The following is a 72,089-nucleotide window of genomic DNA, read 5'->3' on the forward strand; positions in this document are numbered from 1 at the left end:
CTCCACAGAGATCTGGATCCATCTGACCAGGACATGTTTCTCTATAGAGATCTGGATCCATCTGACCAGGACATGTTTCTCTACAGAGATCTGGACCCATCTGACCAGGACATGTTTCTCTATAGAGATCTGGATCCATCTGACCAGGACATGTTTCTCTATAGAGATCTGGATCCATCTGACCAGGCCATGTTTCCCTATAGAAATCTGGATCCATCTGACCAGGCCATGTTTCTCTATAGAGATCTGGATCTATCTGACCAGAACATGTTTCTCTATAGAGATCTGGATCCATCTGACCAGGCCATGTTTCTCTATAGAGATCTGAATCCATCTGACCAGGTCATGTTTCTATATAGAGATCTGGATCCATCTGACCAGGCCATGTTTCTCTATAGAGATCTGGATCCATCTGACCAGGCCATGTTTCTCTATAGAAATCTGGATCCATCTGACCAGGACATGTTTTTCCATAGAGCTCTGGATCCATCTGACCAGGTCATGTTTCTCTATAGAGATCTGGATCCATCTGACCAGGGCATGTTTCTCCATAGAGATCTGGATCCATCTGACCAGGCCATGTTTCTCTATAGAGATCTGGATCCATCTGACCAGGACATGTTTCTCCACAGAGATCTGGATCCATCTGACCAGGACATGTTTCTCCACAGAGATCTGGATCCATCTGACCAGGTCATGTTTCTCTATAGAGATCTGGATCCATCTGACCAGGCCATGTTTCTCTATAGAGATCTGGATCCATCTGACCAGGACATGTTTATCTATAGAGATCTGGATCCATCTGACCAGGTCATGTTTCTCTATAGAGATCTGGATCCATCTGACCAGGACATGTTTCTCTATAGAGATCTGGATCCATCTGATCAGGCCATGTTTCTCTATAGAGATCTGGATCCATCTGACCAGGACATGTTTCTCTATAGAGATCTGGATCCATCTGACCAGGTCATGTTTTTCTATAGAGATCTGGATCCATCTGACCAGGACATGTTTCTCTATAGAGATCTGGATCCATCTGACCAGGACATGTTTCTCTATAGAGATCTGGATCCATCTGACCAGGCCATGTTTCTCTATAGAGATCTGGATACATTGGACCAGGTCATGTTTTTCTATAGAGATCTGGATCCATCTGACCAGGCCATGTTTCTCCATAGAGATCTGGATCCATCTGACCAGGACATCTTTCTCTATAGAGATCTGGATCCATCTGACCCGGACATGTTTCTCTATAGAGATCTGGATCCATCTGACCAGGTCATGTTTCTCTATAGAGATCTGGATCCATCTCACCAGGACATGTTTCTCTATAGAGATCTGGATCCATCTGACCAGGCCATGTTTCTCTATAGAGATCTGGATCCATCTGACCAGGACATGTTTCTCTATAGAGATCTGGATCCATCTGACCAGGACATGTTTCTCTATATAGATCTGGATCCATCTGACCAGGACATGTTTCTCTATAGAGATCTGGATCCATCTGACCAGGCCATGTTTCTCTATAGAGATCTGGATCCATCTGACCAGGTCATGTTTCTCTATAGAGATCTGGATCCATCTGACCGGACCATGTTTCTCTATAGAGAACTGGATCCATCGGACCAGGACATGTTTCTCCATTGCTCAGTAATACAGTTATCACTCATTTTCAGTGGTCTCCAAACTATGGTCCTCTAGATGTTGCAAAACTACAATTACCAGCATGCCTGGACAGCCGTTAAAGTTTTGCAACTCCTGACCACTGCTCTTCTTTGGAGACCAACCTGTGGCTGTGGCAAAACTACAATTCCCAGCATGCCCAGACAGCCAAAGGTTAACCTGTCGCTCTATGGGTGTTTCAGAACTACAACTCCCACCATGATCTGAAAGCCTGTAACTGCTGGGACATGATGGGGGTCCATCTAGTAAGATGCTAGTAAGATGTAGTTGCTAGTAATTTCTCAGTATGTGATTATATTTTAAAACAGGAGTCACTACAAGTCCCAGCAATGCTACTAGAAATGCTGGGAGTTGTAGTACCATCTCTATAGAGATCTGGATCCATCTGACCAGGACATGTTTCTCTGTAGAGATCTGGATCCATCTGACCCGGACATGTTTCTCTTTAGAGATCTGGATCCATCTGACCAGGACATGTTTCTCTATAGAGATCTGGATCCATCTGACCAGGACATGTTTCTCTATAGAGATCTGGATCCATCTGGCCAGTACATGTTTCTCTATAGAGATCTGGACCCATCTGACCAGGACATGTTTCTCCATAGAGATCTGGATCCATCTGACCAGGCCATGTTTCTCTATAGAGATCTGGATCCATCTGACCAGGCCATGTTTCTCCACAGAGATCTGGATCCATTTGACCAGGACATGTTTCTCTATAGAGATCTGGATCCATCTGACCAGGACATGTTTCTCTATAGAGATCTGGATCCATCTGGCCAGGCCATGTTTCTCTATAGAGATCTGGATCCATCTGATCAGGACATTTTTCTCTATAGAGATCTGGATCCATCTGACCAGGCCATGTTTCTCTGTAGAGATCTGGATCCATCTGACCCGGACATGTTTCTCTTTAGAGATCTGGATCCATCTGACCAGGACATGTTTCTCTATAGAGATCTGGATCCATCTGACCAGGACATGTTTCTCTATAGAGATCTGGATCCATCTGACCCGGTCATGTTTCTCTATAGAGATCTGGATCCATCTGACCAGGACATGTTTCTCTATAGAGATCTGGACCCATCTGACCAGGACATGTTTCTCTATAGAGATCTGGATCCATCTGACCAGGACATGTTTCTCTATAGAGACCTGGATCCATCTGACCAGGACATGTTTCTCTATAGAGATCTGGATCCATCTGACCAGGACATGTTTCTCTATAGAGATCTGGATCCATCTGACCAGGACATGTTTCTCCACAGAGATCTGGATCCATCTGACCAGGACATGTTTCTCTATAGAGATCTGGATCCATCTGACCAGGACATGTTTCTCTACAGAGATCTGGACCCATCTGACCAGGACATGTTTCACTATAGAGATCTGGATCCATCTGACCAGGACATGTTTCTCTATAGAGATCTGGATCCATCTGACCAGGCCATGTTTCTCTATAGAAATCTGGATCCATCTGACCAGGCCATGTTTCTCTATAGAGATCTGGATCTATCTGACCAGAACATGTTTCTCTATAGAGATCTGGATCCATCTGACCAGGCCATGTTTCTCTATAGAGATCTGAATCCATCTGACCAGGTCATGTTTCTATATAGAGATCTGGATCCATCTGACCAGGCCATGTTTCTCTATAGAGATCTGGATCCATCTGACCAGGCCATGTTTCTCTATAGAAATCTGGATCCATCTGACCAGGACATGTTTCTCCATAGAGATCTGGATCCATCTGACCAGGACATGTTTCTCTATAGAGATCTGGATCCATATGACCAGGACATGTTTCTCCATTGCTCAGTAATACAGTTATCACTCATTTTCAGTGGTCTCCAAACTATGGTCCTCTAGATGTTGCAAAACTACAATTACCAGCATGCCTGGACAGCCGTTAAAGTTTTGCAACTCCTGACCACTGCTCTTCTTTGGAGACCAACCTGTGGCTGTGGCAAAACTACAATTCCCAGCATGCCCAGACAGCCAAAGGTTAACCTGTCGCTCTATGGGTGTTTCAGAACTACAACTCCCACCATGATCTGAAAGCCTGTAACTGCTGGGACATGATGGGGGTCCATCTAGTAAGATGCTAGTAAGATGTAGTTGCTAGTAATTTCTCAGTATGTGACTATATTTTAAAACAGGAGTCACTACAGGTCCCAGCAATGCTACTAGAAATGCTGGGAGTTGTAGTACCATCTCTATAGAGATCTGGATCCATCTGACCAGGACATGTTTCTCTATAGAGATCTGGACCCATCTGACCAGGACATGTTTCTCTATAGAGATCTGGATCCATCTGACCAGGACATGTTTCCCTATAGAGATCTGGATCCATCTGACCAGGACATGTTTCTCTATAGAGATCTGGATCCATCTGACCAGGACATGTTTCTCTACAGAGATCTGGACCCATCTGACCAGGACATGTTTCTCTATAGAGATCTGGACCCATCTGACCAGGCCATGTTTCCCTATAGAGATCTGGATCCATCTGACCAGGACATGTTTCTCTATAGAGATCTGGATCCGTCTGACCAGGACATGTTTCTCTACAGAGATCTGGACCCATCAGACCAGGACATGTTTCTCTATAGAGATCTGGATCCATCTGACCAGGACATGTTTCTCTATAGAGATCTGGATCCATCTGACCAGGCCATGTTTCCCTATAGAAATCTGGATCCATCTGACCAGGCCATGTTTCTCTATAGAGATCTGGATCTATCTGACCAGAACATGTTTCTCTATAGAGATCTGGATCCATCTGACCAGGCCATGTTTCTCTATAGAGATCTGAATCCATCTTACCAGGTCATGTTTCTATATAGAGATCTGGATCCATCTGACCAGGCCATGTTTCTCTATAGAGATCTGGATCCATCTGACCAGGCCATGTTTCTCTATAGAAATCTGGATCCATCTGACCAGGACATGTTTCTCCATAGAGATCTGGATCCATCTGACCAGGTCATGTTTCTCTATAGAGATCTGGATCCATCTGACCAGGGCATGTTTCTCCATAGAGATCTGGATCCATCTGACCAGGCCATGTTTCTCTATAGAGATCTGGATCCATCTGACCAGGACATGTTTCTCCACAGAGATCTGGATCCATCTGACCAGGACATGTTTCTCTATAGAGATCTGGATCCATCTGACCAGCACATGTTTCTCCACAGAGATCTGGATCCATCTGACCAGGTCATGTTTCTCTATAGAGATCTGGATCCATCTGACCAGGCCATGTTTCTCTATAGAGATCTGGATCCATCTGACCAGGACATGTTTATCTATAGAGATCTGGATCCATCTGACCAGGTCATGTTTCTCTATAGAGATCTGGATCCATCTGACCAGGACATGTTTCTCTATAGAGATCTGGATCCATCTGATCAGGCCATGTTTCTCTATAGAGATCTGGATCCATCTGACCAGGACATGTTTCTCTATAGAGATCTGGATCCATCTGACCAGGTCATGTTTTTCTATAGAGATCTGGATCCATCTGACCAGGACATGTTTCTCTATAGAGATCTGGATCCATCTGACCAGGACATGTTTTTCTATAGAGATCTGGATCCATCTGACCAGGCCATGTTTCTCTATAGAGATCTGGATACATTGGACCAGGTCATGTTTTTCTATAGAGATCTGGATCCATCTGACCAGGCCATGTTTCTCCATAGAGATCTGGATCCATCTGACCAGGACATCTTTCTCTATAGAGATCTGGATCCATCTGACCCGGACATGTTTCTCTATAGAGATCTGGATCCATCTGACCAGGTCATGTTTCTCTATAGAGATCTGGATCCATCTCACCAGGACATGTTTCTCTATAGAGATCTGGATCCATCTGACCAGGCCATGTTTCTCCACAGAGATCTGGATCCATCTGATCAGGACATGTTTCTCTATAGAGATCTGGATCCATCTGACCAGGACATGTTTCTCTATAGAGATCTGGATCCATCTGACCAGGACATGTTTCTCTATAGAGATCTGGATCCATCTGACCAGGACATGTTTCTCCACAGAGATCTGGATCCATCTGACCAGGACATGTTTCTCTATAGAGATCTGGATCCATCTGACCAGGACATGTTTCTCTACAGAGATCTGGACCCATCTGACCAGGACATGTTTCACTATAGAGATCTGGATCCATCTGACCAGGACATGTTTCTCTATAGAGATCTGGATCCATCTGACCAGGCCATGTTTCTCTATAGAAATCTGGATCCATCTGACCAGGCCATGTTTCTCTATAGAGATCTGGATCTATCTGACCAGAACATGTTTCTCTATAGAGATCTGGATCCATCTGACCAGGCCATGTTTCTCTATAGAGATCTGAATCCATCTGACCAGGTCATGTTTCTATATAGAGATCTGGATCCATCTGACCAGGCCATGTTTCTCTATAGAGATCTGGATCCATCTGACCAGGCCATGTTTCTCTATAGAAATCTGGATCCATCTGACCAGGACATGTTTCTCCATAGAGATCTGGATCCATCTGACCAGGACATGTTTCTCTATAGAGATCTGGATCCATCTGACCAGGCCATGTTTCTCTATAGAGATCTGGATCCATCTGACCAGGTCATGTTTCTCTATAGAGATCTGGATCCATCTGACCAGGACATGTTTCTCTACAGAGATCTGGATCCATCTGACCAGGACATGTTTCTCTATAGAGATCTGGACCCATCTGACCAGGCCATGTTTCTCTATAGAGATCTGGACCCATCTGACCAGGACATGTTTCTTTATAGAGATCCTGATCTATCTGACCAGGACATGTTTCTCTATACAGATCTGGATCCATCTGACCAGGCCATGTTTCTCTACAGATATCTGGATCCATCTGACCAGGCCATGTTTCTCTATAGAGATCTGGATCTATCTGACCAGGCCATGTTTCTCAATAGAGATCTGGATACATTGGACCAGGTCATGTTTCTCTATAGAGATCTGGATCCATCTGACCAGGCCATGTTTTTCTATAGAGATCTGGATCCATCTGACCAGGTCATGTTTCTCCATAGAGAACTAGATCCATCTGACCAGGCCATGTTTCTCTATAGAGATCTGGATCCATCTGACCAGGCCATGTTTCTCTATATAGATCTGGATCCATCTGACCAGGACATGTTTCTCTATAGAGATCTGGATCCATCTGATCAGGCCATGTTTCTCCACAGAGATCTGGATCCATCTGACCAGGACATGTTTCTCTATAGAGATCTGGATCCATCTGACCAGGCCATGTTTCTTCACAGATCTGGATCCATCTGACCAGGACATGTTTCTCTATAGAGATCTGGATCCATCTGACCAGACCATGTTTCTCTATAGAGATCTGGATCCATCTGACCAGGACATGTTTCTTTATAGAGATCTGGATCCATCTGACCAGGTCATGTTTCTCTATAGAGATCTGGATCCATCTGACCAGGTCATGTTTCTCTATAGAGATCTGGATCCATCTGACCAGGACATGTTTCTATAGAGATCTGGATCCATCTGACCAGGACATGTTTCTTTATAGAGATCTGGATCCATCTGGCCAGGACATGTTTCTCTATAGAGATCTGGATCCATCTGACCAGGTCATGTTTCTCCATAGAGATCTGGATCCATCTGATCAGGACATGTTTCTCCATAGAGATCTGGATCCATCTGACCAGGACATGTTTCTCTATAGAGATCTGGATCCATCTGACCAGGATATGTTTCTCCATTGCTCAGTAATACAGTTATCACTCATTTTCAGTGGTCTCCAAACTATGGTCCTCTAGATGTTGCAAAACTACAATTACCAGCATGCCTGGACAGCCGTTAAAGTTTTGCAACTCCTGACCACTGCTCTTCTTTGGAGACCAACCTGTGGCTGTGGCAAAACTACAATTCCCAGCATGCCCAGACAGCCAAAGGTTAACCTGTCGCTCTATGGGTGTTTCAGAACTACAACTCCCACCATGATCTGAAAGCCTGTAACTGCTGGGACATGATGGGGGTCCATCTAGTAAGATGCTAGTAAGATGTAGTTGCTAGTAATTTCTCAGTATGTGACTATATTTTAAAACAGGAGTCACTACAAGTCCCAGCAATGCTACTAGAAATGCTGGGAGTTGTAGTACCATAACAGCTGGACAGCCACAGGTTCCTAACATCACCTCCTCCATGTGCAGATTAACAGATAAAACTGCTGGCCCTTTAAGAGTTACCCCGCCCCCTTTTATCCTATTGGATGACTTGATTGTCAATCAAAACGCAGCAAACCAAAACACTTCCTCGACTTTGCAACCTATGCGCCGTCCTTATTTTCCGTCGTCCAGTAGCCCCGCCTCCCGAACTCATTCCTAACGTTCATTAGTCAAAACGAATGTCTCTCTTAAGAACTGCGCGCCTATTGGCTGATGGCCGCAAAGGCAGGGCAGTGATTGGCTGCGGCGCTGGAAGTGCTCGGATCTCGGTGCTGGCTTCGGGTTAGGTTGGCTGGCGGGGTTGTTTCGGGGGGGTCTGGAGGCCCCACCGGGGACCGGCCCGGGGGGTGAGGACGTGCAGCGGGATCTCAGGTGTGTATACCCGACCTCCGGGGGGCGCTGTGGGGAAGAACGACGGGAACGGACGGGGGTCTGCTGATCTGCATGGGGGGTGGGGAAGGGGAATCAATAGTCATGTGACAGTAGGACCCCCAAATCTTACTGACCACAAGGGAAGGGTTAATCTTATTACTACAGAGGTGTGAGGAGATGACAGGAGATTATTGTTATTATTATTATTATTATTATTATACAGGTATAGGGTATGAGGAGATATGACAGGAGGTTATTATTATTATTATACAGGTATAGGGTATGAGGAGATATGACAGGAGGTTATTATTATTATTATACAGGTATAGGGTATGAGGAGATATGACAGGAGGTTATTATTATTATTATTATTATACAGGTATAGGGTATGAGGAGATATGACAGGAGGTTATTATTATTATTATTATTATTATTATTATTATTATTATACAGGTATAGGGTATGAGGGGATATGACAGGAGGTTATTATTATTATTATACAGGTATAGGGTATGAGGGGATATGACAGGAGGTTATTATTATTATTATACAGGTATAGGGTATGAGGGGATATGACAGGAGATTATTATTATTATTATTTCCCAAGTATGAGGAGATATGATAGGAGTATTGTATGTATTTTTTGCTAAGTTTGTACCTTATTATTGAACTTTATGCTTTCTTGTGTGTTATCTCTCTCTTTCTTGTGCGCATATTTATATATATATATATATATATATATATATATATATATATATATAAAAAATTGTATCTGGTTTCATTGACCTTTGCTCCTCCTTTACAGCACGATATTTCAGGAGTTGGCGTCACCCCGTTAGATCAGTGATCAGAAGTGCGCTTGTGCTTAATACACCTCGGTGTCTGTCGGTTTTGTCGCCCGCTGATGTGATGTCTTATAATTTTAACATATATTAAAGGAGTACTCCGGCGCGCACTTTTTTCCTTTTATCCCTCCTGGCTGCAAAATAAAAGAAAACACACTTTTTCTTACCTACCAACGAGCCCCCTGAGCTCTGGTACAGGTGTTCGGTCCTCGGGCTGTATTCTTCTTACTTCCTGTTAGCCCGGCACGTCACATGGAGCTTCAGCCTATCACCATCCGCAGCGATGTCCCGCCTCGGCCCTGTGATAGGCTGAAGCTCCGTGTGACGTGCCGGGCTAACAGGAAGTAAGAAGAATACAGCCCGAGGACCGAACACCTGTACCGGAGCTCCGGGGGCTCGTTGGCAGGTAAGAGAAAGTGTGTTTTCTTTTATTTTGCAGCCCGGACGGGATAAAAGGAAAAAAGTGCGCGCCGGAGTACTCCTTTAATTCCAGTTCCTTTCATTTTCAAAAACAATTTTGAATGTCGTAGGGACATAGTAAAAGTTTTTATCTATCTCTCAGGATCTGAAAGTTCAGACCCCGACTGATGGCTTGAATGATCCGGGAACGTAGACTTAGCATGTTCTCTCCTGGCTCTGTGTCACATGACCTGGACGGACTTATAATGTAAGGCTATGGGGCCGTCTAGATCTTATAGACAGGGGGCAGGGAATTGGGCGGCAGCATCGCTTTCTCCTCACTTGTTTTCATCATTGGTCCAACTTATCCACCAACCAATCGTTCAGCTATGAAAATAACTGAGAACTATTCTGATAATCCATTAGTTGTCCCGGCCCTAGTGTCGATGACCGTCTTCCTTCTGGAGATGACTAACATGTCAGTTCTTTCTTCTTAGTACCAGTAGAATGAGGAATGAGAAGAATAATCGTCTACAAGAACCAGGAGGTAACGGAGATGAGGACGGTGAAGCCAGAGTGAGACCACAATACATCCAGGTCTAACTGTGGAGGTGAGGACCTGTATTATACTCCACAGCTGTACTCACTATTCTGCTGGTGAGATCACTGTGTACATACATTACATTACTTATCCTGTACTGATCCTGAGTTATATCCTGTATTATACCCCAGAGCTGTACTCACTATTCTGCTGGTGAGGTCACTGTGTACATACATTACATTACTTATCCTGTACTGATCCTGAGTTATATCCTGTATTATACTCCAGAGCTGTACTCCCTATTCTGCTGGTGAGGTCACTGTGTACATACATTACATTACTTATCCTGTACTGATCCTGAGTTATATCCTGTATTATACTCCAGAGCTGTACTCACTATTCTGCTGGTGGGGTCACTGTGTACATACATTACATTACTTATCCTGTACTGATCCTGAGTTATATCCTGTATTATACTCCAGAGCTGTACTCACTATTCTGCTGGTGAGGTCACTGTGTACATACATTACATCACTTATCCTGTACTGATCCTGAGTTATATTCTGTATTATACTCCAGAGCTGTACTCACTATTCTGCTGGTGAGGTCACTGTGTACATACATTACATCACTTATCCTGTACTGATCCTGAGTTATATCCTGTATTATACTCCAGAGCTGTACTCACTATTCTGCTGGTGAGATCACTGTGTACATACATTACATTACTTATCCTGTACTGATCCTGAGTAATATCCTGTATTATACTCCAGAGCAGCACTCACTATTCTGCTGGTGGGGTCACTGTGTACATACATTACATTACTTATCCTGTACTGATCCTGAGTTATATCCTGTATTATACTCCAGAGCTGTACTCACTATTCTGCTGGTGAGGTCACTGTGTACATACACGACATTACTTATCCTGTACTGATCCTGAGTCACCCTGAGTTTTACTATGTGATAATGATATTTCCCCTTTTTCCTCTCATTCTGCAGTGACCAGTCCTTGTATGTAAGCATGCCGGAGATGACTCAGAATGCAAGTCCTACCAAATCCAAGCATAGGTATGAGCGCCCTCAAATGGAGGAAATGGGTATGGCAGTGCATATGGTGAATGGTAGAGACTTCTGTTAGGTCCAGCACTTACAGTAATACTACAATATAATGATCTTCAGCCTATGGGTTTTCCAGCTATTACAAAACTATAAGCCTGCTGGAGTTTAGTAGCAGCTAGAGTGCCGCAGTTTGCAGATCACTGCGCAGAGCGCAATTGTATTTAAAGGAATATATTATATGATTTTATATACATTTCTCATATGTATTTATTCTTCCTTCTTGCTCTAGGAAGAAAAACAGAGAGAGTCACAATGAGGGTAAGAGAGTTTTTCCCAATTCAATTTTTTGAACAGGAAGTGCAGCCATATTGGTTGTCAGCTGCGTTTTGGCTTCTTATAAAGCAGCCACTTTATCCATAGGTCGTTGTTTACTAACCAGTGTGCCTCAAGCTGTTGCAAAACTACGACTCCCAGCATGCTTGGATAGTCTTTGGCTCCCTCTCCGTTGATTACAATGCAATCAGGCGTTGGCCATGGCCAAGCCCCCTCAATGCAAGTCTATGGGAGGGTGGGTGACCCATTGAGGGGACGGTGATGTCAAGAGCCTCTGGCCCCACATCGCCAATCATCCGGCATGGAGCGAAATTCGCTTCGTGCACTGGATGACTGGGGTGCCGCAGGGCTGGGCTGAATTGACCTGAGAAACCATCTATTTCTGGGATCTTGCGACAATTTTGCAACATTCACACTTAGTAAATCAGTGACCATTGCATAAAGTGCCCTAAATGGGTAAAAAAATCATGGAAGCAATTGTCGCACAAAAATTTGCACGGACCCATTGTGCAACATGTTGTGTGGCAAACATAGAGAAAAAAGCATTTTAAAAACGTTTCTAAAGGTCTTGATAAATTCCCCCCAGTGTGTGTACTAAAAATTCTGAATTTGAGGCCTTTTTGGCCCCTAAATGGACACTGTCAGTTATAAAAATAATAATAATAATTTAAAATTAAAAAATGGACATGTCCTAGAGATGTCAAAAGTTTTGATCAGTCCATATCTCAGTGCTGAGACCCCCACAGATCAGTAGAATGAACTGAGATAAAAGTTGTAATACCACACTCAACCTGGGGACAGACGTGGAGCTGTTTGTGAAATAAATTAGCTGTTTTTCTATTCCTGGATAACTCCTTTAACCCCTTAAGGACTCAGCCCATTTTCACCTTAAAGATGCAACCAATTTTATTTTTTGCGTTTTAGCTTTTTCCTCCTCGCCTTCTAAAATCCATAATTCTTTTATATTTCCATTCCCAGACCCATATGAGGGCTTGTTTTTTTGCGTGACCAGTTGTACTTTGGAATGTCATCACTCATTTTACCCTAAAATGTATGGTAAACCCCCCAAAAATTTGCAAATTTTGGGGGGTTTCGTTTTCACACTTTACAATTTACAGTAAAAAATACATGTTTTATTTTTTCTCTGGGTCAATACGATTAAAATGCTACCCATGATTATATACTTTTCTATAACTGTACCGCTTAAAAAAAATGGCTACATACATTTCTATTGTACTGCTTTTTAAAAAATCTCAAACTTTTTTTTTACAAAATCAGTTTGTTTAAAATTGGGCTATTTTGGCCATTTATTTCTTATTTTTCAATATTCAGGGATGTGTGAGGGCTCATTTTTGCACCATAATCTGTAGTTTGTATTGGTACCAGATTTGCGTAAATGTGACTTTTTTGATCGCTTTTTATAAAAAATTTTTTGCAGTTTGATGTGACAAAAAAAGCTGATAAATTTTTTATTTTTTAACGTTTACGCTGTGCGCCATAGGGATCATTAACATTATTTTTTTTATAGTTTGGACATTTACGCACGCAACGATACCAAATTTGTTTATTATTTTTCGTTTTTTTATGCTTTTATGTACTAATATGGGGGAAAAGGGTGATTTAAAACTATTGGGGTAGGGTATTTTTTCCCTTTTTTTATTTTTTATTTTTTTACATTTATTTTACACTTTTTAGTCCCCATAGGGCATAGCACTGATCAGTATCAACGGTGATCTTCTGTTCTGGTCTGCTGGAAGGCAGATCAGTGCAGAAGACCCCGGAATACAGACGGAGGCAGGTGAGGGGACCTCCGTCCGCCATCTTGCCTGATCTGATCCCTGCAGCAGTGCCGCGGGCGATCAGATCAGCCATTATAAGTACCGCACAGCCGCAGATACCGTGTTTTATATTGATCACGGCACCTGAGGAGTTAATGGCAGACATCAGCGCGATCGCTGATGTCCTCCATTACCGGCGGGTCCGCAGCTGCTGACAGTCACCGGGACCTGCCGGGAAGGAAACGAGCGCATCTCCTGCACTCGCATCACAGCCGCGCCATAAATGTACTGCGCTGTGTGCCAAGAGGTGCCATGCAGCGCCGTACATTTACAGCGCATGTCCTTAAGGAGTTAATGTTTTTTTATATTTTTTTATTTTGTTAGGCCTCTGGTTGTCTTAGCCCCATAAAGGGGTCTTGTGTTGACAAAGGTAGTTACCTCCTCTGATCCCTCAGGTCATATGGTCGCTATTCACCATATCATCTTAAGGGGTTAAATGGCTGTGATCTGAGTTTGTTTTCCAAACCCTTCTCTTTGAGTAATTTTTTTTGTCTTTTTCTTTCCTTTTTTACCTTTCTTTTAGTGGAGAGACATAGGAAGAAGAAAATAAACTCTGGGATCAATCGGATCGGGGACCTCATCCCCTGCTCTCCAGCACTTAAGCAGGTAATGCGGCTTTAATAGAGTCTTGATTATTTACCATTCAGATAGACAATGGGGATCTTAAATGGGTTTTCCCAAAAATAAAATTGAGTCCCTTGCTCCCTCAGTCAGTGGAGCGGCAGTGTGCATTCACTGGCTTCGAAGATAGCCAAAGAATAGAAAAACAGATAACTTTTTCCAAAAACAGCAGCACTCGTGTCTTCAGGTTGTGTGTGGTATTACAATTTCACATTAATGGAACTGAGCTGCAATACCACACACAACCTGAGGTTAGGGGTGGTGCTATTTGTTAGAAGAAATCAGCTCTGTACATAACCCAGCAAACTTAAATTTTATTTTTCGCTTATGTTTTTTTTTTTCTCCTCACCTTCTAAGACCATAACTGTTTTATTTAATCCACTGACAACATTGTATTAGGGTTTTTTTTTTGGGTTACAAGTTGTACTTTTTATTGGCGCATTTTTTTTTATCATAAAATGTATTAAGGAGCCAGAAAAAATATATATGTAAGCCAAAATTTAAAAAATATGAAATTGCCCAATTTTGTGGGGCAATAATTTAACAATACGGTCAATCTGGCATGCTGACTTTATTCTATGGGTCAGTACAATTCCAATGATACCAAACTTGGATTATTTTTGTTTTGTTTTATGGTAAAAAAGAAAAAATATCTAGAAAACTTGAAAAAGCAAAAAAATAAATGTTTATTGCCAAGTTCTGACCCCTATAATTTTTTTATTTTTCCACCTATGGAGCTGAATTAGGGTTTATATTTTTGGGCCATGATCTCTAGTTTTTAACGGTACCACTATTGCGTATATGGGAGTTTTTTGATCACTTTTTATTATGTTTTTTTCTGGGATGTGATGTGAAGAAAAATCATCAATTTTTTTTTTTTTTTTGCATTTACGCTGTTCACCGTGCAGGATCAGGAATATATTAATTTTATAGTTCGGACAATTGTGCATGTGGCGATGTGAAATAGGTCTGTTAATACATTTTTTTCAGTGCTTTTGATTTAAAAAAAAATAAAAAATAAATAAATATAAAAAGGCTAAAGGGGGGTGATTTACATGTTTATTGAAGGGGAGGGGGGTTATATTTTTTAAAAATAATTTTTAACTTTTTTACACATTTTTCATATTATAAGCCCTCATTGAATGGCTTACATAGATCAATGTTATGCTATTGCATTACATTGATTTTTTTTTCAGCGCCTGATTGGCAAGGGCTGCCTAAGGCAATGAGCACCAGAAAGAACGGGAAACACAGCAACCCATCAGCAGCCCACGGTAACGTTGCGGAGGTGCCGATGGATACCAGAGATTACCAACATTTATTGTTTAATTGCTATAGGCTCAAGTCCTGCAGGAACGCATGGGAAATTAGTTCCTGCACTTCTTCCACATCGTTCCCATTAGAAGGAGTTCTGCAGGACCAGCCCTTAAGGGAAAATCTTGACTGGGTTCCCACACTTTATTTTTTATTTTTTTTCCATTTTTTCCAGGACTTGACCTCTGCATTTAACCATTTTAAATTATTGACATCGGAGCCAGCTCTGATGATCCGTCATTACCGGAAGAGGTCAGCTGCTGATAGGGGGCATCTGCCGGTTATGACGTGGGGCTGACTCGCGGGCCCGAGCCATATTCCCCTTACCCGCCACATGACCATACATGTATGTCATGGGTCGGTAAGGGGTTAAGATCCTTGAAAAAAAAATATATAGTGATTGGTCTTACCCTCTTCCTTTACCATTGATCATCTTGGAAGCTATCGGCATGTCCATGGTTTCCCAGCCGGCATGTCCAGTGTCTATGGTATTATTCAGTATCTGTTGTAGTCAAACTGGCAGCATTGTAATACGTGGTCCTGACACGTCCTTTGAGAAAGGGCCACTTCTTTTTACATTGATTCTTTACTGTAACAGCCCCCCCCCCCCCCATCCTGATGAAGTCCTTTGGTTGTGGAATAAAGCCCCCCTTAGTATTTAGAGGCTGACTAGGTTTATAAAATTCTTTGGTCCCTGGTTAAAAAGCTTTTTCCACAGACTGGATAGACCATGAATGTAAAAATTCCAGAAGACCCCTTTGAAATTATAAATATATAAGATGTGTGTGTATGCAAAGCAGCTCATCACACCACTTTCTCAGATAGCATGCCCTAAGATCAGCTCTGGCTCCAGCTACGAAGTAGCTGGAGCCAGAGCTGATCTTAGGGCATGCTACCTGAGAAGGTGGTGTGATGAGCTGCTTTGCATATTCCTTACCCAAAAAGCCTGCGGAGTGCTAATGGTCTTTTTGAATCTCTGTTCTACACCGGAAGCTGTGCTCCGTCCCCAAGGAGAATACTTGAGAGAGAGAGATATATATATATTATTATTATTATTATTTTATTTTAATATTATTTTATTATTATTATTTTATTATTTTATTATTATTATTTTATTATTATTATTATTATTATTATTTTATTATTATTATTATTATTGTTGTTATTTTATTATTATTGTTATTTTATTATTATTATTATTATTATTGTTATTTTATTATTATTATTATTATTATTATTATTTTATTATTATTATTATTATTATTTTATTATTATTATTATTATTATAATTTTTTTTTTTTCCTTTTTATCTGGTTCAGAGCAAAAATATGATTCTGGAACAGGCATTCAAGTACATCACAGAACTGAAGCGTCAGAACGATGAGCTGCTACTAAACGGAGGGAACAAGGAGCAAGGTGAGGCAGATATAAGCTGGGGTTACAAAGAAAAACGATTCCGATGGGTTATGATTAAAGCCTTCATCTAGTCATGGCTTGAGCGGCAGGATATGTGTTTAAATTTTCGCATTTACTGCTAATTTGCATATTCAGACGAACGGAGCAACGGATCCAGGCACTGTAAGCATAGTTTTTCTCAGCGTCACCCGCACTACCAGGCAGTACCACTGGTTTGTGTGGGTGACTATTCTGACAGTTTATCTTTAAGCTTATCCTTCTGCTGAACCATGACTGGATGTACAATTTATGGTCTATTCACACGTACAGTATTCTGCACAGATTTGATGCGCAGGATTTTCTACTGCAGATTACAATGTAAACTGAATGACTGAACACACCTAGAAATCCTGCGCATCAAATCTGCACAGAATTCTGTACGTTTGAATAGACCCTTAAACAACGTAACAAATTTTGCCTTGTTTTACAGCCACTGAAATCAAAAAACTGAGAAGAGAGCTGGCAGAGATCCAAAAGGAAAACGCTCGGTACATAGAATTATTGAAGAGCAATGACATCTGCTTATACGATGACCCGACGCTGAATTGGAAAGGAAATGCAAAAAACTCGAAGGCTTCACTGATCGCTCCTGCCGACCAAGCTCCGAAACTTCCTCTCTGCCTAAACAGTAACCAACTGGGTTCTTCTAATCAAGGCACCACCATGCATGGCATCACCTTTAACATAGGTCATAACCTCCAAAAGCAAACGGCCAACGTTGTGCCAGTTCAGAGAGCATGCAACCTGGTGACGCCAATCACCATTGCTGGGGTGTACCCTTTGGACAAAACATTGCAACAAAATTCAGCAATGTCAACCACTGCAGGTCATGTTGAATCAAGTCTTCCTGTGACCACAACACAGAGCACAGTAAACCTCATCCTGTCCAAGGGCACAGAAGCCGTACATACTCCAAGCAGCTCTGCCAGTTCATTACCTCTTATGACTAGTACAGTGGGTACCATGACATATTCTTCCCAAGAAGGAAATGGTGCAAAATGTTCTATCGGGCAAATTGTTGACACAGTGCCCAAGACTGTTGTATCCATTAGCAGCAGTCTCCCATCACAAGTATCGCAAGCCAACGTGCCTGGAATAAATGTGCAGGCGTCTTCAGATGCTCATGAGAACACGTCTGGAGCTCAGCAATGTGTTGAATTTGGAAAGGTTGTAGAGAGAGAAAGTTTACCCATCGTTGATATTGGATCGAGCTTGGGGATTGCCATGAATCTGAGAGAAATAAATTCATCTGTAGATGTTCAGGCAGGTTCCAGTGTGTCCGTGCTGCCTGCGTCTTCTCTGGAGAACAGCTGGTCGCTGTCCTCTGCATTACCGGATCTGAAAAGTGTTGGGAGTCTGTCTCGAATCCCATCGGATGGAAATACTCAAACGACATGGACTACGTTGCAGCTTGCTGGAAACACCGTGCAGCCATTGAGTCAGTCCTCTGTTATTACTACAGCACTGAGCGAACAGCCAACCGCCTCCAAAGATACCTTGAATACCCGGCCAGTTACAACTTGCATAAACCTGAGCAATGTGGCCTCCTCTGAAGTCAAGCCTGTGGAGCAAGTAATGGTCAAAATGCCTTCTTGTCAGCCTGTACAAGTTCAGTCGCTCATAAGCCAGCCACAGCCACAAAGCACAAATATCCTTCCCCTTCATCCACCTGTGCAGGTAATACAGGTGGCTCAGCCATTTGGTTCTGCAATAAATCCATCACCAGCCAACCAGAACATTATATTACTTCAACCACCAGCACCTGCACCTCGCCCGCCTGTTCCTAAAGCCCCTGTGGGGCAGCAAATAGTTATAATCCAAGCGACCCCTAACCAAAACACACTCCCTATTATGACAGCTCAGCCAACCCCGTCTGTGGTTATGCCCATCAATGCAACCAATCCAGTCATATGCCCTTCAAACCCTGTACAAGGCACAGTAATACCACAGACATTTGGTGGTAAGCACCTTGTTCATATATTGCCCAGGCCTACCCCTGTTCAGCCATCTAGCACCACACAGCAAGTGCCTGTGTCCACAGCTGCACCAAACCAGCAGCCACCAACCATTTCCCTCAATGGACAATTATTTGCACTGCAGCCCATGAATCCTTCAGCTGGATCCTCCAACCAATCCCCTATGCAAATTATCCAGCCAACGACTAATGAAGATCCTAACACAAATGTAGCGCTTAACACCTTTGGTGCTTTGGCCAACCTCAGTCAGAACATATCTCAGATGGCGGGTCAGAATTGCCTGCAGTTAACTCTCAACCCCCCTGCACCAGCTACTGTAAGCTCCAGCACCATACCAGGCAACTGTGTTTCCATGTCTGGATCCAACATGACGCCCACAGTTGCTGACACATCTTCTGCTTCATCTGTAACAACCAAACCTTTATTGGTGAAATCTGTAAGTGCTACGCCAGCTAATGCAAAGCCAAAAAAGACAATCAAGAAACCTACAGCAAAAAAAGGAGCCAAAAAGGATTCCACTGCAACAAGTAAACCAGATTCATCTTGTCCAGAAGCTCTGAAAACTCAGACCAATAAGGACCCTCAGAATGAGAAGGAGAAAGTCACTGTCTTGGCACCGCATTCAACCACAGAGGAGAAGGCAGATGTGGCAGTAGCTCAGTCCATAGAAAATGTAATAAATAGTAAAACTGGTGAAGTCCTAAATTGTGAAACCTCAGAAGGCGAAGCAGCAACATCAGAACAAAGACGTGATGAGCGATTGCCGAGACAAGACTCTTCTGTAACCCAGAACGAGCCCAGGCAGACTACAGAACCAGAGTGTTTTAAGGGGCTTGTAGAAACCAGCAGTCATCCTGTGAATAGGGAGACCCTTCAAGAGGCTCTCGTCACAGAGGTTTCTCAAGAGTCCAATGAATTGACCACTGGTAAAAATTCAGACCCAGCTGCAGCTTCCAGACCTTGCCAAGTAGAAGACTCTTCAACTCTAACTGCTGCTGACTTGTTGGAAGCACAGATATTGACCGATGACCCAAGCGAGAAATCATTCCCTTTAAAGGGAGACTCGAAGGATCTGGACAGTCACAGAACATTGTTCAGAAAAGTACAAGCAAAAGAGCCTACGTCAGTGAGTGAAACAAGCCCAGAACCTATTATTACCAACCCCACTGTTCACATTGCACCAAACCAGACCAATATCTCTGAGCAAGACAGTGGTAGCAACTCATCTGCCATCAGTCGACAGACTGACTCCCCCTTGTCCAGTAGTTCTGCTAGTAGCCGTAATTTCTCAGTGGCCTCCATGTTGCCAGATACCAACCGAGATGATGTGGTCAGCGGTGGGGCATCATTAGGGCCACCATTTAATGGGTGTGGATTTTCTGAGCACAATGATATAGTTGCAGTTGCCGCAAGAGTTATTTTTGACCAGGAAACTCTTTCGAAAGGAAGATCGAGGGTACAGGCAGAAGTTATAGACTCTGTTCCCAGGAATTCCGAAGCAGAAATGTTGCCTCCAGACTGTCGACTCCCTTTCAAGCCCCACATGGCCAAAGAAAACATTTCTCGACTTCCGCCTTCATCCAATTCTTTCAGTGCTCTGGACAGTAGCGCCCATCCTTGTGTCGATCATTTGGTAACTGAGAAAAGTAACTGTTCAGTTGTGAATTCCACCAGCCTGTCATTACACATTTCCACTTCTCAATCACAGAGTGTCACGAGTTTGAGCATAAATAATTTAATACGCTCTGGCGGTGTTAACCATTCGGGGAACTGTGCAGGTGCGTTGCCGACCTCTGAACACATGTCTATGCCGCCGTCCACCAATCCTTCTGTGTCCTCCAGCACTTACGACAGTCAGACAGAGGTTACGACTGTTCTGTCGGACTATGCACATGAACAGCTACATTCGATGAGTTCAGCTGTTATGCAGGTGTCTCAGACTACGGTGCCCCAGCTAAAACAAACGCTAGATGGAAGAAAAGAGTCAAACAAACGTTCGGCTCATGAGGATGGGTTACTTTCTGCTGCCAAGAGACAAAAACAGTGTCAAACTCCTATTAGGCTTGAACGATTGCAGCCCTCAGACAGTGTTGGAGAGACCAATGAAGTATTGGTTAGCCATGTTTCGTCCAACTCCTCTTCATCATCAATATCTGTATCTAGTAGTGTCCAAAGCCACAGTGAGGGACTTTCTAATCTGTTCACTCCAAATAATAACTTTGTAAACTCGACTCTAAGACAAACTGATCTACGTTGCAGTTCACAGCCTTCTATATCCGAACAGAGTCATATGGGGAACCAACACCTTCAACCTTTGCAGTCAAACCAACATCAGATACCACTTCATAGTAACAATCCGTACTTAAAGCAACAGCAGCAACAAGCAGGACATTTGCGTGACCATCACCACTTGTATCAGCAGCAGCAGCAACAAGTCCCACACGTGGAACGCTCCATCCGCTCTCAGTCTCATAACATTCAGCAACAAAGAATGATACAGCAGGATGTTCAGATGCAAAAGAAACAGAACGCTGTCCAAGGTGCTCAGGCCGCACGACTGTCTCTTCATCAGAAACATCTCACAGAGCAGAATCGGCATAAGAGCGGTCAACCCAATCATCAGCAGCTCCAGCAGCAGCAGATCTCCTCTCATTTTGGAAGCGCACAAGCAGAGAAAACATGTGAGAATAATGCACCCTCCCGGGGTCTCCATGTAACCCACCCACAAGGCCATGTGAGTCAGGATATACTTCATCAACATCAACAGGATATCAGCCGCTCGCAAGGATCTATTGTGTCCTCTGACCACTTATCAGGTCACAGCCAAGTCCAAAGACTTATGACCTCTAGGAGTTTAGAGCAGCAGATGGCTTCCCAAGCTAGTGTTGTTCCCCGGCCTTCAAACATGACGTGTGCACCTCACAGGCAGGAAAGGAACAGAGTTTCCAGTTACTCTGCTGAAGCTTTGATAGGCAAGAGCACTTCCAATTCAGAACAGAGAATTGGAGTGTCAGTCCCAGCTTCGAGGTTATCGGAGCACATCGAAATGCGGAAGTATCTGGACGTATCTAGAAACAAAGTGATACCACCCCATAACCTTCAGGGCCACATGTCCATTGAACATGCCATCAATTCAGAGTCTCAGAGGCTTCCCGACTGTCAGACCTTTAAGTCGGGAAGCCTAAATCAGCAGCAGCCAGCTTCCTTCGAAATTCAGACATCGAGAAACAATGAAGGTGGCACCAATGCCAATATCAGAGGATTGCAGTCACAAGGTTATAGGAGCAGCCAGAATCCTAATTCGGCAATGGATCGGCAAAAGCACCTTCCCTACCAAACAGCCCAAGAAGTGTCCATTGCAAATACCCTTTCCATTCGAGAGAATGAAAATTCTTGTCACCAAAGCTTTATGCAGAGTTTGTTAGCGCCTCATATCGGAGACCAAGTTGTGGCGAGTCAGAGGTCAATATCTAGTCATCAAAGGACGCAGTACAACTCCTCCAGCATTGAGTTCACTTGCCCCCCGACCCGTGAGTCTCTGCACCTCCGGAGTGAAGGACAGAACCGAGAAAGCTGTGACCTGGTGATGGGACAAGTGAACTCTAGGAACAATTCCTTAAATATTCCTTTCTCCAGTTCTTCCTCCTCTGGAGATATCCAGGGCCGGAATACAAGTCCTCACATTTCCATGCAAAAGTCTAATTCTGTCCAACCGTCTGATGGGCAGGCCAAGAACCAACTAAATATACAAGTTTCCATTAACATGCATGGAGTGGTCCATCCACCTATTCCTCATCAGTCTATTTCCCATGGAAATGGAGATCAGAGGCAAACAGTGAGGCAGGCTAATCCCCCAATAGCCCAGCGTTCTAGACATCCCTTACAAGAGGAACCTGATTCCAAAACTCGTCAACCTGAAAGAAACAGATCAGGGAACCAAAGACACAGCAATATGTTCGACTCCACCCTGCCTCACCTCCCACTCGCCGGCCCAGGTAGCATGATTCTTGGCCGTCAGCAGCCCGTTACAGAAAAGAGGGCCGGTATTGTCCGCTTTATGCCTGATGGCCCTCAGGTGTCCACTGACAATCCAACTCCTGACCAACATACACTCACCCAGAATTTCGGCTTCCCATTCATCCCAGAGGGTACAATGAACCCACCGATTAACCCAAATGCATCTTTCATTCCTCCTGTTACGCAGACGGCGGCCACACGGACACCGGCCCTTATACCTGTAGATCCACAGAACACGTTACCTTCTTTTTACCCTCCATATTCACCGGCTCACCCGAGTTTGTCCAATGACCTCACCCTACCTTATTTCTCCAACCAGATGTTTCCTAATCCCAGCACCGAAAAGCCCAACAGCAATAGGTTTGGCTCCATATTGTCCCCGCCGAGGCCTGTCGGCTTCTCACAAGCCACATTCCCTCTACTCCCAGAAATGCCCCCAATGCACATGGCCAACCCCTCGCACTTGTCCAACTTCAACTTGACCTCCCTCTTTCCAGAAATTGCCACGGCTCTCCCTGCTGATGGCTCAGCGGTGTCTCCCTTACTTTCCATTTCGCACCCTTCTGCTTCCGACTCTTCCAAGCAGTCTTCAAACCGTCCAGCACACAATATAAGCCATATATTGGGACACGACTCTAGTTCAGCGGTGTAACGTTCCTCATAATTTGGTTTCTGTGTGCCTTTCCCTTTTTGTGACCAGATCATGTGGATTTCTCCTGTTTTTTTTTTTTCTTAATGTTGGAATGTTTTTGAATTCTTCGAAGTCTCTGTATCTATCAATTGGATTCCATCCACATTTCCATCACCCGTTTCCATCAACATTTCTCTCTTCCGAGTTCCTGGCATTTGATCAGTTTAACCCATAGGTGTTCCACTTTTGTTAACTTAAAGTGGAAAACTTATTATTTTTTTTTATTTTTTTGTTAATGAACTGATGCCAGAAAGTTAAACAGATTTGTAAAAATCTTTACCCTTCCAGTACTTTTTAGCAGCTGTATGCTACAGATTATTTTCTTTTGAATTTTGTTTTTGTCTTGTGTACAGTGCTCTCTGCTGATATCTCTGTCCGTGTCAGGAACTGTCCAGAGCAGCATCGGTTTGCTATGGGGATTTTCTCCTGCTCTGGACAGTTCCTGATATGTGCATCAGGTGTCAGTAAAGAGCACTGTGGACAAGACAAAAAAGAAATTCAAAAGGAAAAGAATTTCCTCTGTAGCATACAACTGCTAAAAAGTACTGGAAGGGTAAAGATTTTTTAATAGAAGTAATTTACAAATCTTTCTGGCACCAGTTGATTAAAAAAAAAAATGTTTTCCATCGGAGTACCCCTTTAATGTTAACACCCTCCAGTTCTGTACATGACGCTGTCTCATTGAAGTCTTGTGTTTTTTTTTTTTTTTTCTTCTTGTTTGTTACTTTGCTTCTATTTTTCTACAACATGTATACTTGTATATTCTTGGATATAACATGGGGACACCCCTGTGTGATGTATCGCCTCATAGTTTGCATATTTCTTTGCCAGAAGCAAGATTTAAAAAAAAAAAAAGAAAAAAGTTTGTAAACTTTGAGAATTAGGTTTTATTTAGATTTTGTTTTTGTTTTTGATCAAAGTTTTGGAAATTGTATTAAGTATATTTTATTTTTTTTTTATCAAAGTTTTCAAAATTGAGTTCTTGTCGTCATTATTTCGAAAATTATCGATTTATAAAATTGATATAAAAAAATATGATCATAATTTCTAAAACTTTGATTTAAAACCATAATAATAATTCTGATCATTTCCAAAACTTATTTCAAAAACTTTGATTAAAAAAATCTTTTTTTTGATGGAATATATGAAATATGACTTAAAGTGTCGGCTGAGTCGGGGACCCCTACAGAACATGACGGGGGTCCCAGCATTCAGTGCCCCCCCCCCCCCCCCCGGTGATTCTGTGGATAGGGGATACGTATCTATGGCTGCAGCTCTTTAAATCTTTTCAGGAAGGATGCTGCAGCTTTTGAATTACAACTCGGAAATTTTTTTATTGAATTTTGACTTTGTTCATCCATGTTCCTATGCAAATGGTGAAAAAATACTCATTTAGAAAAGCTAGGGGTTGAGGGCCACCGTGCAACATGCAAGTAGGGTTTATGTTGGCTTCCTATCGTTTTTTGACAGTTTGCAGTACCCAGACTTCTCTTGTTGGCATCACTGTTGCATTCAATGTAATCCTTCCATTGCCTGAGTTGAGCATCAAAGGTAGAGCCTTAAGCTGTGCATAATCCTATGTAACCTAATGGTCATTGGCCACATGACCCGGCAGCTGTCTTGGTATTTGTGCCAATTTTTGCACATCGTCTACGCTTCCATTTTCAACCTTACTTTTTGTTTTCTCACCGTCATCCATTTTTATCTGGTCCCAACACTCTTCTCATGTCTATTCGAAATACAGATTTAAGCGATAAGTAGCAAAATATTTTTAGTTAAGGGGGTGTCTAATATGAGTTCACATGTGATGTCATCACTGTTGGGTGATGTCACAGGCTTTTGGTTTTCTGTATGGGAAAAGTGTTTCGGAAGTGGAATAAAAACACCTTCACGGGCCACGTACGCCGACACGTTTGTATGTAGGGAATAAAGGGACTCTATTTTGAAAATTCAGATTTCAGTGTAATTAGGGGCGGGGCCATCACACCATGGAGAACCCAGCCTTATAGGTCATGCAATTGATTTGCACTCCATAGTAACCTCAAAGCATTGGTCTCTAAACTGTGGACCTCCTGATGTTGCAAAACTACAACAAGTTGTAGTATTGCAACAGACTTAGGCCCTATAGCCCCACCTCCACATTTCATTGTATGTATTATACTGTACATATGTAGATTTCCAAGGAGCTCGGCCTTCCTTGCCCGCGTCTCCGCTGTACATGTTGTGTATAGTTCTTTATACTTTTTTGGAAATTTTAAGATGATGGCAGCCAATTCAATTTCAGAATTACATTTTTTTCTGTTTCGCCAGTGGGTTAGGGGACAACTCGATATTTGTTCTTTTTTTTTTTTCTATTGCTTCTTTGGTACTTGGCAAATCTCATGGTACTCTTTTTTTTTTTTTTATCTTATTTCCGATGATTTCTATTTAATGTACGACTCCAGTTGTAATAATTCTTTGTAAAGAACTGAACATATTTTATTAGTAAAAATAAAAGTTCTCACAGCCTCTCGTGGTCTCTGGAGCATCAGTTGTGTAATACGAAAACTTGTGTGTGTGTGTATATATATATATATATATATATATATATATATATATATATATATATATATATATATATATATATATATATATATTATAAAGATAAAAAGAAAAAAGACCGGTGCGCACCTCGTGCAGGTAAACCCAGGATGATGGATGAAAAGATATGAATGAAAAAACAGGGGCCAACAGGTTGGACCCTTACCTTAGCAAGTTATGCTGAGAGCATAACATCCGTGAGAGCGTAAATATCATAGAGTTGCAGCCCACCTGGTCCCTCCGAAATTTCAACGAAATCCGGCAAAGCTTCATAGAAGGAAGTAAGTTACCGAACCTTGGGAAAATTGAGACATCAAAACGGGGCGCGGACTTCTGGATGAATAAGATGTCTTTATTTAAGAGGATGCAACGCTAAAACAAAGGAGTGTTTCTAGCCCGAACCGGTCTCTTCATCAGGCATAGAGAGTACCTTAGCAATAGAATATTTAAAACAGTAGTGTGAAATCCTTCCGGGTCCGGTGATCGTACCAGTTAAACCAGAACCATTTTAAATTATATAATAAGGAAATAAGATAAAATATAACAAAAAATATAATGGTCTTGCTAAAAGGTACATAATAAATGATAAAACATTAATTCCAGTAAAAACATAGAAATTTAAAAACAGGAATAGAGCAAGGCAACGGTACCATGTGGGCATGACATAATGCGAGTATGATGGGCATAGGCGCAGGCGTACATGATGTGTGGAGCAGATGTTTACATTGCGCAGGCGTGTGAGAATGAACAGTGGGCACCCCCTGCGGAGCAACAGCGTTTTTTTTGGCAAACATCACGGAATACGGAATGAAGGTGCAGGAAGATGGTAGTGAAACAGTGATTATTATGAAATGATTTCACGGACTTAATTTAGACCATGAGGTGACAATGTGTGCATCTTGTACATCTAGTAAATTTCCAGTTTTTTTTTTAATTTTCAAAGCAGTTACTGACGGTAGATGGAACATAATCGATCGGTGTAATAGTAATAGAGGTAGATGGCTCTTGATCTGGATGTATCAAAGCGATATGTTTTGAGAGACCGTGCAGCAGAAATTTTCTTTTTATGTTGAGTCTATGTTTATTTAGTTTCAGATGAAGTGGTCTAGTGGTGCGGCCTATGTATTGTAGAGGGCACTGTGTGCACTGAATCATATAGATAACATGATCAGTTCAACAGGTAAGGTGATATTTAATATCGAAAATTTCCCCTGTGGCCGATGAGGCAAATTGAGTTTTCTTAAGACTAATCTGTAAGCAGCATAGGCAGCGTAGTTTCTTGCACTTAAAACTGCCTTTTTCAAGGGGTCTCCCAAAAGGGTCCCTGCGATGCTGTATTTCTGTTGTTGGCGTCTAATTTGATCGTTTTCAAAGAGGCTACCCTCCTATATGTGCAGTGAGGTTGTGGAGCAATAATTGGGCCCAAATATCAATCTGCTTTAATGTGCCAGTGGGATGTAACTATACTCTTAATTTTTCGGGCATCTTTACTGTAAGTTGTGATTAAGTTGGAAGCAAAAGGGTTCTCCTTGTCGCATTTTTTCAGTGTTAGCTTAGGGTCTTCTTTGATTTTGTTTAAGCAATCCATTTGGGATAATTCCTTTGTCCGATTATATGCATGATTTTAAGAATTTTCTCGGGGTAATGCTTCTCACGAAAGAGTGAGAAAAAGTATAATTTTTGATTGTTGCTTGAAGGTGTCATCATTTGTACAATATTTATATTGGCTGTAAGGAATATTTAGTAGCCATTTTTTAAAGTGCCCACTGTGGAAGTCCAAATAACTATTTGCATCCACCTTTAAAAAAAAAAAAGAAAAAAAAAAGTGGATGTACGAAAGGCTGTATTGTTATGAGTGATATGGATGTCCAAGAAATTTATACTGTCTTTGTTGGATTCAAGGGTAAATTGTAAGCTCCAGTAATTGTTGAGATGATGTTGGAAAGTAGGGATGGCATCTGGAGCACCCTTCCAAACAAAGAACAGTTCATCTATGTACCGATAATAAACTGCAATATTTTGCATAATGGATGGGTCGTTCCAAATATATTGGGTCTCAAAGGCGCCCATGAATATATTTGCGTAAACAGGTGCGACCTTTTAGCCCATCGCTGTACCGAGCTTCTGATGGAATATTTTTCAGTCATATAAAAAAAAAATTTCTTGTGTAAAATATAGGTAAGAGAATTGATTAAAAAAATTCCTATGTAGATGTTACTGTCTTTTTCAAGAGCTTGTTGCACACATTGAATGCCGAGTTCATGTTTTATATTTGAATACATGTGATGAGTATATAATCCGGCTGCCACTGCAGTGGAATGAGATGCTCTGTTAGTTGTGTGGAATCCTTAAGGTAACTTGGTAGATTTATGGCATAAGTTTGAAAGTGAAGGCCTAGATAATGAGCTAAATTACTTAGCGTAGAATTAGTACAACCAAAAATCAGACGTCCTGGAAGACAAATTGTAGACTTATGGATTTGGGGCAATTGGTAAAAATAAGGCTTATTGTTGCAGGTTTGTAGAATGAATTTTTGCACATTTTTTGAGAGTATGTTATCTTCGGTAGCTGTATTCACCAGAAGTAACAGATCTTTCTTTATTTTTTCAAAAGGATCCGTAGTGACAATGGAATAATAGTGTCTGATAAGATGCGCAGTGATTCCAGGTCATATTGATGGTAATCTAATATAACCAGACCACCGCCCTTGTCTGCTGGTCAGATGACTATTTCGGTATTGGCCCACAGTTTCTTCAAAGCATTTCTTTCTCCTTTAGTCAGGTTATCTTTAGTATGATGCTTTGATTTGGGAAGTTGACTGTTGAGATCATCACTGACCAGTTTCTGAAAGGTTTCAATATAAGACCCTTGGGATTGCAAGGGATAAAAATTAGACTTTGGTTTAAGCGTAGTATTATGGTCTACGCAGTTAGATGGTGAAGAGGGGCAGGAAAGATCTTGTTGACAATCTCAGAAGGATTTTTTTTATCTTTTGGACCTCAAAGTGCCGCTGTAGTGTGAGCTTACGTATACATTTTTTGAAAATCCAAATATAGATCAAATGAATTGCTGGTAGTGTTTGGACAGAAAGATAAACCTTTTCACAATAGATTTTGTTTCTGCAGCTGTTAATTTGTATTTAGATAAATTGAAGATATAGACTGATTCTCCTTTTTTTTTTTCTTGTTTTGGTTGGGTTTCTGTGAGTCCGCAGTTCTTCCCTTTTTTTTTGTCACCCCGGCATCCTCTTTTTGTTCTTTTTTTCTTTTTCCCGTCTGAGGGGCAAAAAGATCCGGAATTTTCACTGGACTCAATTCTAAAAAATAATTCCTTTTGTTGTTCACTCTCGGATGGACCAGCTTGTGGCTCATCAGGTCCAGTATTAAGTGGAAGATGGACTATGATGGGGTCATCATCAAGTTGAATGAAAATATTCACAATGGTATCTTGGTGGAGAGAAAAATCCAGTGATGCTGGGGTGAGCGGTGTAGAAACGGGATAAGTCAAGTAAACTCTCATTGATGGATGTGGATTGGACGGTGTTCTCAATCATGGAGTGGGACTGAACTAGATTTTGCTCGGTGAGCTTGCGGCGACAATTTACCTACACTAAGTCATTTTTTGGACTCAAGGAGCTGGATACCCTATTTAAGGGTGTCACTTGCTTTTTAAATATGAGCGCCGGAGATGATTTTGGCATATTGAGTGTGGTATGGGGGCTGGAGCATGTATTGGTTTTAGTCACAGTCCGGGAAGAATCGAAATGTGTAGGTCCTGTTTGAGCTGATGGAATTTTTGGGATTGGTTCTTTCCGCTTATATTTTGGAATAAAAAAAAAATCCCTACTGTGACGGTTGGAGGTCACAGTAGGGATTTTTTAAAATTCCAAATATAAGAACCAATCACAAAAATTCAGTCGTCTCAAACAGGATCTACACGTTCCGATTCTTCCCGGACTGTGACTTTTTTTTTTTTTTTTTTTTTTTTTTTTAAGTATTGAGTCCAGGGAAAACCGTCAAAATTCCGGACCCTCAGACTGGAAAAAGAACAAAAAGAGGATGACGGGGTGACCAAAAAGGGAAGAACTGTGGACTTACTGAAACCCAACCACAACAAGAAAAAATAAAAGAAACAGTCTATATCTTCAATTTATCTAAATACAAATTAACAGCCTCAGAAACAAATCTATTACGAAAAGGTTTATCTTTCTGTCCAAACACTACCAGCAATTCATTTGATCTATATTTGGATTTTCTAAAATGAATACGTAAGCTCACACTACAGTGCCACTTTGAGGTCCAAAAGCAAAGAAATCCTTCCGAGGTTGTCAATCATGATCTATCCTGCCTCTCTTCACCATCTTACTGCGTGGACCATAATACTACGCTTAAATCGAAGTCTAATATTTATCCCTTGCATTCTTAAGGGTCCTAGATTGAAACCTTTCAGAAACTGGTCCGTGATGATCTCAACAGTCAACTTCCCAAAACAAAGCATCATACTAAAGATAACCTGACTAAAAGAGAAACAAATGCTTTGAAGAAACTGCGGACCAATACCGAAATAGTCATCCGACCAGCAAACAAGGGCGGTGGTCTTGTCATATTGGATTACCATCAATATGACCTGGAGTCACTGCGCATCCTATTAGACACTAACTATTATTCCTCACAGCATAAGAAAAACCTCGGCACTGCAGACACACCTCAGGGATCAATTATAAAGCAGCTGATTCCTATAACGTCTCAACAGTCCGCAGCAGAGCGGTGCAACACCGGTCTGAAGCAAAGTCTGAACGCACTCCAAGAAGAAGAAAAAGAGAGCCGTGGCACTCACCAAGGATGCTTCAAATTACTTTAATCACCGGGTAACACTGCAGGGAGACAACGGAAAGAACAAACGGGTGCTTCTGGACAACGGAACCGTTTCACGTGCTCTGACGCTTCAACTGGTCCAATGCTGCTTACAGATTAGTCATAAGAAAACTCAATTTGCCTCATCGGCCACAGGAGAAATTTTCGATATTAAATATCAACTGATCATGTTATCTATATGATTCAGTGCACACAGTGCCCCCTACAATACATAGGCCTCACCACTCGACCACTTCATCTGAGACTAAATAAACATAGACTTAACATAAAAATAAAATTTCTTCTGCATGGTCTCTCAAAACATATCGCTTTGATACATCGGTATCAAGAGCCATCTACCTCTATTACTATTACACCAATCGATTATGTTCCATCTACCGTCAGGGGATAGGGGATAAGGAATAAGATGTCTAAGCACCGGAGTACCTCTTTAAAGTATTTATTTAAATAAACAATATACAATAACAGCCTCCGTACGTCCCAGAGACAAGCTCCAATGCAATGACAGGGATTCAACGTATGCAAAAATGAGCATCATTAGGACAGAAGGGCACATCTGAGACCCAACTGGAGGAGGCCCAACACACACAAGCACACATCCCGGTAACCCCAACCCTTCATCCTAGCCCCCTTTCGTAAAGGACAGCAGCACACCATAGAAAACTTACTGTGTCTAGCTGGAGGGTCTGCCAACACATCCAGCAAAAGCCAGGGGGTCCATACCTTCTCAAATTTCTTGGGGCACTTACGACTCACATAGAGAGCCTGGTACAACGGGACGAATTTGTTAACCAAAGTTAGCCAACGAGACAGCAGGGGAGGGGAGGTATCCTTCCATGTCATTACTACCACTTTACGGGCACAGAATAGCACAAAGCGAATCAGTAAGAGTTGTGACGAACTGTCTCAGGGATTAGCTCTGGGATCTTCCTGGTCACTTGCCACGGGACACGTTCCTCACAATAACACAGCAGACCACAGTTCCTCATACAAGTCTGGTTCCTTGCCAGCTTTATTTCCACAGGTTGCAGGTAAAAACAAAACATAAACAGGAACAAAATAAAGTCCTAGACCGTCTGGTCGCTGACTATAACTCTCAGCATGTCCTGTCTATCAACTGGTGAGCTTCCCTCATCCAGTTAAAACCCGTGCCATCTGCAACCTGTTTTACTACCAGTTCACACCCGAACTTGGGCCACTCGCAGCGCCTTCTGCGTGTTACCTTAACAGGGCCGTGTGTCTCCCTCTCTAACAGCCAGGAAACTGTTTCCAAGGGAGAGCACAGATTAGACTGAGTCTCCATCTCATATACACCTCCCTTCCCTGCTGCTTCATTACTTAAGAGGCAGGTGAGAGAATGTTCAGGGTGAGCAAAGGAAATACACCCTTTCCTTGCCACCTTGTCACAGAGTCTATGCGAACTAGAGACCACCTCAGTAATGACTCCCAGCAGGCATACCACATGGGTGAGTAAGAAAGGAAAGTCTAGATTATCAGCCAGAAATCCCATCACCTCCCTCCAGAAGAGAGAAATGACCGGATGCTCCAACACTACATGCAAAAAGGTACCAACTTCCGAAGAGCAGTGAAAACATAGATCAGACGGAGAAACACCAATGCGCTTAAGCTTAGCAGGGGTATAATACAACCTTAGGGTACATTCCCACACGGCGTATTTGCTGCTGCGTATTTTATTTTCTCTGTTGAAGTCAATGGGTAGGAAAATATGCAGCACCAAATACGCAGCAAAATACGCCGTGTGGGAACGTACCCTTAAAACATATCTAGATTGGATCAACCTATCTCTACTACTAACTACCGTGGCATAATAAGCGCCTTCTACCTCCTTCCACTGACTTTCAGACAAATACGGGATATCAGCCACCCATTTATAAAAGGCTTGTGAGAAAGGGCTAGGCCTTTGTGTCTGGAGGAGAGCATAGGACTGAGTAAGAAATGTAGAAAGATCCGTAGTGCCCAGGAGAAGCTCCACCTCAGAAAACACAGGAGTAAGAGAACCTGGTCCTCCCAAAACAAGTGGATCACAAATTTGAGACAGTGAGAAACCCAGAAACTGGCCTCCTGTAACCCATGCAAGTGAGGTAAATGTACGTTCCCCCACAAGGTTGTCCTAGGAGAATCCAGAGGTTGTGGAAATTTACTTGACACCACGGACCACACTTTAGCTATAGTTTGAAGGGGAATAGGAAAGGAAGCTTAAAGAGTGATACCTGTAGAGTGTATTAGTGAGAGCTATATAGGAACCCATAATTGCACCAGCCAGGACTGTCGCCGAGTTCGACAGATCCGGATCGATCCACCATGCTGCATAGACCAGTTGGGAGGCAAGAAAATACACTGCTCAAAAAAATAAAGGGAACACTGAGATAACACATCCTAGATCTGAATGAATGAACTAATCGTATGAAATACTTTCGTCTTTACATAGTTGAATGTGCTGACAACAAAATCACACAAAAATTATCAATGGAAATGAAATGTATCAACCCATGGAGGTCTGGATATGGAGTCACTCAAAATCACAGTGGAAAACTACACTACAGGCTGATCCAACTTTATGTAATGTCCTTAATACAAGTCCCAATGAGGCTCGGTAGTGTGTGTGGCCTCCACGTGCCCGTATGACCTCCCTACAACGCCTGGGCATGCTCCTGATGAGGTGGAGGATGGTCTCCTGAGGGATGTCCTCCCAGACCTGGACTAAAGCATCCGCCAACTCCTGGACAGTCTGTGGTGGATGGAGCGAGACGTCCCAGATGTGCTCAATCGGATTCAGGTCTGGGGAACGGGTGGGCCAGTCCAAAGCATCAATGCCTTCCTCTTGTAGGAACTGCTGACACACTCCAGCCACAGGAGGTCTAGCATTGTCTTGCATTAGGAGGAACACAGGGCCAACCGCACCAGCATATGGTCTCACAAGGGGTCTGAGGATCTCATCTCGGTACCTAATGACAGTCAGGCTACCTTTGGCAAGCACATGGAGGGCAGTGCGGCCCCCCAAAGAAATGCCACCCCACACCATTACTGACCCACCGCCAAACCGATCATGCTGGAGGATGTTACAGGAAGCAGAACGTTCTCCATGGCGTTTCCAGACTCTGTCACGCCTGTCACGTGCTCAGTGTAAACCTGCTTTCATCTGTGAAGAGCACAGGGCGCCAGTGGCGAATTTGCCAATCTTGATATTCTCTGGCAAATGCCAAACGTCCTGCACAGTGTTGGGCCCACCTGTGGATGTCAGGCCCTCATGCCACCCTCATGGAGTCTGTTTCTGACCGCTTGAGTGCACAGTGCCACCACATTTGTTGCCTGCTTGAGTTCATTTTGCAGGGCTCTGGCAGTGCTCCTCCTGCTCCTCCTTGCACAAAGGCGGAGGTAACTGTCCTGCTGCTGGGTTGTTGACCTCCTATGGCCTCCTCCTCGTCTCCTGATGTACTGGCCTGATGTACCAGCGCCTCCATGCTCTGGACACTACGCTGACAGACACAGCAAACCTTCTTGCCACAGCTCGCATTGATGTGCCGTCCTGGATGAGCTGCACTACCTGAGCCACTTGCCTGGGTTGTAGACTCCGTCTCATGTTAGCACTAGAGTGAAAGCACCACCAGCATTCAAAGGTGACCAAAACATCAGCCAAGAAGCATAGGAACTGAGAAATGGTCTGTGGTCACCACCTACAGAACCACTCCTTTATTGGGGGTATCTTGCTAATTGCCTATAATTTCCACCTGTTGTCTGTTCCATTTGCACAACAGCATGTGGACAAACATGGCCTGGCCAGATGGATCCAGATATCTATAGAGCATGGATCCAGATCTTTATAGAGAAACATGGCCTGGTCAGATGGATCCAGATCTCTATAGAGAAACAAAACATGGCCTGGTCAGATGGATCCAGATCTGAGGAGAAACATGGCTTGGTCAGATGGATCCAGATCTCTATAGAGAAACATGGCCTGGTCAGATGGATCCAGATCTCTGTGGACAAACATGGCCTGGTCAGATGGATCCAGATCCTTGTGGACAAACATGGCCTGGTCAGTTGGATCCAGATCTCTGTGGAGAAACATGGCCTGTCAGATGGATCCAGATATCTATAGAGAAACATGGCCTGGTCAGATGGATCCAGATCTCTATAGAGAAACATGGTCTGGTCAGATGGATCCAGCTCTCTATAGAGAAACATGTCCTGGTCAGATGGATCCAGATCTCTATAGAGAAACATAGCCTAGTCAGATGGATCCTGATCTCTATAGAGAAACATGGCCTGGTCAGATGGATCCAGATCACTATAGAGAAACATGGCCTGGTCAGATGGATCCAGATCTCTATAGAGAAACATGGCCTGGTCAGATGGATCCTGATCTCTATAGAGAAACATGGCCTGGTCAGATGGATCCAGATCTCTATAGAGAAACATGGCCTGGTCAGATGGATCCAGATCTCTGTAGAGAAACATGTCCTGGTCAGATGGATCCAGATCTCTATAGAGAAACATGGCCTGGTCAGATGGATCCAGATCTCTATAGAGAAACATGGCCTGGTCAGATGGATCCTGATCTCTATAGAGAAACATGGCCTGGTCAGATGGATCCAGATCTCTATAGAGAAACATGTCCTGGTCAGATGGATCCAGATCTCTATAGAGAAACATGGCCTGGTCAGATGGATCCAGATCTCTATAGAGAAACATGGCCTGGTCAGATGGATCCAGATCTCTGTGGAGAAACATGGCCTGGTCAGATGGATCCAGATCTCTATATAGAGAAACATGGCCTGGTCAGATGGATCCAGATCTCTATAGAGAAACATGGCCTGGTCAGATGGATCCAGATCTCTGTGGAGAAATATGGCCTGGTCAGATGGATCCAGATCTATATAGAGAAACATGGCCTGGTCAGATGGATCCAGATCTCTATAGAGAAACATGGCCTGGTCAGATGGATCCAGATCTCTATAGAGAAACATGTCCTGGTCAGATGGATCCAGATCTATATAGAGAAACATGTCCTGGTCAGATGGGTCCAGATCTCTATGAAGAAACATGACCTGGTCAGATGGGTCCAGATCTCTATGAAGAAACATGACCTGGTCAGATGGATCCAGATCTCTATGAAGAAACACACTTGGTCAGAGGAATATAGATCTTTGTGGAAAGGCTTGGGACCCTCTATATACAGGTGAAAGCTTCCCGGAAGCTCAATCGGGATGACTGGGACCATCGCGGTAAAATCGCGATGTCCCGATCAGCTAGGACGCAACAGAAGGGTCCCTTACCTGCCACCTGTGTGTCCGATCGGCGATTGCTCCAAGCCTGAGATCAAGGCTTGAGCAATCAAATGCCGATAACACTGATCAATGCATTGCAATGCAATGGGATTGGTCAGTGTATTGAATCAATGTACTGTATGTTATAGTCCCCTATGGGAGCTATAACATTGCAAAAATAAAGTTAATAAAGATGATTTAACCCCTTCCCTAATAAAAGTTTGAATCACCCCCTTTTCCCATTAAAAAAAAAACCTGTGTAAATAAAAATAATAAGCATATGTGGTATCAGCGCGTGCGTAAATGTCTGAACTATAAAAATATATAGTTAATTAAACCGTATGGTCAATGGCGTACGGGCAAAAAAAAATAGTCCAAAAGTCCAAAATAGCGTATTTTTGGTCATCTTTTATGCCATAAAAAATGAATAAAAATCGATCAAAAAGTCCGATCAAAACTTCAGATCACTGTGCAAAAAAAATGAGCCCTCATACCGCCCCGTACGTTGAAAAATAAAAAAGTTATAGGGGTCAGAAGATGACAATTTTAAACGTATACATTTCCTGCATGTAGTTATGATTTTTTTCAGAAGTGCGACAAAATCACCTATATAAGTAGGGGATCATTTTAATCATATGGACCTACAGAATAAAGATAAGGTGTCTATTTTATCGAAAAATGTACTACGTAGAAACTGAAGCCCCCAAAATTTACAAAATGGTGTTTTTTCTTCCATTTTGTCACACAATGACTTATTTTTCCGTTTCGCCGTAGATTTTTGGGTAAAATGACTAATGTCATTACAAAGTAGAATTGGTGGCGCAAAAAATAAGCCATAATATGGATTTTTAGGTGAAAAATTGTTAGGGTTATGATTTTTAAAAGGTAAGGAGGAAAAAACGAAAGTGCAAAAACGGAAAAACTATATGTCCTTAAGGGGTTAAACAGTAACAGATTACATACAGTGGGTCAAAAAAAGGATTTAGTCAGCCACCAATTGTACAAGTTCTCCCCCTTATAAAGATGAGAGGCTGTAATTATCATCATAGGTTATAACCTCAACTATGAGAGACAGAATGAGAAAAATCCATAAAATCACATTGTCTGATTATTAAAGAATTTATTTGCAAATTATGGTGGAAAATAAGTATTTGGTCAATAACAAAAGTTCATCTCAATACTTTGTTATATCCCTTTGTTGGCAATGACAGAGGTCACATGTTTTCTGTCTTCACAAGGTTCTCACACACTGTTGCTGGTATTTTGGTCCATTCCTCCATGCAGATCTCCTCTAGTGCAGTGATGTTTTGGGGCTGTCGCTGGGCAACACGGACTTTCAACTCCCTCCAATGGTTTTTTGTGGGGTTGAGATCTGGAGACTGGCTAGGCCACTCCAGGACCTTGAAATGCTTCTTACGAAGCCACTCCTTCTTTGCCCGGGCGGTGTGTTTGGGATCGTTGTCATTCTGAAAGACCCAGCCACGTGTCATCTCCAATGCCCTTGCTGATGGAAGGAGGTTTTCACTCAAAATCTCACGATACATGGCCCCATTCATTCTTTCCTTTACACGGATCAGTCGTCCTGGTCCCTTAGCAGAAAAACAGCTCCAAAGCATGATGTTTCCACCGCAATGCTTCACAGTAGGTATGGTGTTCTTTAGATGCAACTCAGCATTCTTTCGCCTCCAAACACCACGAGTTGAGTTTTTACCAAAAAGGTTCTACTTTGTTTTCATCTGACCATATGACATTCTCCCAATACTCTTCTGGATCATCCAAATGATCTCTAGCAAACTTCAGACGGGCCCGGACATGTACTGGCTTAAGCAGGGGGACATGTCAGGCACTGCATGATTTGAGTCCCTGGCAGTGTAGTGTGGATTTTTTTTCTCATTCTGTCTCTCATAGTTGAGGTTATAACCTATGATGATAATTACAGCCTCATCTTTATAAAGCTAAGTTTCCACTTGTTTTTTTTTCTGGCAGTTTTTGGAATACTGCCACTGCAGTTTTTGAGCCAAAGTCAGAAGTGGATCCATAAGGGAGGAGAAGTGTAAATCCTTCCTTTATATGTCCTATTCCTTTTGAATACATTTCTGGATTTGGTTCAAAAACTGCCAGAGAAAAAAACAAGTGGAAACTTAGCCTAAGTGGGAGAACTTGCACAATTGGTGGCTGACTAAATACTTTTTTGCCCCACTTTATATGGGCCTGTATATATATCCTGTATTATACTCCAGAGCTGTACTCACTATTCTGCTGGTGAGATCACTGTGTACATACATTACATTACTTATCCTGTACTGATCCTGAGTTATATCCTGTATTATACTCCAGAGCTGCACTCACTATTCTGCTGGTGAGATCACTGTGTACATACATTACATTACTTATGCTGTACTGATCCTGAGTTATATCCTGTATTATACTCCAGAGCTGTACTCACTATTCTGCTGGTGAGATCACTGTGTACATACATTACATTACTTATCCTGTACTGATCCTGAGTTATATCCTGTATTATACTCCAGAGCTGCACTCACTATTCTGCTGGTGAGATCACTGTGTACATACATTACATTACTTATACTGTACTGATCCTGAGTTATATTCTGTAAATCTTTTTTATTAGAAAAATGTAAATCATAACAAACACAAAAACCAGCACAACTTTGCCATAACTGAAAACAACAACATAAAATAACATAAACCCAAACTTTACATTTCAAATAAAAGAACATAAATCCTGCCTAACCGGCCAGCCCAGTTTTCCCTAGAAAATACTAGAGACACACCTTACATAACCAAATATCTAACAACACTCACATACATACTCAACTTGCGTTACCAAAAAAGAAACATAAAAATAGCACAATTTAGCTGTAACTCAAAAACACCCAAACTTGGGAAAACACACACAACAAGGACTCCCACTACACCCCATTAATTTAATATATATATGTATATACACATACTTTTTTTTTTTTTCCCCCTAATTGTTAAGAAAGAAAATTAAATCTATAACTCAAAAACACCCAAACTTGGGGAAAAGAAGACCTAGACCAAAGAAAAAAAAAACGAAATCCACTATGGGATACAAAAATACCAAAGAAAAATTACTACAAAAATAACAACTGGTTCGACTGCCATAAAATAAGATAAACAAAATTATAACATATTATACATATAGACTATATACACCTAAATATACAGAAAATACACCTACAAATACAATAAAACAACCTACTCTAAACTATCCCGTCACCCACACCACCCGCCCTCCTGTACATGGGTCAGAGTCCATACAGTTCATAGTCCTCAATGTCCAGTTCATAACTGACCCATGCCAGGTCCACCGAAAGAAACAACCACCACCACCCACAAATACACCCTCCCAACCTAGAACTCCTCCCAACCAACTTTATCATTATCAGCATTACAATATACTTAAACAAACAATACAACCCACTTTAGGCCCAAGTTCGGTGCCTGTAAGCCCTTCATAACCTTAACATCTGAAAACAAAACAAAAAGCTATGGTGCACATGCATTAGCCCACCACCAGGAAGAAGGATGGCAATCCTGATACATACAAAATTTACATTCTTTCCCTAACACCTCCCTACCTCTCTCCCTACCATTATCCCTAAAAATAAACTGACCCTACTATCACCCTAACCCTGTCCCTACATCACTGTCCCTAACCAAATCAAGGGTACTCTACCCAAAAGGCCTAGTACCTAGGGCACATCAAAAGAAAACCCTCTCCATAGGAGAGAAGCCCTACTGGTACCAAGACTGCCATACTCCAAAGACCTGATCTTCCCGAGGTCACCAGTGATGTTCCTACAGACCTCCACCTCGGAGAGGACTTTGCGCTGTGTAGACACTAAACACCGTGCATTCCACGTGTAGTATCTAACCACTAAACTGACTAAGAATAAAGTGCCCCGATCACGGCCACCCAGGGTCCTGAATGCCCCATAAGCCCACTCCGGATAGGTAAGGCCGGCAAGTTGACTCCAGCCGATGGAAGCGCCCACCCGGTTGTAGACCCCTATATTAAAGGGACAATGAAGCAGGAAATGGTCCATGCTTTCCAGCATGTCCCCGCACTCTTCTCGGGGACACCCCCGGTCATCAGATCTCCTACACTTCAAATTGTCCCTCACATATAGCTTCCCCTGAAAGCAGCGCCAGGCCAAGTCCCAAAACTTCTGGGGGATCCTTTTCATGTTTAAAAGATACAACCCCACCCTCAGATCCCGACCTGGGCAGTCCCTGAGTGCCAGAGGCTTCTGGAAGTGGGTCAACAGAACCCGTTTGTCAAGGAACTGCCTTGACTGGGTTCTGATCTCCCACACTCCCAGACCCCACCGACGTATTGCCTTCAGAGTCGGGGTAGCGTAAGCCGGAAGATATCCATGGGGCGTACGGAGGTCCTTCACTTGCCCTCCTGTCTCCCATTCCTGGAAGAAAGGCCGAAACCACTCCCTGCAGGAGAGTACCCATGGAGGAGCCCTCTCTGACCAGAGGTTCGAGATGTTAGCTTTCAAGAAGGTGTTCGTTAAGAACACCACAGGGTTTACCATAGATAAACCCCCTAGTCTCCTCGTGCGGTACGTAACCTCCCTCTTGACTAGGTTCATCCTGTTCCCCCATAACAGTTGGAAAAACAGGCTGTAGATCCTAGTATAGTAAGCCTCTGGCAAGATACATACGCTGCCCAGATAGATAAACAAGGGGAGCAGGTACGATTTGATCAGGTGTACCCTTTCCCTGAGGGTCATAGACCAACCCTTCCACTGGTCCACCTTCTGAGTGGCATCCTGGAGCTTACCATCCCAGTTTTTGGTGGGATAATCATCCTGGCCGAATGTGATGCCCAGAATTTTTGCTGACTCTTGGGGCTCTGGAAGGGTGTCCGGGAGATCAAACGTGGGATCTCCCCCTCCCAGCCAAAGACTTTCACACTTATCCCGGTTGATCTTAGACCCGGATGCCTCCGAGTAGCGTTCCACCTCCGACATCACCACATCAACCTCCTCTCTCGAGGACACGAAAATGGTGACATCATCAGCGTACGCCACTACTCTCTGGGCAACATCCAGCTCCGCCAGACTCATCCCGACTCCCGCCAACGGCCCACAATCTACCCTCCGGACGAAGGGGTCGATTGCGAACACGTATAAAAGCGGGCTCAAAGGACAACCCTGACGGACTCCGGACCCCACCTCAAAAGAGTGGCCAGACCAACCGTTCACCAGCGGGAAACTCTCTGCCCCTGTATACAAGATCTTAAGCCAATTAACAAAAGTACACGGTAAGCCATATCTCAGTAGGACGGACCAGAGGTAGTCATGGTTCACCCGATCAAATGCTTTGGCCTGATCCAGGGACAGCAGGTACCCCTTCCAGAGACCCGCACTACTCCGCTCCACTGCCTCCCTGACACTAAGGACCGCACTTAAGGTGCTTCGGCCTGGAACAGAGCAGTGCTGAGCCCCCGAAAGGAGCCGGGGTGCAAATTTCACCAGCCGATTAAACAGTATCTTGGCCAGAAGCTTCCTGTCCGTATTGAGAAGAGCTATGGGCCTCCAATTCTCAATACGGCTGGGATCTTTACCCTTTGAGAGAAGAATCAGGGCTGACCTCCTCATTGACTTCGGCAGAGTGCCCGAGGAGAGACACTCATTGAATACCTCAGTCAAGAGGGGAGCTAAAGACTCATTAAAGGCCCTGTACCACTCGGATGTTAAGCCATCCGGACCTGGTGACTTCTTGGGGGCAAGCCCCTCGATCGCCAGTCTCACTTCCTCTTCCCTGATTTCTTCTGCCAAAACATCAAGAGAGGGGTCTACCCCTGGCTCAGGAATGGTTTCAGCCAGGAAAGCCGACATCCTGTCTCGATCTAGATCCTTCCTTCCCAAGAGGTGCGAGTAGAAGGATCTGACGATCTCCAGGATCCCTGATCTGGACCGATTCAGAGATCCTGTACTATCGATCAGTCCTGAAATGACTTTACTACTCACTGACATCTTACAGTTTCTGTAAGGGTCGGGCGAGCGGTATTTCCCGAAATCCCTCTCAAAAACCAAAGATGCGTGCCTATCGTACTGACACCTCATCAGCAAGGATTTCACTCTGGAGATATCCTCTCGGCTACCTCCAGTCGAAACAAGAAGCTCGAGTTTCCTCCTCAGTCCCTGATACAGGCGATACTTGTTCAGGGACCTGAGGCTCGAGAGCTGGCGGAAGAACCCCGCAACCCTCTTCTTGAATATCTCCCACCACTCTGACTTACTACTACAAAGGTCCAGTAAAGGTACCTGACTCTGAAGAAAATCCTCAAAGGACTGTCTTACCTCAGCTTCCTCCAGGAGGGACGAATTCAGCTTCCAATAACCTTTACCCATCCGGGGGGTCTCTGAAACATTCAAGGAAAACAAAATCATACAGTGATCTGAGAACTCCACCTCAACCACGGACACTGCGGAAGAGACGGCTTCCTCCTTCAAATAAAACCTGTCTATTCTAGACCTGCAGCTACCTCGATGATAGGTGAAACCCGCGTGGCCTGAGGGGCTCCGAATGTGGGCATCCTCTAGGCGAGCTTCCCTAACTATACTATTGAGAGCTATGCTATCATAAGCCAACCGATCATTGGAACCTCTCCTATCTTGGGACCTTGTGACAGTATTGAAATCCCCTCCAAAGATCACCTGTCGGCTTGTAAAAAGAAAGGGCTTAATCCTCATAAAGAGATCTTTACGGTCCCACTTGGTTTGTGGGGCGTAGATGTTAATGAGCCGGAGCTCTTGCCCCTTCATGAGGACATCTAAGATCAGGCACCTCCCCATTTCTAACTCAATAACCCGTCGGCATTCAACCGGAGCGGTAAAAAGGACCGCCACCCCACTATACGGCTCAGCCGCAAGAGACCAGTGGGAGGGGCCGCGCCTCCACTCTCTCCTGGCTTTTACCAGAGAGGCTAGATCTGACAACCTGGTCTCCTGCAGATACAAAATATCGGCTTCAACACGGCCGAGAAAATCAAAGGCTGCGAATCTAGCCGTATCAGACTTTATGCTGGCACAGTTAATAGATGCCAGCGTCAATGGGGTGAGTGCCGCCATCATGGGTGATCGAGTTAGATGGCCCTAACCCCATCATTTCTGTCTTTTCTTCACCCCCTCATCCCCAGACGAGGAGGCTTCCTTCTCTTTGGACCGTTTTTTTGATTCTGACAGGTCCATTTTTGAATCCCCATCTCCACCTGGCTCCGGTTTGGCCCCATCCCCTGAGGAAATTGCCCCTTCAGGACAGGGCCCAGTTCCCCCTGGAGGCTTCCCCACTTCAGGCACCCCATCCTCGACCCCCTCCTTCAAGGAAGGGGAGGAGATGTCTTCAAGGACAGAGTACCGGTTAGACAGATCAATCAGAGGGGGGGCAGGTAAGCTTCCGCTTGGGACCTGGTCCGTAGCACGGGGACTAGAGGGCTCCGACCTCTTCTTTCCCCTTTTATTGCCCTTCTTTTTTGGCCGCTCTTCACCCTCCTCATCCACACTTTCATAGTGGGAGGAATCGGAAAGATCGGCCTTGCTGCCCTCTTCTCTACAGATTCTCCTCATTTCCTCATCCATCACATTCTCCTCCAGGGCCTCAGCAGTTTCAGGACTAACCTCTGGAGCAGGGTCAGAAGCTACCCCTGCCACATGGGAACTCTCCAGCTCCCTGCTCCTTCTGCGATTAGCCTCCCGCCTCAGCTTGGCGGGACTTTTCCTCTTCACTGACCCTGTTGCACCTTCACCCGCACTCGTGCCCTCCCCAGCTGAAGCAACATTACTGCCATCTCCAGCCAAGGTGACCGTCGCACGGGCAAAGGCGCTAGGACAACGGCTGAAAGGGTGTCCTAAGACACCACACAGATGACACCGGATCTGCCTACAGGATGCGGCAAGATGACCTACCCCACCGCACAGTGCACAGACCTGCACGGTACAGGCTGCGCTAAAGTGAGTGGGGCTGCCACACCTGTGACAGACCTTGGGCTGCCCCTGGTAGAAAACTTGGATTCTGTCTCTCCCAAGAAAAGCAGCTGATGGGATGTGGGCAACAGTGCTCCCCGAACGCTTCAGTTTGACGGAAAACGTCCAGGCCCCAGACCAGATCCCATGTTCATCATAGTTCTTTTTTGGCATGTCCGTCACATCCCCATATCGGCTGAGCCAGGTCATGATGTCATAGCAAGATAGTGACTCGTTACGTGTCAAAACGGTCACTTTCTTGACCAAATTCTGACGGGATATCGCCTTTACGGCAAAATCCCGCCAGCCGGGCTCGCTTTTCACCACCTCATAGTTCGACCAGAAAAGTTCCAAACCCTCTGGCCGAGCGAAGCTGATATCAAACTCGGAAGTACCGTAGGGGTGGATCAGGGCAAAGATGTCACTTGCCCTGAATTCCATCCGGAGGAGGAGCTCAACCACCTTTCCCCGAGGCGGACACGCATCTTCGCCCCTCCACACTAAACGGACCACATTCCTACGGCCACTTTCCTGCCCGGATGTCGGGAGGGACCAGACCACCTCCCCATTTTGTTCTCGGAAAGCGCCTAAGCCGTGTCTTTCTATCCAAAAAGACAGGTCAACCTCACCCCTCCCCTCTACCTGGATCGACCTGTCTCCCCTACGTAGAGCCTCCAGGAGGCGCTGTTGCAAGTGACCCCCAGAGCCAGATGGAGATGGGGATCCCCCGGCAGTGACGCTGGCATAGCTTCTGGGAGAAGCAGCCACTACCGGGGGGGCAGTCGAACCAGAAACCAAACCAGGACCATTATTCTTGACAGAAATATCAGCCATAACACCTCTCTCTCCCATTCCACTACCGCTCCTCACCTGCATTTCACTAGCACCCCTCTCTTGCACCCCACTTGCACCCCTCTCTTGCACCCCACTTGCACCCCTCTCTTTCACTCCACTTGCACCCCTCTCTTGCACCCTACTTGCACCCCTCTCTTTCACTCCACTTGCACCTCTCTTGCACCCCACTTGCACCCCTCTCTTTCACTCCACTTGCACCCCTCTCTTGCACCCCACTTGCACCCCTCTCTTGCACTCCACAAGTTCCCCCCTCATCCACACTGCTACCACAACTCCTCCCATGCACACCACCATCATTCACATTTTGCACATTACCATTTTTGCTCTCACTTTCACTCTTGCCTACACTCTCCCTTGGTGTGTTACAGACTGGGCTGGCTGGGTCTTTTGCATGTTTAATGGCTGCCGGTTTCAGAATTGGCGCTGCATAGTTCTTTCTTCCCGTCTCTTGGGGTGCAGACACACGCTCCGCCTCTGACATAGGTGGCCACGCCCCCTCGCAAAATGACTGTCCCTCCGGACTTACTCCCGCTACAGCCGACGCACAGGGAACCTCCCCCTTTACAGCGGAGTGCCCCCTGGCGCCAGAACCGGTACCAACCACATCACCTAGGGGACCGCCCCCTGAACCAACAGGGTCCGGTGCCCGGACACTCCCCCCCCTCACAGGAGAATGCCCTGCAGCGCCAGGACCAGTACCGCCCACTTCAACTGAACGGGTGAATCTGCCGCCATTTTCTGGTGACTGGACACCCTCCCCCCTCACAGGAGGGTGCCCTTTTTTTTCTATAGCACCCACGGCCATTTTGGGTGCACTACTGTATCCCCCATGCTGGCCCCGCTCCACTACAGAAACGGGGTCTGGCAGGTTGGGGGACCCAGCACCCTGAACCGACTTTTCAGCCGACCCAGACTGCTGGAAGGGAGAAAAGACAAACTTCACTTGTCCCTCAGTTTTCTTTCTTTTCTTGCCCTTTTTTTTATTCCTCCTCTTCTCTTCTGGGCCCAAATCGTCTCCAAAAGAAAAATTTTCTAGACGGGTGGGTGACTCCTGCATTACAATCGCCCGCAGGAGACCCCCGTCTGCCAAGCCGCTGCCTTCACCGCAGTCACTGCCATCATCATCCTCACTGGAGAGAGGTAAGGCCACCTGAGCCGGGTTTATATAGTCTGCACTCAGGGTAAGTGGGGGGTCAGGGGTAGCAATGGTGGCACATACCGATACAGTGTCCATATCCCCCTCACTCACATTGCCCTCCTCACCTCCATCACCTTCCTCCATCTCCTCCTCCTCACTGCGACAATCCTCATCTTGCGGACTTTCACAACCTCTGGAGGCCCTCATGCTGGAGAACCTCTCTTCATGAATTAGCTTCTCACCAAGAAACCCAGCACCCTCCACAATGTCCGATCTCCTCCTTACAAGCTCCTCTACAATGTCCGATCTCCTCCTCACAAGCTCCTCCACAATGTCCGATCTCCTCCTCACAAGCTCCTCCACCTCTTTCCTCAGAGACCTCACCTTGGTGTTGAATGCTGATCTCTTTGCCTTAGGTGCCTGATCCGCTTGATAGATGGCAAACTTTAGATCTTCTCTAAGGCCACGAAGCTGCTTTCCAAGCTGTTCATATTCAGCCATCTTCGCATGGATTCTCGATCCAAAAGTTTCCAGGGATTCTCTGTTCCCCTTTACCCCCCATTGCTGGGGTTGTGAGGGTCCAGACACAGCTGCCTTCACTGCACTCCTCTGCCTGGAAGAGCTTCTTTTCCTTGCAGGGCTTTTGCTGGAGGCTTTGCAGCTCCCAGCTGAGGACGGGGGAGGGGGCACCACATTACTGTGAGCCCTGGTTGTTCTCCTAATTCCGTCCGGATTATTGGCCGTGGCATTTTCCTTGGCACCCCCCGCCGGCCGGGTACGGGGAGTGCAAGATGAAGCTCCAGATCCCCTGGGCTCCATAGCAGGAGAACCTACCCAGGTGTATGCCACACACCTGGGGAGGGGCAGAAGGAAATCACTGCTTCTGTGGAAGTCTCAGGAGCTCAGCAGAACACAACCTCTCTCCAGAGCTGCACTCACTATTCTGCTGGTGAGGTCACTGTGTACAAACATTACATTACTTATCCGGAGTTATATCCTGTATTATACTCCAGAGCTGCACTCACTATTCTGCTGACTTCAGAGTAACAAGATGCAGGAATCGATTAGACTTTGCGGTTGGGGTCCCACAGATTGCAACCAATAGATTTAGTGTCAATAATTTAGTTTTATTTTAAAAGGTAAGTGCCCCCCCTTATCCAGTTTAAATTCAGTTCTTCATCTCTTCTCCCACAATTCCATGCACATCGAAGCTCTGCCCATCCTGATCTTTCTAGTTCATGAATAGCATGCCAAAACGACAGTGACATTTTGCACAGATTAGAACAATGCTTTCAACCAGGGTGCCTCCAGCTATTGCAAAACTACAACTCCAAGCATTCCTGGACAGCCGAAGGCTGTCCAGGCATGCTGGGAGTTGTAGTTTTGCAACAGCTGGAGGCACCCTGGTTGGGAAACACTTGATTAGTGTCCATTAAGGGCATCATGAATGAGGCTTTGTTATACAAAATATCTCTGTAGAGGTGACGGATCTGGACCCTGGCGACTTTTGGGGGGGGGGGGGGGGGAGATACTTTTGTATGAGGGAATGTTAACATGTGATGTTATTTATAGACACATACACGATAATACTGATCCAACACTGGAGTCAGGGGGCAGTACTATGGAGGGACCGGTGAGCACCTTGTTCTGTATCGGCAGTGCGACCGCGGGGGGACATATTGTCTCATCTAGTCAGGTGATCACTGATGTCTTGAGGTTATAATGACAACAAAAAACGAACCAATCACGTTATAATAAATTAAATTGAAGATCCACAAGTTGTACATCACGAGCAGCACTAAGAAAGTCAACATGACGGGGCGCGGCAAGCACCAGGCAGTCCATAAAAGGTTAAAAATATTTTACAAAATTGGCAACAATTATGTAGATACCCAAACCAGCAGGTGGCACCAACATGGGCACCTGGGCAGGATCCAGTTGTGGGGCAAACGTTCCTTAGATATGAAGACTTGGTCTTGCAGGACGATGACCCCCTCCAGACCGGGCAGTGGCACACAGGCAGCGGTTTTGTTCTGGAGAAAGCTGGTGGGCTGAGGAAAGGATGGCGGGCGCTCCTTCTCCCACGGTTTCTAGCCGTGTTCTTCTCCTTCTCTTCTTCCACTTTTGGATATTTGGAAGACAAACCGATCCTCGGCTCTGGCCTGGGATCCAGGCTCGTGAAAGAACAATGGAGACGTCTGCAGGCAGTGGAGTCTCCTTAGAAGACTGGGATCTTGTCTCTGCGAACGTCGTCCAGGTCATCGTCCAGGGTGAGGAGAACCTGAGGAGGGAAACAGAGTCATGAGGAGCAACAGACAGAGGAAGAGACAGATCCCTAGAAATCAATAGACGGGGAAGGTCTGAGACAATCTAAGAAAATCGTGAGACTGAGAAGATCCAGGACAATGGAGGAGACAATCCTAGAAACCATGAGAATGAGAAGAACTAAGAGAAAAACCAAGGATAACGGAGAAGACCATCCTAGAAACAATGAGACTGGGAAGAACTAAGAGAAAAAAAACAAGGATAATAGAGAAGACCATCCTAGAAACCATGAGACTGAGAAGAACTAAGAGAAAAACCAAGAATAATGGAGAAGACCATCCTAGAAACCATGAGACTGAGAAGAACTAAGAGAAAAACCAAGAATAATGGAGAAGACCATCCTAGAAACCATGAGACTGAGAAGAACTAAGAAAAACCCAAGGATAATGGAGAAGACCATCCTAGAAACCATGAGAATGAGAAGAACTAAGAGAAAAACCAAGGATAACGGAGAAGACCATCCTAGAAACCATGAGACTGAGAAGAACTAAGAAAAACCCAAGGATAACGGAGAAGACCATCCTAGAAACCATGAGACTGAGAAGAACTAAGAAAAACCCAAGGATAATGGAGAAGACCATCCTAGAAACCATGAGACCGAGAAGAACTAAGAAAAACCCAAGGATAATGGAGAAGACCATCCTAGAAACCATGAGACTGAGAAGAACTAAGACATTAGAGGAGATAATCGTATAAAATATTAGAGTAAGAAGATCCAAGACACAAGAGGAGACCATCCTAGAAATCGTGAGACTGAAGGACATGGGGAGAATTATCAAAACCGGTGTAGAAGAAGAGCAGTGCAGTTGCCCATGGCAACCAATCAGATTTCTCCTTTCTATTTTTCACAGGCCTCTTTAAAAATGAAAGAAGAAATCTGATTGGTTGCTATGGGCAACTGCACCGCTCTTCCTCTACACCGGTTTTGATAAATCTCCTCTATAAATCTAGAAATCATAACCAAAACATAAGAACCAAGACAAGACGTTAGAGGGGCCCAAGATAAGACGTTAGAGGGGCCCAAGACAAGACGTTAGAGGGGCCCAAGACAAGACGTTAGAGGGGCCCAAGACAAGGCATTCTGGAGGGGCATTGGCCTATGTCTTCATATATCCTCCATATGGTCCTATACCCGTCCACCATCACATCCTTACAATCATATCCTCTATATGGTCCTATACCCGTCCATATCACATCCTTACAATCATATCCTCCATATGGTCCTATACCCGTCCTCAATCACATCCTTACAATCATATCCTCCATATGGTCCTATACCCGTCCACCATCACATCCTTACAATCATATCCTCTATATGGTCCTATACCCGTCCATATCACATCCTTACAATCATATCCTCCATATGGTCCTATACCTGTCCATATCACATCCTTACAATCATATCCTCTATATGGTCCTATACCCGTCCACCATCACATCCTTACAATCATATCCTCTATATAGTCCTATACCCGTTCACCTCCACATCCTTACAATCATATCCTCCATATGGTCCTATACCCGTCCTCCATCACATCCTTACAATCATATCCTCTATATGGTCCTATACCCATCCACCTCCACCATCACATCCTTACAATCATATCCTCCATATGGTCCTATACCCGTCCTCCATCACATCCTTACAATCATATCCGCTATATGGTCCTATACCCGTCCTCCATCACATCCTTACAATCATATCCTCCATATGGTCCTATACCCATCCACCTCCACCATCACATCCTTACAATCATATCCTCTATATGGTCCTATACCCGTCCACCTCCACATCCTTACAATCATATCCTCTATATGGTCCTATACCCGTCCACCATCACATCCTTACAATCATATCCTCCATATGGCCCTATACCCGTTCACCTCCACATCCTTACAATCATATCCTCCATATGGTCCTATACCTGTCCACATCACATCCTTACAATCATATCCTCCATATGGCCCTATACCCGTTCACCTCCACATCCTTACAATCATATCCTCTATATGGTCCTATACCCGTCCTCCATCACATCCTTACAATCATATCCTCCATATGGTCCTATACCAGTCCATATCACATCCTTACAATCATATCCTCCATATAGTCCTATACCCGTCCACCATCACATCCTTACAATCATATCCTCCATATGGTCCTATACCCGTCCACCATCACATCCTTACAATCATATCCTCCATATGGTCCTATACCCGTCCACCATCACATCCTTACAATCATATCCTCCATATGGTCCTATACCCATCCACCATCACATCCTTACAATCATATCCTCCATATGGTCCTATACCCGTCCACCATCACATCCTTACAATCATATCCTCCATATGGCCCTATACCCGTTCACCTCCACATCCTTACAATCATATCCTCCATATGGTCCTATACCTGTCCACATCACATCCTTACAATCATATCCTCCATATGGCCCTATACCCGTTCACCTCCACATCCTTACAATCATATCCTCTATATGGTCCTATACCCGTCCTCCATCACATCCTTACAATCATATCCTCCATATGGTCCTATACCCGTCCATATCACATCCTTACAATCATATCCTCCATATAGTCCTATACCCGTCCACCATCACATCCTTACAATCATATCCTCTATATGGTCCTATACCCGTCCACCATCACATCCTTACAATCATATCCTCCATATGGTCCTATACCCGTCCACCTCCACCATCACATCCTTACAATCATATCCTCTATATGGTCCTATACCCATCCTCCATCACATCCTTACAATCATATCCTCCATATGGTCCTATACCCGTCCTCCATCACATCCTTACAATCATATCCTCTATATGGTCCTATACCCGTCCACCATCACATCCTTACAATCATATCCTCCATATGGTCCTATACCCGTCCACCATCACATCCTTACAATCATATCCTCCATATGGTCCTATACCCGTCCACCATCACATCCTTACAATCATATCCTCCATATGGCCCTATACCCGTTCACCTCCACATCCTTACAATCATATCCTCCATATGGTCCTATACCTGTCCACATCACATCCTTACAATCATATCCTCCATATGGCCCTATACCCGTTCACCTCCACATCCTTACAATCATATCCTCTATATGGTCCTATACCCGTCCTCCATCACATCCTTACAATCATATCCTCCATATGGTCCTATACCCGTCCATATCACATCCTTACAATCATATCCTCCATATAGTCCTATACCCGTCCACCATCACATCCTTACAATCATATCCTCTATATGGTCCTATACCCGTCCATATCACATCCTTACAATCATATCCTCCATATGGTCCTATACCCGTCCTCCATCACATCCTTACAATCATATCCTCCATATGGTCCTATACCCGTCCTCCATCACATCCTTACAATCATATCCTCCATATGGTCCTATACCCGTCCTCCATCACATCCTTACAATCATATCCTCCATATAGTCCTATACCCGTCCACCATCACATCCTTACAATCATATCCTCTATATGGTCCTATACCCGTCCATATCACATCCTTACAATCATATCCTCCATATGGTCCTATACCCGTCCTCCATCACATCCTTACAATCATATCCTCTATATGGTCCTATACCCGTCCATATCACATCCTTACAATCATATCCTCCATATGGTCCTATACCCGTCCTCCATCACATCCTTACAATCATATCCTCCATATGGTCCTATACCCGTCCTCCATCACATCCTTACAATCATATCCTCCATATGGCCCTATACCCGTCCATATCACATCCTTACAATCATATCCTCCATATGGTCCTATACCCGTCCTCCATCACATCCTTACAATCATATCCTCCATATGGTCCTATACCCGTCCTCCATCACATCCTTACAATCATATCCTCCATATGGTCCTATACCCGTCCACATCACATCCTTACAATCATATCCTCCATATGGTCCTATACCCATCCACCATCACATCCTTACAATCATATCCTCCAAATGGTCCTATACCCGTCCTCCATCACATCCTTACAATCATATCCTCCATATGGTCCTATACCCGTCTCCATCACATCCTTACAATCATATCCTCCATATGGTCCTATACCCGTCCACCATCACATCCATACAATCATATCCTCCATATGGCCCTATACCCGTCCACCATCACATCCTTACAATCATATCCTCCAAATGGTCCTATACCCGTCCTCCATCACATCCTTACAATCATATCCTCCATATGGTCCTATACCCGTCCACCATCACATCCTTACAATCATATCCTCTATATGGTTCTATACCCGTCCACCATCACATCCTTACAATCATATCCTCTATATGGTCCTATACCCGTCCTCCATCACATCCTTACAATCATATCCTCCATATGGTCCTATACCCATCCACCTCCACCATCACATCCTTACAATCATATCCTCCATATGGTCCTATACCCGTCCATATCACATCCTTACAATCATATCCTCCATATGGTCCTATACCCGTCCTCCATCACATCCTTACAATCATATCCTCTATATGGTCCTATACCCGTCCACATCACATCCTTACAATCATATCCTCTATATGGTCCTATACCCGTCCACCATCACATCCTTACAATCATATCCTCCATTTGGTCCTATACCCGTCCTCCATCACATCCTTACAATCATATCCTCTATATGGTCCTATACCCGTCCACCATCACATCCTTACAATCATATCCTCCATATGGTCCTATACCCGTCCACCATCACATCCTTACAATCATATCCTCCATATGGTCCTATACCCGTCCTCCATCACATCCTTACAATCATATCCTCTATATGGTCCTATACCCGTCCACATCACATCCTTACAATCATATCCTCTATATGGTCCTATACCCGTCCACCATCACATCCTTACAATCATATCCTCCATTTGGTCCTATACCCGTCCTCCATCACATCCTTACAATCATATCCTCTATATGGTCCTATACCCGTCCACCATCACATCCTTACAATCATATCCTCCATTTGGTCCTATACCCGTCCTCCATCACATCCTTACAATCATATCCTCCATATGGTCCTATACCCGTCCACCATCACATCCTTACAATCATATCCTCCATATGGTCCTATACCCGTCCACCATCACATCCTTACAATCATATCCTCCATATGGTCCTATACCCGTCCTCCATCACATCCTTACAATCATATCCTCCATTTGGTCCTATACCCGTCCTCCATCACATCCTTACAATCATATCCTCCATATGGTCCTATACCCGTCCACCTCCAACATCACATCCTGAACTCACCAGGAACGAGAAGAACATGGCAGTCGCAGAAAGAAAGTGCCAGATGTCATGGTCATCAAAGAAGTGCATGAGGATACACTCGCGGTTCTTCTCCCGGGACTGGGCCGGGCTCTCCTGTAAATTACAGACATTTTTTATTAATATATTTTTTTAAATAATTTTGGAACATTGCAGTCTCCTTATTCACCACTAGATGTCAGTGCTGCCAGAATCCAGCAGGTGGCGATCATCTGAGTCATGGTTTTTCAAACAGTGTGCCTCCAGCTGTTGTAACAGCTGTTTGGACATGCTGGGGGTTGTAGTTCTGCAGTATTCTCACACTGTAGAGCAGTGTTCCCCAACCAGGGTGCCTCCAGCTATTGCAAAACTACCAATCTCAGCTATCCTGGCATGCTGGGCGTTGTAGTTCTGCAGTATTCTCACACTGTAGAGCAGAGTTCCCCAACCAGGGTGCCTCCAGCTGTTGCAAATCTACAACTCCCAGAATGCTGGGACTTGTATCGTCACATTGTAAAGCAGTGTTCCCATACTAGGCTGCCGCGAGCTGTCTGGGCATACTGGTACTTGTAGTTTTGCAGTATTATCACACTGTAGAGCAGTGTTCCCCAACCAGGGTGCCTCCAGCTGTTGCAAAACTACAACTCCCAGCATGCCCGGACAGCCGCTGGCTGTCCGGGCATTCTGGGAGTTGTAGTTTTGCAGTATTATCACAATCTAGAGGAGTGTTTAACAACCAGGGTGCCTCCAGCTGTTGTAAAACTCCAACTCCCAGCTGTCTGGGCATGTAGTTTTGCAACAGCTGGAGGCACACTGTTGTGAAAAATGCTGATCTAAGCGAAAATTCTCACCTCCCAGCTGCTCAGAGTCTGGAAGAAGAAGTATAAAGCGGCGGCCCAGAGTACAGCAGTGGCCAGGATACAGAAGACGGCGAGCGGACGGATCTTCTCCGAGCTGCGGAGCTGCGAAAGGAAAATAGAGCGGATGTGAGAAAACAAAGTCTGCGCCATATTACGGCAGAACGCGATATTTATACAGTCATGGCCGTAAATGTTGTCCCCCCCGGAAATCTTTCAAGAAAATGAAGTATTCCTCACAGGAAAGGATTGCAGTAACACACGTTTTGCTATACACATGTTTATTCCCTTTGTGTATATATATATATATATATATATATATATATAGATCTCCTCTCCTCTGTATATATATATATATAGATCTCCTCTCCTCTGTATATATATATATATAGATCTCCTCTCCTCTGTATATATATATATATATATATATATATATATATAGATCTCCTCTCCTCTGTATATATATATATATAGATCTCCTCTCCTCTGTATATATATATATATATATATATATATATATATATATATATATATATATATATATATATATATAGATCTCCTCTCCTCTGTATATATATATATATATATAGATCTCCTCTCCTCTGTATATATATATATATATATATAGATCTCCTCTCCTCTGTATATATATATATATAGATCTCCTCTCCTCTGTATATATATATATATATAGATCTCCTCTCCTCTGTGTATATATATATATATATATATATATAGATCTCCTCTCCTCTGTATATATATATATATATATATAGATCTCCTCTCCTCTATATATATAGATCTCCTCTCCTCTGTATATATATATATATATATATATATATATATATATATATAGATCTCCTCTCCTCTGTATATATATATATATTGCAGTAACACAGGTTTTGCTATACACATGTTTATTCCCTTTGTGTGTATTGGAACTAAACCAAAAAAGGAGGAAAAAAAGCAAATTGGACACAATGTCACCAAACTCCAAAAATGGTCCGGACACAATTATTGGCCCCTTTCATAATTGTGGATAAATAAGATTGTTTCCAGCCTGTGATGCTCCTTTATACTCACCTGGGGCAAGTAACATGTGTGGGCAATATAAAAATCACACCTGAAAGCAGATAAAAAGGAGAGAAGTTCACTTAGTCTTTGCATTGTTTGTCTGTGTGTGTGTCACACTAAGCATGGACAACAGAAAGAGGAGAAGAGAACTGTCTGAGGACTTGGGAACCAAAATTGTGGAAAAATATCAACAATCTCCAGGTTACAAGTCCATCTCCAGAGATCTAGATTTGTCTTTGTCCACAGTGCGCAACATTATCAAGAAGTTTGTAACCCATGGCGGTGTAGCTAATCTCCCTGGGCATGGACGGAAGAGAGAAATGTATGAAAAATGTCAACGCAGGATAGTCCAGATGGTGGATAAGCAGCCCCAAACAAGTTCCAAAGATGTGGAGGAGACCCAGGAGGACCCCACTATGGAGGAGACCCAGGAGGACCCCGCTATGGAGGAGACCCAGGAGGACCCAGCTATGGAGGAGACCCAGGAGGACCCCGCTATGGAGGAGACCCAGGAGGACCCCGCTATGGAGGAGACCCAGGAGGACCCCGCTGTGGAGGAGACCCAGGAGGACCCCGCTGTGGAGGAGACCCAGGAGGACCCCGCTGTGGAGGAGACCCAGGAGGACCCCACTGTGGAGGAGACCCAGGAGGACCCCACTGTGGAGGAGACCCAGGAGGACCCCACTGTGGAGGAGACCCAGGAGGACCCCACTGTGGAGGAGACCCAGGAGGACCCCACTATGGAGGAGACCCAGGAGGACCCCACTGTGGAGGAGACCCAGGAGGACCCCACTGTGGAGGAGACCCAGGAGGACCCCACTGTGGAGGAGACCCAGGAGGACCCCACTGTGGAGGAGACCCAGGAGGACCCCACTGTGGAGGAGACCCAGGAGGACCCCACTGTGGAGGAGACCCAGGAGGACCCCACTGTGGAGGAGACCCAGGAGGACCCCACTATGGAGGAGACCCAGGAGGACCCCACTGTGGAGGAGACCCAGGAGGACCCCACTGTGGAGGAGACCCAGGAGGACCCCACTGTGGAGGAGACCCAGGAGGACCCCACTATGGAGGAGACCCAGGAGGACCCCACTATGGAGGAGACCCAGGAGGACCCCACTATGGAGGAGACCCAGGAGGACCCCACTGTGAAGGAGACCCAGGAGGACCCCACTGTGGAGGAGACACAAGAGGACCCCACTATGGAGGAGACCCAGGAGGACCCCACTATGGAGGAGACCCAGGAGGACCCCACTATGGAGGAGACCCAGGAGGACCCCACTGCTGACATAGAGACATAAAAAAGCAAGACTACATTTTGCCAAAATGAACTTGAGTAACCAAAATCCTTCTGGGAAAACGTCTTGTGGACAGATGAGACCAAGATAGAGCTTTTTGGTAAATCACATCATTCTACTGTTTACCGAAAATGGAATGAGGCCTACAAAGAAAAGAACACAGTACCTACAGTGACATATGGGGGAGGTCAGTGATGTTTTGGGTGTTTTGCTGCCTCTGGCACTGGGGGCCTTGAATGTGTACAAGACATCATGAAATCTGAGGATTACCAATGGATTTTGGGTGGCACTGTACAGCCCAGTGTCAGAAAGCTGGGTTTGTGTCCGAGATCTTGGGTCTTCCAGCAGGACAATGACCCCAAACATACGTCAAAAAGCCCCAGAAATGGACGACAACAAAGCGCTGGAGAGTTCTGAAGTGTCAGCAATGAGTCCAGATCTAAATCCCATTGATCACCTGTGGAGAGATCTTATAATTACTGTTGGGAAAAGGCGCCTTCCAATAAGAGACCTGGAGCAGTTTGTAAAGGAAGAGTGGTCCAACATTCCGGCTGAGAGGTGTAAGAAGCTTATTGATGGTTATAGGAAGAGTGGTCCAACATTCCAGCTGAGAGGTGTAAGGAGCTTATTGATGCTTATAGGAAGAGTGGTCCAACATTCCGGCTGAGAGGTGTAAGAAGCTTATTGATGGTTATAGAAAGAGTGGTCCAACATTCCGGCTGAGAGGTGTAAGGAGCTTATTGATGGTTATAGGAAGAGTGGTCCAACATTCCGGCTGAGAGGTGTAAGAAGATTATTGATGGTTATAGGAAGAGTGGTCCAACATTCCGGCTGAGAGGTGTAAGAAGCTTATTGATGGTTATAGGAAGAGTGCTCCAACATTCCGGCTGAGAGGTGTAAGAAGCTTATTGATGGTTATAGGAAGAGTGGTCCAACATTCCGGCTGAGAGGTGTAAGAAGCTTATTGATGCTTATAGGAAGAGTGGTCCAACATTCTGGCTGAGAGGTGTAAGAAGCTTATTGATGGTTATAGGAAGAGTGGTCACACATCCCAGCTGAGAGGTGTAAGAAGCTTATTGATGCTTATAGGAAGAGTGGTCCAACATTCCGGCTGAGAGGTGTAAGGAGCTTATTGATGGTTATAGGAAGAGTGGTCCAACATTCCGGCTGAGAGGTGTAAGAAGCTTATTGATGGTTATAGGAAGACACTGATTTCACTTATTTTTTCCAAAGGGTGTGCAACCAAATATTAAGTTAAGGGGCCAATAATTTTGTCCAGACCATTTTTGGAGTTTGGTGACATTATGTCCAATTTGCTTTTTTTCCTCCTTTTTTGGTTTAGTTCCAATACACACAAAGGGAAAAAAACATGTGTATAGCAAAACCTGTGTTACTGCAATATATATATATATATATATATATATATATATATATATATACAGAGGAGAGGAGATCTATATATATATATATATATATATACAGAGGAGAGGAGATCTATATATATATATATATATACAGAGGAGAGGAGATCTATATATATATATATATATATATACAGAGGAGAGGAGATCTATATATATATATATATATACAGAGGAGAGGAGATCTATATATATATATATATACAGAGGAGAGGAGATCTATATATATACAGAGGAGAGGAGATCTATATATATATATACAGAGGAGAGGAGATCTATATATATATATATACAGAGGAGAGGAGATCTATATATATATATATACAGAGGAGAGGAGATCTATATATACATATATATATACAGAGGAGAGGAGATCTATATATATATATATATACAGAGGAGAGGAGATCTATATATATATATATACACAAAGGGAATAAACATGTGTATAGCAAAACCTGTGTTACTGCAATATATATATATACACAGAGGAGAGGAGATCTATATATATATATATATATATATATATATATATATATATATATATATATATATATACAGAGGAGAGGAGATCTATATATATATATATATATATATATATATATATATACAGAGGAGAGGAGATCTATATATATATATACAGAGGAGAGGAGATCTATATATATATATATATACAGAGGAGAGGAGATCTATATATATATATATATATATACAGAGGAGAGGAGATCTATATATATATATACAGAGGAGAGGAGATCTATATATATATATACAGAGGAGAGGAGATCTATATATATATATATATATATATATATATACACAGAGGAGAGGAGATCTATATATATATATATACAGAGGAGAGGAGATCTATATATATATACAGAGGAGAGGAGATCTATATATATATATATATATATACAGAGGAGAGGAGATCTATATATATATATACAGAGGAGAGGAGATCTATATATATATATACAGAGGAGAGGAGATCTATATATATATATACAGAGGAGAGGAGATCTATATATATATATATACAGAGGAGAGGAGATCTATATATATATATATATATATACACACACAAAGGGAATAAACATGTGTATAGCAAAACCTGTGTTACTGCAATATATATATACAGAGGAGAGGAGATCTATATATATATACAGAGGAGAGGAGATCTATATATATATACAGAGGAGAGGAGATCTATATATATATATACAGAGGAGAGGAGATCTATATATATATATACAGAGGAGAGGAGATCTATATATATATATACACAAAGGGAATAAACATGTGTATAGCAAAACCTGTGTTACTGCAATATATATATACAGAGGAGAGGAGATCTATATATATATATACACAAAGGGAATAAACCTGTGTTACTGCAATCCTTTCCTGTGAGGAATACTTCATCTTATAGAAATATTTCAGGGGGGACAACATTTACCGCCATGACTGTATATATATCGTATATTTCGCGCCCTTTTACCTTCATAATGATATAAAACGCCAGGTACAGCAGCAGGTTACAGATGAATATCCCCAACAGGTAGGAGGCGAAGTCCCGGGGGCGATAAACCAGTCCAAAAATGGCGCTGGAAGAAAAGCGCAGAAGATCAGACTGCGTCCCTCCATCGGGGTACCGCGTTACGTCGCGTTCGCTACTTACAAGAACCAGTTGACTATGTTGCCCACGATCAGCAGGATCATCCTGTCCTGAGGGAGGAAAATGGCGACAATCAGACTGCGGCACGGAAAACCGCGCAAATCTATAATAGCAATCACATGATGAACAGTGTTAAAAGGGGCGGAGCTTATTATTACAATGAGGCAAGTCAAACGCCAGGATGGAAATCATTTTGGGGGGGGGGGGGGGTGAGCTATATCAAATGCAATTATAATTGCGCCAATTCTGGTCGGCACCTACCATGTACATGGGCCGGCTGCATTGCTGCATGCAATCTGTGTACAGGATCTGGAAGATGCGACGGAAGATTCCGAAATCTGAAAGGGGAAATTTAATATTATAATTATCAGCAGATGTCCAGGCATGCTGGGAGCTGTAGTTTTGCAACAGCTGGAGGCAACCTGGTTGTTAAACACTCCTCTAGATTGTGATAATACTGCAAGACTACTACTCCCAGCATGCCCGGACAGCCAGCGGCTGTCTGGGCATGCTGGGAATTGTAGTTTTGCAACAGCTGGAGGCACCCTGGTTGGGGGACACTGCCCTACAGTGTGAGAATACTGCAAAACTACAACTCCCAGCATGCCAGGATAGCTGAAAGTTGTAGTTTTGCAACAGCTGTAGGCACCCTGGTTGGAAAACACCACTCGATGGTGTGAGAATACTGCAAAACTACAACTTTTAGCTATTCTGGCATGCTGGGAGTTGTAGTTTTGCAGTATTCTCACACTGTAGGGCAGTGTTACCCAACCAGGGTGCCTCCAGCTGTTGCAAAACTACAACTCCCAGCATGCCAGAATAGCTAAAAGTTGTAGTTTTGCAGTATTCTCACACCATAGAGTGGTGTTTTCCAACCAGGGTGCCTACAGCTGTTGCAAAACTACAACTTTCAGCTATCCTGGCATGCTGGGAGTTGTAGTTTTGCAGTATTCTCACACTGTAGGGCAGTGTTCCCCAACCAGGGTGCCTCCAGCTGTTGCAAAAATACAATTCCCAGCATGCCCGGACAGCCAACGGCTGTCCAGGCATGCTGGGAGTTGTAGTTTTGCAGTATTCTCACAATCTGTGAGTTGTAGATTTACAACAGCTGGAGGCACCCTGGTTGTTAAAAAAAAAAAAAAAAAAAATCCTCTAGATTGTGATAATACTGCAAAACTACAACTCCCAGCATGCCCGGACAAACAACGGACCCCTGAGATTACGTCTTGGATAGGGGACGAGATGTCTAGGGGCGGAGTACCCCTTTAAATCACAGTGTTCACACTTTTTTATTGTACAGGGACACAGAAGACAAGAAGGATGTTACCTGCATTGGAGACATCTGTGAGGAGAGCGGAGGAGAGAGATGGAGAGCGTCAGAAAGGAGGAGACCGGCAGAGAAGGGGTCACATATATATACAGAATCTATATCCTCTCACCACACACTCACAATATACAAGGCCCAGTGTCTCGTATTGTGTTTATATACATCAGCTGACAGGAAACAACCAATCAGATCGCTTCTTTCATTTTTTGAAATGGCCTCTGAAGAATGAAAGCAGTGATCTGATTGGTTGCTATGGGCAACTCAGTAACTTCTCTTCTGGACGGGTTTTGATAAATCTCCCCCAATGTCTTTTATTACACTGAACTAGATAACTGGACAGGAAGTCTCTGGTGTGTAGAATATTATCTTCCCTCCCCAAATAACACGAGGGATCCCCGTCCTCACCGATCCTGAAGCGTCCCATGTAATAGATGTGGGTGCTGAGCGCCAGGGACCCCACCACATGGATGATGGAGAAGGTCACCCAGAACCACCAGTTATCCTTCCCGAAAACCTAGAGGAAAAGACCAAATCATCAGAACAGCCCTGAGTCAGTCTATCTATCTATCTATCTATCTATCTATCCATCTATCTCATATCTATCTATCTATCTATCCATCTATCTCATATCTATCTATCTATCTCTCATATCTATCTATCTATCTATCTATCCATCTCATATCTATCTATCCATCTCATATCTATCTATCCATCTCATATCTATCTCATATCTATCTATCTCATATCTATCTATCTATCTCATATCTATCTATCTCATATTTATCTCATATTTATCTATCTATATATCTATCTATCTATCTCATATCTATCTATCTCATATCTATCTATCTCATATCTATCTATCTCATATTTATCTATCTATATATCTATCTATCTATCTCATATCTATCTATCTATCTATTTATCAATGTCATATCTATCTATCTCATATCTATCTATCTCATATCTATCTATCTATCTATCTATCTCTCATATCTATCTATCTATCTATCTATCTATCTCATATCTATCTATCTATCTCATATCTATCTATCTATCTATCTATCTATCTCATATCTATCTATCTATCTATCTATCTCATATCTATCTATCTATCTCATATCTATCTATCTATCTATCTATCTCATATCTATCTATCTATCTATCTATCTCATATCTATCTATCTATCTCATATCTATCTATCTATCTCATATCTATCTATCTATCTATCTCATATCTATCTATCTATCTATCTATCTCATATCTATCTATCTCATATCCATCTATCTATCTATCTCATATCCATCTATCTCTCTCATATCCATCTATCTATCTCATATCTATCTATCTCATATTTATCTCATATTTATCTATCTATATATCTATCTATCTATCTATCTCATATCTATCTATCTCATATCTATCTATCTCATATCTATCTATCTCATATCTATCTATCTCATATTTATCTATCTATATATCTATCTATCTATCTATCTCATATCTATCTATCTATCTATTTATCAATGTCATATCTATCTATCTCATATCTATCTATCTCATATCTATCTATCTATCTATCTATCTCATATCTATCTATCTATCTCATATCTATCTATCTATCTATCTATCTCATATCTATCTATCTATCTATCTATCTCATATCTATCTATCTATCTCATATCTATCTATCTATCTCATATCTATCTATCTATCTATCTCATATCTATCTATCTATCTATCTATCTCATATCTATCTATCTCATATCCATCTATCTATCTATCTCATATCCATCTATCTCTCTCATATCTATCTATCCATCTATCTCTCTCATATCTATCTATCTCATATCTATCTATCTATCTATCTCCTATCTATCTATCTCATATCTATCTATCTCATATCTATTTATCTATCTCATATCTATCTATCTCATATCTATCTATCTATCTTTCTAATATCTATCTCATATCTATCTATCTCATATCTATCTACCTATCTAATATTTATCTCATATCTATCTATCTATCTATCTATCTATCTATCTCTCATATCTATCTATCTATCTATCTATCTATCTATCTCATATCTATCTATCTCATATCTATCTACCTATCTAATATCTATCTCATATCTATATATCTATCTCATATCTATCTCATATCTATCTATCTCATATCTATCTAATATCTATCTATCTCATATCTATCTCATATCTACCTATCTCATATCTACCTATATATCTATCTATCTATCTATCTCATATCTATCTATCTATCTATCTCATATCTATCTATCTATCTATCTCATATCTATCTATCTATCTATCTCATATCTATCTCATATCTACCTATCTCATATCTACCTATCTATCTATCTACCTATCTAATATCTATCTACCTATCTAATATTTATATCTATCTCATATCTATCTACCTATCTCATATCTATCTACCTATCTAATATCTATCTACCTATCTAATATCTATCTAATATCTATATCTATCTAATATCTATATCTATCTCATATCTATATCTATCTCATATCTATCTATCTCATATCTATCTATCTCATATCTATCTATCTCATATCTATCTCATATCTATCTATCTATCTATCTATCTCATATCTATCTATCTATCTCATATCTATCTATCTATCTCATATCTATCTATCTATCTCATATCTATCTATCTATCTCATATCTATCTATCTCATATCTATCTATCTATCTATATATCTCATATCTATCTATCTATCTCATATCTATCTATCTATCTAATATCTATCTATCTATCTAATATCTATCTATCTATCTCATATCTATCTATCTATCTCATATCTATCTATCTATCTCATATCTATCTATCTATCTATCTATCTATCTATCTATCTCATATCTATCTATCTCATATCTATCTATCTCATATATCTATCTATCTCATATATCTATCTATCTCATATCTATCTATCTCATATCTATCTATCTCATATCTATCTATCTCATATCTATCTATCTATCTATCTATCTATCTATCTCATATCTATCTATCTCATATCTATCTATCTCATATCTATCTATCTCATATCTATCTATCTATCTATCTATCTATCTCATATCTCTCTATTTCATTTGAACAGATGCATTATGGGTGGCCATATGCTGATTGTATAGTGACCATAGTACATACCACCCCCAGGACCGCCAGAAAAATGACCAAAGCGAAGGAGGCGTATGCGGCGTAGGCGCTGGCGTTGATGTCGGGGTGCCGCGTCTGGTACAGCTTCAGCATACAGAGGCCGGCGATCATGTACATGAAGGACGTGTCTGCGGAGAGAAGATCATAAAATGGATTTACAGGGATGAGAACCAAAGTGTCTCCAGGGCAGGAGGAGACCTCAGATACTTCCTCCTGTCACCACTGAACTAAACTTCCCATCATTCATTGCTTCTCAACCTGTATTGTCTCCTTACAGTAATAGCGATGGGGGAGGAGGACACTGTCAGGACTGCCAGGAAGAACTAATTCTTGGGGAAGAACCAAACTTTGAAAGTGTTCACTCACTGCACCTGCGAAAACGAGGAGGGGAGTGAAGACTTCTGTCACTGAGACTGAGAGGAGGATAATCTCACTGCGAATGACTGCCAGGAAGAACTAAGAGAGGAACCTGAGGATAATTTCACTGATAATGACTGCCAGGAAGAACAGAGAGGGACAGGAGGATAATCTCACTGCGAATGACTGCCAGGAAGAACTAAGAGAGGAACCTGAGGATAATTTCACTGATAATGACTGCCAGGAAGAACTAAGAGAGGAACCTGAGGATAATTTCACTGATAATGACTGCCAGGAAGAACTAAGAGAGGAACCTGAGGATAATTTCACTGATAATGACTGCCAGGAAGAACAGAAAGGGGCAGGAGGATAATCTCACTGTGAATGACTGCCAGGAAGAACTGAAAGAGGGACCTGAGGAAAATCTTACTGCTACTGCCAGGAAGAACTAAGAGAGGGACAGGAGGAGAGAAGGAAAGAAGTGCTTGAGGATTGTCTACTAATGAACTAAAACTAACATCTTCAATCCGAACCTCTCCCTCCTGTCTGGAGACCATGGAGACATTGCAGGAAGTGGTGAGGTGAGTGACCTGTTCACACTGGTGCGGTGCCGAGTCTGTGGGGTCCAGAGCCGGGGATGGTCTAGTAGTAGCGGGGCTGTGCGGCGGCCATTGTTGCTGAGGCTCTGTGTCTGTGGGGTGGTGGGGTCCAGAGCCGAGGGCTGGTCTAGCAGTAGTGGGGCTGTGCGGCGGCCATGGTTGCTGAGGCTCTGTGTTTGTGGGGTCCAGAGCCTAGGGCTGGTCTAGTAGTAGCGGGGCTGTGCGGCGGCCATTGTTGCTGAGGCTCTGTGTCTGTGGAGTGGTGGGGTCCAGAGCCGAGGGCTGGTCTAGTAGTAGTGGGGCTGTGCGGCGGCCATTGTTGCTGAGGATCTGTGTCTGTGGGGTGGTGGGGTCCAGAGCCGGGGGCTGGTCTAGTAGTAGTGGGGCTGTGCGGCGGCCATTGTTGCTGAGGCTCTGTGTCTGTGGGGTGGTGGGGTCCAGAGCCGTGGGCTGGTCTAGCAGTAGTGGGGCTGTGCGGCGGCCATTGTTGCTGAGGCTCTGTGTCTGTGGGGTCCAGAGCCGGGGGCTGGTCTAGTAGTAGTGGGGCTGTGCGGCGGCCATTGTTGCTGAGGCTCTGTGTTTGTGGGGTCCAGAGCCGGGGATGGTCTAGTAGTAGTGGGGCTGTGCGGCGGCCATTGTTGCTGAGGCTCTGTGTTTGTGGGGTCCAGAGCCGGGGCTGGTCTAGTAGTAGCGGGGCTGTGCGGCGGCCATTGTTGCTGAGGCTCTGTGTCTGTGGGGTGGTGGGGTCCAGAGCCGAGGGCTGGTCTAGCAGTAGTGGGGCTGTGCGGCGGCCATTGTTGCTGAGGCTCTGTGTTTGTGGGGTCCAGAGCCTAGGGCTGGTCTAGTAGTAGCGGGGCTGTGCGGCGGCCATTGTTGCTGAGGCTCTGTGTTTGTGGGGTCCAGAGCCTAGGGCTGGTCTAGTAGTAGCGGGGCTGTGCGGCGGCCATTGTTGCTGAGGCTCTGTGTCTGTGGGGTGGTGGGGTCCAGAGCCGAGGGCTGGTCTAGCAGTAGTGGGGCTGTGCGGCGGCCATTGTTGCTGAGGCTCTGTGTTTGTGGGGTCCAGAGCCTAGGGCTGGTCTAGTAGTAGCGGGGCTGTGCGGCGGCCATTGTTGCTGAGGCTCTGTGTTTGTGGGGTCCAGAGCCTAGGGCTGGTCTAGTAGTAGCGGGGCTGTGCGGCGGCCATTGTTGCTGAGGCTCTGTGTCTGTGGGGTCCAGAGCCGGGGCTGGTCTAGCAGTAGTGGGGCTGTGCGGCGGCCATTGTTGCTGAGGCTCTGTGTTTGTGGGGTCCAGAGCCAGGGCTGGTCTAGTAGTAGTGGGGCTGTGCGGCGGCCATTGTTGCTGAGGCTCTGTGTCTGTGGGGTCCAGAGCCGGGGGCTGGTCTAGCAGTAGCGGGGCTGTGCGGCGGCCATTGTTGCTGAGGCTCTGTGTCTGTGGGGTGGTGGGGTCCAGAGCCAGGGATGGTCTAGCAGTAGCGGGGCTGTGCGGCGGCCATTGTTGCTGAGGCTCTGTGTCTGTGGAGTGGTGGGGTCCAGAGCCGAGGGCTGGTCTAGTAGTAGTGGGGCTGTGCGGCGGCCATTGTTGCTGAGGCTCTGTGTCTGTGGGGTGGTGGGGTCCAGAGCCTAGGGCTGGTCTAGTAGTAGTGGGGCTGTGCGGCGGCCATTGTTGCTGAGGCTCTGTGTCTGTGGAGTGGTGGGGTCCAGAGCCGTGGGCTGGTCTAGTAGTAGTGGGGCTGTGCGGCGGCCATTGTTGCTGAGGCTCTGTGTTTGTGGGGTCCAGAGCCGAGGGCTGGTCTAGCAGTAGCGGGGCTGTGCGGCGGCCATTGTTGCTGAGGCTCTGTGTCTGTGGGGTGGTGGGGTCCAGAGCCGGGGCTGGTCTAGTAGTAGCGGGGCTGTGCGGCGGCCATTGTTGCTGAGGCTCTGTGTCTGTGGGGTCCAGAGCCGAGGGCTGGTCTAGCAGTAGTGGGGCTGTGCGGTGGCCATTGTTGCTGAGGCTCTGTGTCTGTGGGGTGGTGGGGTCCAGAGCCGAGGATGGTCTAGCAGTAGCGGGGCTGTGCGGCGGCCATTGTTGCTGAGGCTCTGTGTCTGTGGGGTCCAGAGCCGAGGGCTGGTCTAGCAGTAGTGGGGCTGTATGGCGGCCATTGTTGCTGAGGCTCTGTGTCTGTGGGGTGGTGGGGTCCAGAACCGGGGCTGGCAGTAGTGAGGCTGTACGGCGGCCATTGTCACGATGGTCATACGTTTGGATGTGCGTCCATGTCTTTTATTTCTACATCTGTATAGCAGTAGGTGGTGCTCATGATACTGCAGGTAGTGGTGATATTCCGCCATCTCTTACCAAACTGGAAGTTGGAGTAGTTGGGGCAGACGTGGTAACAAGCGCTGAGGACGCCCTCCATGGTCAGAGCGATGGCCATCGTGTAGAAGAGGCCGAAATGCTTGGGAATCCCATATTCCTGCAACAAGATGAAAAGTCGCCCAAAGGCAACATTAACTTTATAATATCTAAGAATGCCCCTCCCCCCTGACTACAATCCACATGGTCTGCGGGCCCTGGCCTCCTATCATATATATACAGGATACAGGGAGTCATCACATCCCTCTTATCGTATATATATATATATATATATATATATATATATATATATATATATATATATATATATATATATATATATATATAGTGACACTGAGGTAGGTTTTAGAGTGTTTTTCTCAGTCCTTTATCCTAGGTGATCTAGAGAGGCTCATCAGGGGCCTAATTAATGAGGCAGCAGAAGTGTGGGAAGTCTGTATACAAGGAAAGGAAACAGAATAGTCTGGGCTCTCCCCAGAGGACAGCAAAGTGGCTGTGGGGGGAGGCCGGGGTCCTTACGAGGAGAACACAGCCGGGGCTGTGAGTGACCCACAATAGTGAAGTGGACAAGACAAGGAGTCTAAGTACACACAGCAAGAGGCTGCAAACGCTGTGTGTGAACAGTGAATAAAAGGTTGCAGGAATCTTGTGTTTTAACTGGCAGGGAAAAGCCCTCCAGTTTATAGTCAGGGCATGCTGGGTTGTGTAGTCAGTGGCTTGACGGCCTAGGAGTTTGTTTTTTACACCCCTCCTATCACTATAATATATATATATTACACAGGATTCAGAGAGTCATCACACCCTTCAAATATATATATATATATATATATATATATATATTATACACAGGATTCAGGGAGTCATCACACCCTCCTAATATATATATATATATATATATATATTATACACAGGATTCAGGGAGTCATTACACGCCTCCTAATATTAATGTGTATATATATATATATATATATATATATATATATATCTTATACATAGGATTCAGGGAGTCATCACACCCCTCTTATCGTATATATATATATATATATATATATATATATATATATATATATATATAGTGACACTGAGGCAGGTTTTAGAGTGTTTTTCTCAGTCCTTTATCCTAGGTGATCTAGAGAGGCTCATCAGGGGCCTAATTAATGAGGCAGCAGAAGTGTGGGAAGTCTGTATATAAGGAAAGGAAACAGAATAGTCTGGGCTCTCCCTAGAAGACAGCAAGGTGGCAGTGGGGGGAGGCCGGGTTCCTTACGAGGAGAACACAGCCGGGGCTGTGAGTGACCCACAACAGTGAAGTGGACAGACGAGTCTAAGTACACATAGCAAGAGGCTGCAAACGCTGTGTGTGAACAGTGAGTAAAAGGTTGCAGGAAACTTGTGTTTTAACTGGCAGGGAAAAGCCCTCCAGTTTATAGTCAGGGCATGCTGGGTTGTGTAGTCAGTGGCTTGACGGCCTAGGAGTTTGTTTTTTACACCCCTCCTATCACTATAATATATATATTACACAGGATTCAGGGAGTCATCACACCCTCCTAATATATATATATATATATATATATATATATATATATATATATATATATATTATACACAGGATTCATGGAGTCATTACACGCCTCCTAATATTAATATATATATACATATATATATATATATCTATCTTATACACAGGATTCAGGGAGTCATCACACCCTCCTCCCATGTTTACCTATTTATAAGGTTTAATCATTATATAATGAAATATTTTCTGCTTGCTGTCAATGAACGTGAACAGCTGGTAAACTGTCCTCATCCAATTCTTCTCACAGCTGAGGGTCTGCTACAATAGTATCCGGTAGACAATCCTCTGTGAGCCACACATCCCTCTGCTGTCCTGATTAGTTACAATTATTCAGAATACAGTCCCGGATATTTAGCTCTTAGAGCAGTGTTTCCCAACCAGTGTGCCTCCAGCTGTTGCAAAACTACAAGTTGTAGGCACCCTGGTTGGGAAACAGTGTCCCAGAGGATTGTCCAGACTGGTTGAAACCGTACCAAACCCTCAGCTGTTGAAAACGTTAGGATGAGATGGGTTTCTGGTTGTGGTTTCCATTCAGTGACAGCCAGCAAAGATCTCGACGTACCAGGGCATAGACGTCGTTGGCCTCCAGTAGGGCGCGGTGCTGGAGATCCCGATGCAGGACGATGACCAGGAAGAGGAATCCCAGGAGGACGTGGCCCAGGTTACTCAGGATGTTATTGAACGTGCTAAATACAGAGGACACAGTGACATTAGTGCCATTCAGAGTTCTTGGAAAGCTGGGTGACAGCACCAGTTGTAATTAGCAAGATATAGTGGATGCATGTCTTTTGCATTGATGCCTTTATCTGTTGCAAAACTACAACTCCCAGCATGCCCGGACAGCCTTTGGCTGTCCGGGCATGCTGGGAGTCATAGTTTTGCAACAGCTGGAGGTGCACCGGTTGGAAAACACTGTTCTAAGGAATCAATACGAAATAGCGTGTGAACCGTGCCTTACGTAATGGGGGTAAAGCGACCCCCCCTCCTCACCTGAGGACCCCAAGAGGATGGGCGCACAAGAAGTTATAGTAACAGATGTCTTGGTTTCCAGTCACGTTGACCACCTGGAGAAATACAGGAAAGATGTCGCAGGTAAAATTGCGTGAACAGTGACCTCACTGCGGTCAGACCGGTAATGTATGGAGCGCAGTTATTCTCGTATTCCGCTCGTCTTGTAGGATTGGTTTGTTTTTTCACCTCTCTAACTCCCATCTGTCTCTTAGCCAGGGCTCCACAAATCCCAGGTGCCAGGTTGTCATGTCGAATGAGAATTTTATCCTGGCGCCTAGGTGTTTGTCAGGCCTGAGCACCAGCGGCGGCGTCTAGCAATTAGATACACCCAGCAGCTGATGTATCCCCCTTTAATCTAGTGCTGAGCCACCTGTGTTGAAAAAGAGGCTGCTCTATGCTGCCCCTGGTGGTGGCCGACAGAAACTCCTCCCGCTCTTCCTCTCATTTAGAGGCTCCTGTGCCACCTACTGAATGCACTAGACTGAAGCACAGCTGGGGAGGAGCGGTAGCGGAGGGTATGTCCTGGCCTCACTATGTGTCCTCCTAACCTGCAGGAGGAGCTGTTATCAGGAACAAAGGGAGACAGTCAGAAGGCGGCTATAGAAGAGCGTGCACTGCCCCAGCCCGTCAGGTTAGTACTAGTGGCGCACTATATGTGTGTGTGGGGGGAACTGTACACCAAGCCCCTGCCCCAGGTGGCACATGTAATAGCTGCAGTGCTGCCAGTCAGCCCTAGGCCCATTGTTGCACCTCCTGTCACCCTCCTTCTTGCTGCCCCTCCTGTCACCCTCCTTCCTGCTGCCCCTCCTGTCACCCTCCTTCCTGCTGCACCTCCTGTCACCCTCCTTCCTGCTGCACCTCCTGTCACCCTCCTTCCTGCTGCACCGCCTGTCACCCTCCTTCCTGCTGCACCGCCTGTCACCCTCCTTCCTGCTGCACCTCCTGTCACCCTCCTTCCTGCTGCACCTCCTGTCACCCTCCTTCCTGCTGCACCTCCTGTCACCCTCCTTCCTGCTGCACCTCCTGTCACCCTCCTTCCTGCTGCACCTCCTGTCACCCTCCTTCCTGCTGCACCTCCTGTCACCCTCCTTCCTGCTGCACCTCCTGTCACCCTCCTTCCTGCTGCACCTCCTGTCACCCTCCTTCCTGCTGCACCTCCTGTCACCCTCCTTCCTGCTGCACCTCCTGTCACCCTCCTTCCTGCTGCACCTCCTGTCTCCCTCCTTCCTGCTGCACCTCCTGTCTCCCTCCTTCCTGCTGCACCTCCTGTCACCCTCCTTCCTGCTGCACCTCCTGTCACCCTCCTTCCTGCTGCACCTCCTGTCTCCCTCCTTCCTGCTGCACCTCCTGTCACCCTCCTTCCTGCTGCACCTCCTGTCACCCTCCTTCCTGCTGCACCTCCTGTCTCCCTCCTTCCTGCTGCACCTCCTGTCTCCCTCCTTCCTGCTGCACCTCCTGTCTCCCTCCTTCCTGCTGCACCTCCTGTCGCCCTCCTTCTTGCTGCACCTCCTGTCGCCCTCCTTCTTGCTGCACCTCCTGTCGCCC

The 72,089-nt window shown here is 44.2% G+C and overlaps 2 protein-coding genes across 5 annotated transcripts in view; one reads left to right on the forward strand and one right to left on the reverse strand.

Annotated features, from left to right (window-relative positions):
• The first annotated feature begins 8,125 nt into the window (after positions 1-8,125).
• Positions 8,126-25,868, forward strand: USF3 (upstream transcription factor family member 3). 2 transcript variants are annotated; one of them, XM_056559948.1, is made up of 7 exons: positions 8,126-8,285; positions 10,027-10,140; positions 11,073-11,141; positions 11,422-11,450; positions 13,827-13,909; positions 16,558-16,654; positions 17,124-25,868. In XM_056559948.1, exons 3-7 carry the CDS (start codon positions 11,095-11,097, stop codon positions 23,336-23,338), a joined length of 6,471 nt encoding a protein of 2,156 aa, XP_056415923.1. In that variant the 5' UTR covers positions 8,126-8,285; positions 10,027-10,140; positions 11,073-11,094; the 3' UTR covers positions 23,339-25,868. The 2 variants fall into 2 exon arrangements, with proteins under 2 accessions (XP_056415923.1, XP_056415925.1); XM_056559950.1 differs by lacking the exon at positions 8,126-8,285 and adding an exon at positions 8,345-8,452.
• Positions 25,869-47,585: 21,717 nt separating this feature from the next.
• The window catches only part of SIDT1 (SID1 transmembrane family member 1), a 169,070-nt gene continuing 144,566 nt past the window's right edge, over positions 47,586-72,089 (reverse strand). For 2 of the 3 annotated variants that reach the window (XM_056559952.1, XM_056559951.1), the window contains exons 16-27: positions 70,524-70,597; positions 70,096-70,219; positions 67,940-68,057; positions 64,644-64,780; positions 61,855-61,963; positions 61,450-61,464; positions 60,384-60,460; positions 60,126-60,172; positions 59,946-60,051; positions 54,649-54,759; positions 53,801-53,914; positions 47,589-48,420 (exon numbers count right to left, since the gene is read on the reverse strand). In XM_056559952.1, coding sequence (XP_056415927.1) covers positions 48,358-48,420; positions 53,801-53,914; positions 54,649-54,759; positions 59,946-60,051; positions 60,126-60,172; positions 60,384-60,460; positions 61,450-61,464; positions 61,855-61,963; positions 64,644-64,780; positions 67,940-68,057; positions 70,096-70,219; positions 70,524-70,597 — 1,095 coding nt within the window. In that variant the 3' untranslated portion in view covers positions 47,589-48,357. Of the gene's footprint in view, positions 48,421-53,800; positions 53,915-54,648; positions 54,760-59,945; positions 60,052-60,125; positions 60,173-60,383; positions 60,461-61,449; positions 61,465-61,854; positions 61,964-64,643; positions 64,781-67,939; positions 68,058-70,095; positions 70,220-70,523; positions 70,598-72,089 lie in introns of all 3 variants that reach the window. The other variant, XM_056559953.1, reaches the window with a different exon arrangement.

The sequence above is a fragment of the Hyla sarda genome, chromosome 2 (genome assembly GCF_029499605.1).
Source record: "Hyla sarda isolate aHylSar1 chromosome 2, aHylSar1.hap1, whole genome shotgun sequence".
Lineage (NCBI taxonomy): Eukaryota > Metazoa > Chordata > Amphibia > Anura > Hylidae > Hyla > Hyla sarda.

Excerpts from the sequence above, each read along its gene's own strand:
- USF3 (XM_056559948.1), top strand. The coding sequence starts at position 11,095 with ATGCCGGAGATGACTCAGAATGCAAGTCCTACCAAATCCAAGCATAG. Across the intron at positions 11,451-13,826 it reads CAGAGAGAGTCACAATGAGG|TGGAGAGACATAGGAAGAAG; the intron begins GTAAGAGAGTTT and ends CCTTTCTTTTAG. Across the intron at positions 16,655-17,123 it reads CGGAGGGAACAAGGAGCAAG|CCACTGAAATCAAAAAACTG; the intron begins GTGAGGCAGATA and ends CTTGTTTTACAG.